This window comes from Euprymna scolopes, chromosome 41 (assembly GCF_053919585.1).
Source record: "Euprymna scolopes isolate OS-2025 chromosome 41, ASM5391958v1, whole genome shotgun sequence".
In the NCBI taxonomy this organism is placed as follows: domain Eukaryota; kingdom Metazoa; phylum Mollusca; class Cephalopoda; order Sepiida; family Sepiolidae; genus Euprymna; species Euprymna scolopes.
In genome coordinates this window covers 45,039,489-45,097,696 of record NC_136522.1, presented here as the reverse complement: position 1 = coordinate 45,097,696, position 58,208 = coordinate 45,039,489, and the positions used below count along the sequence as shown (strand labels likewise).

Genomic DNA, 58,208 nt, shown 5'->3' with positions numbered 1-58,208 from the left:
GACAGTTTTTAATGAGGTCAAATCGGTTTGTTTGTTTTTAAAAGCCCGCTCCCTCGTCTCGAAATGAAAGCTACCATCTGATTAATGAGGTCAATAAATCGGTTTGTTTGTTTTTAAAAACCCGCTCCCTCGTCTCGAAATGAAAGATACTGTCTGATATGACGAAGTCGACATTGACCAAACGTTACTTAGCTCTGTAGAGACCACTGGCTCTAGGCCTGTGATTAGAGTCGAGTTTCGCTTTTTGTTTATACCGAAAACCGAATGTAACGCGTGCCAATGCAGGAAATGTGGAATAATTAACGTTTGAAAGTCAATAAAATTAAATAGACAGGCGAGCTCCGTGGTTAACTGCGAGATAGAAAGAAGAAGCCTTTTGTGGACATCGAGGAAAAGCGTATATACATACATTTTCGCTTTTATATTTATAGTTTAGTTTGTTTTAAGTCAAAAGAATGACCATGCTACAATGAATAAGAGAATAATGTATTGAGGGAATTTTAAGTAGATTTTTGGCTGCAAGATTTTGTTACAATAACTTGCTGCAAACATAATGGTGTTTTTCTTAATAGCAAATGAAAATAAATATATACTAGCAAGCTGCCTGGCATTGCCTGGTCATAAAATACACTTATATATAATATTTTAATTCATGCAGATTTCATATTTATTATTATAGAGTGAATTCTCTATTGATTATTATATTGTACCCATTATATATAGAAATGATTTCAAAAGTTAAAAAGAATTACTTCAGTGCCATCAGCTGGAATCAAAGCCAAAACATTCAGCACTCCAGACTTCAGATTTGGTGTTTCAGTCTTCGTCATTATCGTCTGAGCGATCACCAGGTGGATAAAAATGGTTAAAAGATTAGGTGACTTCAAGATAAAAATGTCTAAGCATATTTAAAGATTAGTTGATTTACTCTTGCCAAGGTCAACTGTTTTTGTTTTGATTTTGACCTCTTAATATTTTTACAGGCTAAAAACAAAATCAAAAGTGTTCCTGAGGTCCTAATACCCTACATATCAAGTTTCAAGTCTGTACACCAAATATTCAGAGAGGAGTTTAGAAGAGATCTTTCACACACAGACAAGGCGACTTATGATATATATATATATATATGTGTGTGTGTGTGTCCATGTGCTAGAACGTCTTCATTTTAACTTCTACAGAATTATGCACAATGTAGAAATTATGCATAAAAAGAATTAAACGTAATAGTTAAATGAAACCAATCTAATAAAAAACCTTAATAAATGAATACTCGTTTTCCAAAAGAAAAATGCAAATTAGTTAATCCTCATGAAATCTCTTGCATGACTGGGTATATTAAGAATTCATTGTAATAATTTTTGGCACTTCTACATGACAGTAACATGAGGCGAATGTGTGTATTTTAGTTTCAAGAACGGCTGATGGAAGGCATGTGTCAGCCAAACAAGGGTCGATAACTCGTACCTTTCTTAAACTCTATCCCTTGTAACTGTGCAAATATACTATATTCTAAAAAGGTTTCAATGAAAATCACTCATTGAAAAAAAAAAACAAACAAAAAAACAATATTATTAAAAACTTTCTATAAATTTTTATAAATAAAAACTATATTAAAATTATATTTTGCTACATTAACAAACAAAAATTATATTTTCATGTTCATACAATCTTACTGTGAAAATAAAAAAAAATATCTTTGTACAAAAAAAAAAATATTCTTAAGCTTCTATAAATGTTTCATGTTTTTAAATTTTAAATATGCTTGTACAATCTTATTGTGAAAAAAAAAACAATTTTTCTGTAAAAAAGAATTATTCTTAACCCTATAAATGTTTTATGTTTTTAAAATTCTATTTTGCTACATCGACAAACTAAAATTATATTTTGATACATTAAATCACTCACTGAAAAGAAATTATATTAATACATTAAAATTATATTTTGATACATTTTTTATTCAATAAATGTTTCGATTTTCATATATTTTTGGGTTATTTCGTTATATATTTTTGTGTTATCGTAAACATTTGTTTATATTTGAGGTTCACATAATGGCTGCTAGATGTCATTTCTCTTTCAAAGAACAAGGGTCGATAACTCGTTTCTGTTGCTAATATGTCACTGTCATGCAGAAGTGCCTAATTTTTAAATAGAAAATGTAGGTTTTAATATGTACTCATCAGTAGAATATATTCAAGCTCAGAACTTGAAAAGTAATATGGTTAAGCTTAAACATGGAAAAGTAAAGGACTAGTTGTTAAAACTGGAAAAGAAAAGGACAAGATATTCAAGTAAAAAATATAAATTTATAACTTAAAATATTGCAGCATTAAAAATTGATTATATAATGTTAAATTGAATTTAAAAAAAAATTCTTAATGCTGCAATATTTTAAGTTATAAATTTATTATATTTTTTACTAGAATATCTTGTCCTTTTCCAGTTTTAACAACTAGTCCTTTACTTTTCCATGTTTAAGCTTAACTATATTACTTTTCATGCTCACATTTTTCTATTGTAATCCATGATTTTTCCAGGCTTCCAGTAAATTCACTTGTTCTTTTTTAATTTCAGTCTTATTTTTTTGCCCTCATAAACATAACATACACATATGTAATAACAATGTACGGCACTCATCTGCTTTCAATACCCCCCCCAAATTATCTCCCTTTAATTCTTTCATTCTGTTTCACTTGTTACTTCTCTTTTCACGAGAACAGTGAATTGATAGCAATACTAGTCGCTGAAGCGATGTAGTTGCTATGGAAACCAGTCATAAAAAAAGTGGCTCACCTCTTTACGTTTTTTTTTACGATTTTGAACACCAGTAAATTCATCATAACTTTTGTTTTAAAGAACGAAAATTAAAAAAAAATTTTTCACAATATAGTTGAGCAGGTGATCTATAAACTGTAATAATTGTTTGAAAGTTGGTTGAAAAATTAGTGAACGGTGAAGCTTTAAACAGTTCTAAATGACTAAAACTGCCACTTAACCATATATTCAAACATTATCGTGTTTGAATGATACAATATAAACATTTTCTGAAACAGCACTCCAACAACCACATGGCATCACTAATCCATTGTAACTTTACAACATTCCCTTCCGTACAAAAAAAAAAAAAAAATACCAGTTTAATGAAAATACTCATAAAAACAATGATAAACCAGAGAAATATGTGTTGAACTAAAAGTAAACAGCATTGATTTAAAAAAAATATTTCAGTGTAGACTTTAAAAGGATTTCATTTCAAATATCAGAAAAACTGTTTAGAGGAGGTGATTTCATGTAAGATGGAGGGTCAGAAAGCAAATCTTAGTGGTTGATCTGTTCAAAATTGTCTTCCTCGGAGGAAGAGCTGTCACCAAGATAATCATCATCATCATCTTGAGATGTCTGTGAGATGTAGGGCTCCAAAAATCTCTGGATTACATTGGCAATTGTGGAGTGGTGACTAGATGAATGAATAAACAAAACTCAAATTAAAAATGAAACGTTTATAACAGAAAGAAAATAACAAACGGGCAATATTTTTGATAAAATAGTTATTATCAAGGTAAGTCAAAGAAAATTTGCCACCTTAGCAGCCCCAGCTAGAGAAAATTTGTTGTTTTTCCAGCTAGAGCAAATTCATTGCCTTAGCAACCCCAGCTAAAGCAAAAATAAATTCATCTCATCAGTTCCAACTAGAGAAAATTTGTCGCCATAGCAATTCAAGTCAGAGAAAATTTGTGGCTTTAACAATTCCAGGCAGAGCAAATTTGTTGCTTTAGCAATCCCAGCAAAATCTAATGGAGAGTAGATAATACAGTGGATGTGTTATCGGCAGATCCAGTAACTCTCGCTTCTCCTATTTTGTCATTCAGTCCTCATTCAATGAGTGATTTTTCTGACAAAGGGTAAAGAAAAAACTGCTTAAAGGTCGGTAGTACTTGGTGACCAGTAGTCTTAGATGTCGGAAATTTTTCTGACTCTGTCTGTCCTTGTGGCCATGTCACTAGTAAGGGTGCTGGAGGTAAACGTTTTGTCTGGGCTGACGTTATCCGCCTGATAGTCAGGGACCCGAACCTTGGATTAACCACTAAGGAGGCTGTCCTATCAGCAGGCGCAAAGTACTGGGACTGCTGTATTGCCATTTGGTGAGTGGATCAGGACCATGCAGTAGTCTCTGGTGGGGCATCTCGATGCCATACTAGTGGGTAATTGTTACAGCTTTACCTTTTCGTGTGCTACAAAAAAAAAAAAAAATTTTCCTGTTTTTTTCTCTCTTACTTTCCCCCTCTGTACTGCTCTAACCAAGTATGCCGACCTATTCCACAAATCCCAAAACCTCAACATGAAATATCTCCAGAATAAAAACTCGATTAAACCTAGAACCCCATCTTCCAACGTAGACCCCTACTACCAGGTCTCCTTCTCCAACATCAGGGGTCTATGTTCCAACCTTCCAGAGGTTGAAACCCAATTACAGGAGACGAAACCGGACATATTATTTCTAAGTGAAACTGGAATAGGGCCGACCACTTCCCTAGATGAGTTCATAATTAACGGATACTCTAATTTAACAGCTAAATCTGACACCCAAGATCGCCATGGGCATGGAATATGTGCCTACATTAAGGATGGCTTCCCGTGTGGCAGAGATATCTCTAGAGAAGATCCTAATTTACCCTATATGTGCTTCAGGGTTGCACTTACTAACACCACTGCATTTATATTTGCCCTCTATAGGCCCAACAACAGCGGAGTTACTATCTTTAAGAGCATATCTGAGAAAATAGACCACATACTGTCTTCACATCCCTCGGCTAACATCCACATCTGTGGTGACTTCAACGTCCATAACGTGGAATGGCTGACCCATTCAAATAAGACAGATGATGAGGGGAGGTTTTGTCATGATTTTGCCATTGCTTATGACCTCACTCTGATTGTTCGCAAACCCACCCGTGTGCCCGATACACCCGGTCAATATGAAAGCCTCTTAGACCTTTTTCTCTCAACTTCCCCTGAGCTATGTTCATGTTCCGTTCATTCTCCTCTAGGATCCTCCGACCACTCCGTCGTATCAGTTAAGATAAAAATGAAATGTAAGAAGCCCTCAGACGTACCCCTCCACCGTACTGTATACCGATACTCTATGGCTGACTGGGATAGCTTCCGTATATTCATATCTGATTTACCTCTGCACTCCATGTTTAAAAAGGAATTGTCCTCTATAATATCAGATCTGACCGAATGGTTAATTGTAGGCATAGACCAATTCATACCATCTAAAAAATTCCAACAAAAGCCTAACAGCCAGCCATGGTTCTCCCCAGAAAGTGCTGCTCCTATCGCGCACAGAAATCACTTTTTCCATAGCTACCAACGTAATAGATGCACTGAGACTAAAGCTGCTTTCAGGACTGCCAGCAACCACTGTAAAAGAGTAATAAAAAATGCAAGAGAGCTATATGCCCAGTCTGTTAAATCCAAGGTAGCTGATCAGCGGCTTGGATCCCACCAGTTTCGGCAAATAACAAATAGGATCCTGAACAGAAGTGTGCGTTCTATCCCAACCATTATCAATGGACCAGAGGTCATCTCGTCAGCGTCAGACAAGGCCAAACTATTTGCAAAGAACTTTGCAGCTTATTCTACCCTACGCGATGAAGGCCATCAACTCCCCATATTTCCTCCTATAACACAGAACAAGCTAGGTGACATACAAATATCCGTGCAGGAGGTCGCCAAGCTAATCAAGAACCTAGATTCCAGTAAAGCAACTGGCCCTGATGGCATCCCAATTATAGTGTTAAAAAAGCTTCAACCAGAACTTGCTCCCATACTTACGAAACTATTTAAGCAGATGTGCTGACGGTTATATCCCACAGGATTAGTGAATCTCTTGACAAAGGCTTCCTCTCTTGGGCAATTGCGCTTGACATATTAAAGGCCTTCGATAAGGTATGGCATAAGAGCCTACTTCACAAGATTTCCAGCTACGGTATAACTGGAAATGTTTTCTCAATCATTAAATCATTTCTCTTCGATAGGCTCATAAGAGTAGTGGTAGATGGACAAAAATCGGAGGCCTGCAATATAAATGCTGGAGTCCCTCAAGAGTCAATCCTGGGTCCAACTCTCTTCCTGATCTACATCAATTGCCTCCCTAAACACATACTTAAATCATTCGTTGACATCTATGCTGATGACACGACCATCTACGGCAACACATCAAAGGCTGTAAATGACAAAGTTCTCTCTGATTCTCTCTCCTCTGATCTTGAGCTATATAGCTTGGGTTCAGTGGGGGAAGATGTGGCTGGTTACCTTTAATGCATCCAAAACCAAACTCCTATCCTTACATCATCAACGCTCTGATCCCCAGCTGGCATCAATTGTGATGGATGGCTCTCATCTGGGTGAGGCCCCGTGTTTTGACAAGCTTCTGGGTTTGACCTTTACTCCTGATCTGAAATGGAACACATACATCAAGTCTGTTGCCAAGGTCGCTGGAAAGATGGTGGGATCCTTCTACCGCTCCAGAAGATATCTCACTACTGATGCAATTCTCTATCTATATAAAAGCCAAGTACGTCCAAGGATGGAATACTGTTGCCATATCTGGGCAGGAGCTGCTAAAAACAGCCTATTCTGCCTTGACATAGTACAAAATAGACTTTGCGGCTTAGTGGGGGATGCCCTTTTCTCTACCCTGCAACCTCTCTCCCACAGAAGAGACGTTGCGAGCCTATCCTTGTTTTATCGTTATTTCCATGGCAGGTGCTCGTCTGAACTCCAATCTCTGGTCCACCCTTGCCATTCTTTCGCGAAAAACACCTGTCTAGCTGAATCCACTGTCAAAAGTTTCCCCCCACTCTTTATCTGTGCCTAAATCAAAACGAGGATTCCATGAACAAAGCTTCTTTCTTAGAACTGCACGCCTGTGGAACTGTTCCGTCTGCCTGCTTCCCACCGGACTACAACTTGGATGTGTTCAAGTCCAACGTTAACGTTCCTAATGAACCGCCACCTTAAGTAAACACTTCATCAAATCTCCACACTAACGTAATGTACTTGCAATAACCCTTATCCCTGAGTGGCTTCCGGGCCTTAATAAGTGGTGATCACTGTGTAAAAAAAAAAAAAGCAAAAAAAAAAGCAAATTCATATCCTTTGCAGTTCCAATCAGACTAAATTCATCGCTTCAACAATCCTGGCCAGAACAAATTTATTATAACAGTTCCAGCAAAAGCAAATTCATTCCTTTAGCCATTCCAGTCTGAGACATCGAAAAAGGAGTATTTTGTCACACAATAAAAACAAATTTGTTGTCTTAGCAGTCCCAGCCAGAGAAAATTTGTTCCCTTAGCAGTCACAGTAAAAGCAAATTCATTCTTTTGCAGTCCCAGCCAAAACAAATTCTTTGCCTTAGCAGTTTAATATTCAACACTGTTTGTATTCATCCATTCATCCCAAGCCAGCTTTTAGCTGTTAAATAATCACTCTCTGCATACAAGGTGAAATAATCAATCAAACAAAAAAATTAAAAAAATAAAAAAAATAACGATGTGACAAAGTCGAAGTTGAGGTCAAAGAATTTTTAGAACAGTTTAGAATGGTTGAGTGGCCAAGAAAAAAGAAAAGAAAGACAGATTTTGGGGAAAAATGCAATTTCAACTTTGTATGTGTCAGACCCCCCCCCCCCCCCTCAAAAAAAAAAATCACTGTGTTAGATTAAAAAAAATGCTATTTCAAACTTATGCATGTCAGACCAAAAAAATTATTATTTCAAAACAGTTCTGAAACTCTTGAATCAGTTTCAAATCAGATTTTGTTTAACTTGACACACAGGTTCTAAATGTGGTAACTGGAAGATATAGAAAACAGAAACCGTCATCAGTGAATGATGAAGGATTTGTTGAATGATAATTCAAAGAGACAAAGAATGAAGCCAAAGATACAAAAAATTGGAATGTAGAATAGTATAAGTAAAACGCTTTTGGGTGCTTGTTTACATTAGTGATCTTTTAAACCAACACATTTCAGGTGAAAACATTATTATGTACTTACATGTGCTGGCAAAATTAGTATAAATTCCAAAAATTATGAAAAATGCTCCAGTAGAAGATCTGTAACATATAGACAATCGGGACCCACACGTTGTATGCAGCGTACGTCGCAAGAAACATAGGACAAGTAATCAATTAACTCTTTGTAACCACAACGTTTATTTCCTCATTCTCCTGCCATGCGTGACTTCTCGTTATGACTGTGATGTCACCCACATCACAAACGTGCTCTCTCTCTCTCTCTTTTATAATCTTTTTCCTTACTGTGATGTCATTTCGCACACAATTCCGTATTTGCATATAACCGTCATAATTAGTGTTGGGACGATTCCTAAATTTTTTCCGATTCCGATTCCAGGAAAATGTTGGTTAATGATTCTGATACCAAATACGATTCCGATTCCCATGGAATTGTTGTTTTGAAATATACCATTATATAATCGAAAGTAGCAAAAAAATTTGGTGCAGCAAAAAAGTAGAAATACCACTAAGGAAATCTCAAAAACGATTTGATTTTTTTCATAAAATTTCTTTCATTGAAGATAAAAGTCTAAACAAATATTTTAACCATGAATGAAACATGCACCATGAAATTAATAACAATCAATTTCAGGAGTTATTTTATATATTAAAAAATATAAAGAAAAAGTAAAACGTTAACAAATTCCTAATGAACCGCCCCCTTAAGTAAACACTTCATCAAATCTCCACACTAACGCACTGTACTTGCAATAACCCTTATCCCTGAGTGGCTTCCGGGCCTTGATAAGTGGTGACCAACGTGTAAAAAAAAAAAGGAAAAAAAAAAGTCATGATTAATTCAACAAAAATACAATAACATCAAATTTCAAGTTTTTTTATCTTTTGATATTCATTTTTTTGTTTTATTTTCTCTTTATCTTCGATAACTCTTTAAAATTTAACATTTTTTTTTTGCAGCTTCAATCGTTAACTGATTTTTATTCCACTTTCTAGAATATTCTTATTTCTAAATGAAATTTAAAAATAACTAAATCTTTGATTAAATTTTTAGCCTTTTATATCCAATCGTCTGAAATTATTCCTATTTATTTATTTGACTTTTTAAACATATTTTTAACAATGATTTTAATTTTTAAATCGAAATAAATTGGTTTGGTAAATGTTACCTTACGCTACAACAGAACATTGATCTAATTTGTTTTTTTAAGGGTATTTGAGGTCGCTGACAACGAATCTAATAATCAAACCTGCCGCAAATTTACCGTTTGCATGGTATGAACCCCTAGACCTTGGGACTATTTTCTGCCATTTCACCGCCTTTGGTAACATGATACATTCCTGTGTGAATGGGCATAGTGAAGTGTCTTATCAGTAATATGGCGGCTGAAAAAGTTTTTCAACCCCAATAAAAACATTACAATACATTTATTCTAACTAGCCACTACTTGTGTTTAAAACTAAAAAAAAAATTAAAAAAAGTAAAAACACTAAAGCTTTTTTGTTTTGGAAGGGAGGTTTAAGGCGCCCCTATTATCCCAAAGAACCAGCTATGTAAACACTTTGCAATATTTTTCAATAATTATTCAAAAAAAAATTCTTTACAATCAATTTTTATTTTAAATTAAGAAATTATTTTCTAAAATATTTTGTTTATATATGTTTACATTTTGTCTTTAAGTAAAATTAAGAAATTGATTTGAAAAATATTGTTTATATCCATCTTTGTTCAAAAGGGTTACTTTTCGGTAGCTTCACCGGTTGTTAACCTAAATTTTCCGAATGTCAGAACGAGGCTCGTCAGCGGAACCTATGTTTCTCAGCTTCACTCTAATCATGGCCTCGAAGTTTTGAAACAGACAGACAGCACCTATGTATGTGACGGAAAAATCTCACTTCAAACAAACAGTTCAACTTAAAAATATAAGAGAATCGTAATGAAAGAATCGTAAATCTAAGTTATTTTTTTTAACGATGCAATTCCGATTCCCCTCAAAATACACGATTCTTACAATTAACGATTCTGAATCGGATTAATCATCTCATCACTAGTCATAACAAAAAAATAATCCCAATTATGTTTGGTTAAAAAAATGGCAGACTTTTGATTTAAAATCAATTTAAGTCAAGGGAGATAAGTCAGTTTGTCATATGAATTAGTTGCACAACTCTTCCACATTAAAACATACGATAAAACTCAATAAATTCTATTTTTACTTGTAATTATTTTTTTACTGGATATAATTTGTAATATTGGAAAATATACAAATTTTACCATGCCTTGTGAGTATATAATAATGTTTACACCTGAAATGTGCTGATTTAAATGATTGCCAAAGTAAACAAGCACCTGCTCATGTTCTCAATTCCTTTATCATAAGTGAATGTGAGTTCTGAAATGTTGAAATACTAAAACAATGGATTTTTGTTTTTTTACTCATGTTCACTCCAAAGAAGGCATATTACCACTTGGATGTAAGGGTTCATTATTTGGGACCATGTTTATTGGGGATGATGCAAAGAGAAGAACGAGATGTTGGTTTATATTATATTTAAACGTCTGCATGTCAGTACAGTCAAAGAAGCAGGAAACAGGGAGGAAATTCCAAAGTCTAGCAGTTCAAAAGAAGAATCTATTAGAGTAGAAGCCTTTCTGGCATCTAGAGACCTCTACACTGAAGGAATGAGTTTTGGTTGCTAAAAGGGTTTGTCGGGGGATATATACATCGAGGGGGTACAAGTGCGATGAGTTTATCAGAGCCCATTCTATTACAACACTTGTAAAACAGTCACAACGATGAAACACTGCAGTGATGAGACAGAAATTGAAGCTTAGTTGACAGTATGGGACCTATTAGATTGGAGACTCTTTTTTGGACTCTGCCCAAGAGGGATAGACTAGTGATAGATGAATTAGCACAGTTGTGGCAACAATACTCCATGCAGGGGTTAATTGTGATTTAGTAGAGATGCATCTGTGAGTAATTTTCTAGTACAGCAGAGGGAGCCCACCTTCTTTGTAGCAGCCTTTGCAATGTCCTCTATGTATTTGTTCCAGTTCATTGTTACCTGTGAATGTTAAACCAAAAAGCATTCTCAGATAGGGTGTTATGGTTAGCGGTGATTGAAAAGGTTTTCTTGTAATTGTTAAAGGAAAGAAGTTTAGTCTTAGTAGCAGTAAATGTTACTATCCATTTACAGCGCCATTCTACTATGGATTAGAAGTTGTTTTCTAAGGATTCTGCCATTGACTTTGATATATGTATACCCGTTTTTCCCTCTTGCCTATTATAGCCCATTGTATCATCAGCAAATATACCCATCTCAAACACAGTTTATCAGGGAGGTCGTTTATGAATATCAGGTATAATAATGGTCTAAAGATGTGTTGCGGTTTTAACCAAAAGAAATCGCTCATCAAAAAAGGATCCCCATCCAAAACGTAAAAACCACAGTCAACGGCCCTTTTGACAAGTACTTTGATATGAATAATTTTTCCGTGGAACTCTGAATAGCACGATTCCTGCTAGAATAATGCTCACAACTTTCCCAGCTTCAATTTGATATGACATACGAATATAAACCTTAAACAGATGACTCCCTACAGCACTTTAAAGAAACAAAAACAAACACAAATCAAGAACGAAAAACGATGATCAATGCTGCAAAATCATGATGTCTAACTCCGTCCGCTGGACGAGTATAAATACATCGAGTTATTCCAACCAGAGGCAGACCAGCCCGGCTCATCAGGCAACAAGGATCCCTCCGTCAGTGGCCCAACCCAATTCAGCAGCAGTCATGTCCATGCAGAACTGTTTTGACTACCTCCCCGACAATGGCCGAAGCAGCAGTGACCATTCACCGTCGACACATCTGATTCCCAGCAGTCCAGCTTCTCAAGACAGCACATGTTTCCTGTAGCCACTAGTGACGACCTCGCAGCCGTGCTCATTCCAACACCAGCTGGATTCCAATCCTCAGCCTGAGACCTCCTACCACCATTCGGTTTCTTTAACAAAAATAAACCTGAACGGATTTATATTCGTTCACGACGGTACCCGCTGCGTTTGTCATCCCTTCTTTGCCATTGTCGTTTTTTTCATCTTTTTCTTGCCTGTGTCATCTTTTAGTTGTAGAGTCGATTGTCGCCGACATTTAACCCCGCAATAGATAGGCCCCCTGAGGCACTTCAGAGAGAACAGAGGTCAGAGAGAAGGAGTACAACGATGAGAAGAAATCAATAAAAACCACAACCCATTGCAATGAAATGTGCACGCAATAAAAATCCTTGTTCAATTTTAATTAGAAAAGTAAGAATATACTTACAATATATTTTCCATTGTAAAAGATTCTGTGATCCCAAGGATGGCACCCGTATGGAGGTGTAGGACAACCTGCCGCCCTTTACCCAAATATTTCAACTCTTTTTCTTCCACTCTCACATCTATGATATTATCAAGATTTGCCACAACTAAAAAAGATGAAAGAAATGATTATATGCACATTTATTTTCGTTAGTTTTTATTCAACCTCTGACCTTCTTCGGGTGCATCTTTTGAAACTTAGAAAGCTTATGTTGAAATTGGACATCTATATGGAATTCTAAGTTTGACAAAGATTCTCAAGTTAAAAAAAACAAAAACCTGATTTAGATTTCTGACTATATTTGAACACTGGATTGGTTTTGTTTTTGTCAAATGTAATTACCAATAAAAATTAGTATTATTTGGAGTATTCAAACTACAACTATGGATTGAATGGATTTAAGACAACTTTAATTTATTATCATTATGAGACATTTTTTCTTTTTGCTTCTTTATTGATTTATGTTTTGTTTTTCCTTTGTTTTTTTTTTTAAAATTACCAGTTTTAGATGTTTTAATTTTGATCCATTATATATTTTTTCATCATCATTATCATCATCATCATCATTATAATTAGTAGTAGTAGTAGTAGTAGTAGTAAAGTATTATAAATGCATAGAGATATACAACATCAAATTTGAAAACATATAAATAAAAATAAATCACCTGTCACCGAAAATAGTAACCTAATTTTGAAGTACAGGGTGACCCCCCCCCCGAAAAAAAAACAGAAGGCATTCAATTGTTTTTCTGAGCATTTTACAATATATCAAGTTATTATTTATTAAAGAGGGAAGGGCGAAAATGTGGGTTAAAATTATGAAAAATGATTGTCGAAATAAGTAACATATCCAAGAATTATGAAAAATGATTAAATGTGATTTCATGCATTAGTGTGTTTGTAATAAAATAATAAGCCCAGACAATATTTCAAAGCTATTATTTTATTAAGAGGGGGCGATAATGTGGGTATAAATTATGAAAAATGATTGTCGAAATTAATAACATACCCAAGAATTATGAAAAATGATGAAATGGAGGTTAATTGATTAGTGTGTTTGTAATGAAATAATCAGCCCAGCAAATGTATCAAAGTTATTATTTTAGTAAGGTTGGGCGACAACGTTGGTTTAAATTATAAAAAAATATAGTCGAAATTAGTAACATATCCAAGAATTACAAAAAATGATGAAATGTGAGTTGATTGATGTGTGCTTTTGTAATGAAATAATCAGCCTAGGCAATATATCAAAGTTGTTATTTTAGTAAGGTGTCCGATATGGTGAGTTTAAATGATGAAAAATTATTTTCTAAATTAGTACCATATCCAAGAATTATTAAAAATGACGAAATGCGAGTTAATTGATAGTTGTTTTTTTTTTATAAAATAATCAGCCGATACAATATATCAAATTTAATATTTTAGTAAAGGGAGGGGCGATAATGTAGGTTGAAATTATGCAAAATTATTGTCGAACATAGTAACAATTTCAATAATTATGAAAAATGATAAAATGTGAGTTAATTGACCGGTGTATTTGTAATGAAATGATCAGCCCAGGAAATATATCAAAGTTATTATTTTAGTAACGGGACAGTACAGTTTTAATAAAAAAGTAGAATAATATGATTGTGCCTTCATTCATGCTGAACAGAACGCTCACAGCATGCCCAGCAACAATATATTACATAGGAAAAATGCTGCTGTGGAATTTCCACAGGTCCCGCTAGTTATCTATATATTAATTTGCTTGTACGTACGGTGTCACGTCATCATCATCGCAAACATTAATTAATGAAACGCGTCATCATCATCGCAAACATTAATTAATGTGAATTATCTCCCTTTATTGTTCACTCTTTATTAGTTAAAAAATAATTAAAGCCTTTTATTTTCCAAAACTTCCCGAACAACAACAACAACAACAACAACAACAACCACAACAAAAAAAACACACATATATATATATATATATATATGAACTGTCTATTTATGGTTCTGGATTATTCAAAAAAAAAAATGAACTCGTAACGTTAAATGTAAAAAATATATTTATTACTGAATAAAATAGAATACGGAACGCTTATTCTATTTTATTCAGTAATAAATATATTTTTTACATTTAACGTTACGAGTTCGTTTTTTTTTTTTTTTTTTTTTTACTGTGCCACTTTATCTTTTTTTTTAATTTACTTTTGAGTAAGCCTTACATAACAAAAAATATGTTTCGAAATAAATGTTACAAAAGTCAAGAATAACTTTATTAAATAAATCACCAAAGTCACCATTCGCAGTAACACAGAGTCAAAACATATTTTACGTCTTGTTCTGTTTTGCTTTTGTTTTACGGCATATCAATCTTTTTTCGTGTTATTTAATGCCGAATCGAGTAATTTTGTAACATTTATACAACTTCACGTTGATTACATAGTTATTATTTAGATTTTGTCTGTTTTATTTTGCTTCTTTTACAGGCATTCATCATCTTCTAATGCCTACCGACAGGGCATACATATTTAAATACTATAAAAAATGGACACAAACATTTTTTTTAATATGAAATAAAACACTTGGTTTCATTACTTACGATTTAATTTATTTAAAGAAATATTTATTTCCTATTTAAAGATTTTCAGTATATTTTATTTAACTGAAGAAATATTTATTGTTCATACATATATTTTTCCATTATTTTTATTACATTGTTAGGTAAAGTTTCAGAATAGTTAACCCCACTCCCCATATTAAGAATGGCTTTCGGCATGATTCTTACAATAGTGTTATCAAAGTTTATTGATTTTTCTTATTTAACAAAAATTATAAAAACGATACAAGAACATTTTAAACATTTTTTTCATTAAATGGTTATTTAGGTGAAGGTTTAGAATAGTGAAATCCTCTCCCCTTATTAAGAATGGCATTTTTATTATTTCAGCATGATGCTTACATTTTTCTTAATATACAAGAAAATGTTAAGCTTTTTTTTTTTTTTTACTTAAAATGTTAGATCAAAGTTCGGAATAACTTACTTTATAGCCAATTAGCCAGCTGTATTAAAATGTTTTAGCATTTAATACCTAATAAGGTTTTCGCTTCAATTGTCACAAGCAGACGATATCGATTCAAAGGAGGTAATTCGTCAACAATTGTTTTAGCCGAATTTTACGGTAAAGTGTAGTGGACTGGTGGATATATTATACATATCCCCCAGGTTGTATTTATTTGCTTCCCCACTGAGCAAATTAGGCACAAGGCCGTTTTTTAATGTGGAGAGAGAGGGAGGGGGGAGAGAAATGGGGACAAGCTCTCGATGGGTGGGAAATGGGAGTTTGATAGGAACTGTTGGTATGAAGGGTTGCCCCTACATTGACCAAGGTAGATATGTGGGGTTACCCCCACATATGGTCTTTGCTTGCAGTATCTGTCGGAACAGATGGTATTTATTTGCTCCCCCACCGAGCAAATTAGGCACAAGGCCGTTTTTTAATGTGAGGAGTGAAGGGAGGGGGAAGGGAAAAAGGGGACCAGCTCCCGATAGGTGGGAAATGGGAGCTGGTTAAAGGTCAGGCATGTGGGGTTGCCCCCACATCTGGTCTTTGCTTGCAGTATCTGCCGGAACAGATGGTATTTATTTGCTCCCCCACCGAGCAAATTAGGCACAAGGCCAATTTTTAATGTGAGGAGTGAAGGGAGGGGGAAGGGAAAAAGGGGACCAGCTCCCGAGAGGTGGGAAATGGGAGCTGGTTAAAGGTCAGGCATGTGGGGTTGCCCCCACATCTGGTCTTTGCTAGTCATAGCTTGCAGTATCTGTCGGAACAGATACTACACTTTGATCTTGTCGCCCGGGCCGCAAAGGGCGGAGGCCAGTGTATATACATATCCCCCAGTTATTCATTTGATAAAAGCAATATTTAATGAGCATGGTTCTTCTTGCCACGCAATGGGTTTGCCTGAACCAACAGGTGATCCTCCAATAGATAATATGACTCGAAATACAAACTGGCCTAATGTTGAATTGTTAAACAATGAACAATTAGAGGTCTTTAATACTATAATCAAGGCTGTCATGGCAACTGAAAAAGAAGCCCCACACAACAATTGCTTCTATTTAGATGCCCCAGCCGGATCAGGAAAAACCTTTTTATTCAACATGTTATATGATTACTTCACCTCCAGCAGTACTGTAACCGCCACTGCGGCATTGCTGCAATGCTACTAACTTCAGGGAAAACACTCCACAGTATATTCAAACTACCTTTACCTCTGACAGAAACCAGTGTCTGTAACGTTTCTCCTGTATCAGAGCATGCTTCTTTTTTGAGAAAGGTAAAGGTATTTATCATAGACGAAGCCTCTATGATACCTAATCATGCACTGCTTGCTATAGATAGATGTTTACAAGATATAATGGGTAATGATAAACTATTTGGTGGAAAATTTCTCATACTTGGAAGTGACTTTGGGCAAATTTTGCCAGTAATGCCACATGGATCACCTACATCTATTATAGATACCTGTCTTAAAAGATGCCCATTGTGGCATCATTTCAGTCAATTACAACTAACACAAAACGTCAGAACTAACATAAATGAACAGGAGTTTTCTAGATGGCTCCTTCATCTTGGTAATGGTACACTAACGAGCAGTCTTAATGACGTCCCTGTAAATGCCATAGATGTTCCTGATGATTCGGTATGTAATGGTTCTCTAATCTCAGAAATATTTGATTGCAGCCCTCAAGAAATGGAAAATAGAATCATCATGACTCCAAAAAATACAGAATGTTTAACAGTAAATGTAGAAATTCTAAATAATCTTCCCGAAGGCATAAATACATATTTAAGTACAGATTACATCTCCGATGATGATGCTGAACTTCAAAATTATCCTATCGAGTTCATAAATTCATTAACTCCATCTGGAATGTCACCTCACCGAATTAATGTGAAAATAGGGGCAATAGTAATGCTACTGCAAAATTTATCCATAAATCAAGGACTTTGTAATCGAACTAGGATGAAAATAAAAGAATGTCATCAAAACAGCATCATTGCTATTTTAATTAATGGATCTAATAGAGGTTCCACAGTTATCATTCCAAGAATTAAGTTAAAGCCAAGTGATACAAATGTTCCGTTTGCATTTCATCGGATACAGTTTGCAATACGATTAACATATTCACTGACCATCAATAAAGCACAAGGCCAAACTTTGAATAAGGTTGGTATATATCTTCAACAACCTGTATTTTCTCATGGTCAACTGCATGTGGCATGTTCAAGAGCTCGATCTAAGCACAGTGTGAAATTTAAGGTAATGCAACTGCATAGAAATGATAATCAGGGAAGAAAGCATGGTGTAACATATACTAAGAATATTGTTTACCGTGAAGTGTTATGAAAACAATCAGGAACAGCTATGGAATCTAAAAATTAACTTGGATGTAAATATGATTTTGGAAAAAATTTTTTTTTAAATTGCTTTCCTTATATTTAAAATTCATAATTTGATGAAAAAGTAGTGTACAGTTTGTTTAACTTTACTTAATTATATAACATTGACATAAATTTGATAGGTACAACCTACCTCACATCATTTTGATTATCGAAAAGTCAAAATTTAACTGTACTTCGTAAGATTTACAGAAACACTTTATTTTATATGCATGTAATACACTAGAATCTGAATATTATAACAGATTACAATGTTTTTATGGAAAAAACTTTTGTACAGAAAATTCAAAGTGTTCTATTTATATTATCAGGAAGTTGTGATGCATTAATTAAAATCTATATCAATAATTCGACTTAAAAAATATTTGTGAATTTCCAAATCTTCATTGAATAAAATTCAAAATAAATAGAAAAGTCTATTGCATATGTAAAAGTTGATGGTTGCTTATTTAACTTCATTAAAAGCTATCAAAGTCAACCAAGAGCTGCTCAATATTCTGGCTTAATGGATCATTTAGCAAGGAATGAAGATGGCGATTCTGGTGTACCAGTTATTCTACCATCTTCATTTACAGGAAGTCCTAGGAATCTTCAACAACTGTATCAAAATGCAATGGCAGTTTTCTGTAAATATGGAAAGCCAGACCTATTCCTTACCTATACATGTAATCCAAGATGTCCTGAAATATCAAACAACTTGGCGTCATCAGAACTTTCACAAAATCGATGTCAACAATGTCACACAGTTTTTTTAAATTCACAGTCTGACTCCCCAGAACCTGCTGACTGACCACTATTCTCACTCCAAGCAGCTGATCGACGTCCCTGTCACCGCCTCAATCATCACCAGCACTTCCTGACAATATCAACAGCATCAGTTACGATCGCATTGACCTTCAATAAAAGTTTAAACTAAAGTTCTTTGTTCTACTTGCTTCCATACGTTCATTTTTGTAATATAACAATAAGGAATTTCTTACTGATGTGTTTTAAAAGATTTTAACTACCGTGGAATTTCCACGGGTCCTGCTAGTTATTATTATTATTAGTAGTAGTAGTAGTAAAAGTATTATAAATGCATAGAGATATACAACATCAAATTTGAAAACATATAAATAAAAATAAATCACCTGTCACCGAAAATAGTAACCTAATTTTGAAGTACAGGGTGACCCCCCAAAAAAACAGAGGACATTCAATTGTTTTTCTGAGCATTTTACAATCAACGGAGAAAAAAATGCCAAAGACCCTAGTGTTTTGATGTGATAGGTGTGTCAGAAATTTCGTGAAAAATATTGAATAATTTCACCCCGTCTTTCCAAGCTTATAACTCCTCGAAAAATGTAATTCAGGCCCTAATTTTTTTTTCAATTAAAGGAGCAAGGACCAAGGTTTCCTTTTAAAAAACAAAAACAAAAGAAGAAACAAACAACGTGGTTTTTTTAAAAAAAGGTTTTAAACTTCGGACTTTACAGGTAAATTTCTAAAAAACACTACTTTCTTTTGTTTTAAATTTGAATATATTATTTCTTGATCTTTCATCTTCAATTTGTGATATATAACACTTTGGTGAGTAAATTAATTATTTACTTTTTAATAGACACCTGAAAATGTGTGTGTGTGGGGGGGGGGCGTGAATTAAAAAAAACGTTTGTCTAAAATATTATATTCGGTTTATTGGAAAGAGCATAAAATTTCACATTGACCCTGAAAATATCGTAAAAATTGAATCAATAGAAAAACTTTGATAGATTTTTAAAGTTTAAAAATTGAAAAATACTGAGCTTGTAAAATTCACTTAATTTTTTTTTTTTTAACAGTAGTTAAAAAAAAAAAAAAATTTCTATTACTTTTAAAACAACTTTAATAGTTTATTTTGGAAGTATAATCCATAAAGAAAATAAACTACTCACTTTTAAAAGAGAAATTACGAGTTTTTTTTTTATATTTTATTCGCAGTTTCGTGTTAGGACTCTCAAAAATTCCTACAAAAATTCTGATACACCTATTGATGCGATGTTTTGAATATAATAAACTAGTTATTACCAAAGTTTCATTTCATTCGGACAAAACACTAAGAAACGGGGCCTAATTAGAGTTGAGGCCCGTTTTTTTGGGGTGGGGGTCACCCTGTAGCAAGAAGAAAAATCTGTTAATGACACAAAGGAAACAATTTTTTTATGAAAAGAAAAAGAACTTACCCACAGATTGTTTCATCATTAGTGGCAGAAACTTTTGCAATAAACTTTTCTTTTGGATTGTGACTTGTCCTTTGACTTTGTCAAAAATACATTCCTGTCAACAAAAACAAAACAAAAAGAATTCAAAACAATACAAAACAAAATAAAACTTTTCCCATCAAGGGAGGTAATATATAAGTTACTTCCCTTTACAAACCAATTTTAATGGCTAACACTTAAGTACTATAAAAAAAACACAACAAAAATAATAATTTATTAATTGAAAGGAATAGAGCATAAAGAAAGTTGATAGCACCAATGATCGTGTGAGAACTAGGAGCAGGTCCAAAACACCTAGAAAAAGACTTTGAGAAATTGGAATCAAACTATACAACAGATGGCAATGATGAAAAGGAAAATCTTTGAATGCAGGAACCAATCCAGATAAACTATAAACACTAACAAGTCACATGTAAATTGCAACAAAAAAAAACATGAAGGAACACGATGTGAACCCGAAGGAACTGAAACTGAAAACAATTCTATAAACTGTCCCCTATTTCTCCATAAAAAAACAAAAACAAAGCAAAAACAGCATTAGCTTCGGCTGATACTACACAAAATAGTTGTGAAGGGATAAAGAGGATGAGAATGAACGTGGAGAAAGAGCACCAACCAGACCACCACTGGAATGTAACAGAGCGTGGGTGTGCATATGCAAATGCCGAGCTATATGTGAAAATAAAGACTATAAAAAGAGCGTGTGTGCAGACCGATAATCACGTTCAGGGTCTCCCCACCATCTTGTACTCATAAAACTGGCAAATGATGGCGATACATTTTCTAGGCCACCAATACTTTGCCATGATTCTCCAGAAGCCTTCTCTGCCTATATTGCCAAAGGCACTGGTCAGATCAACATAAGTGAAATAAAGAAAACAAACCTAATCAGATTTGAAACATCCCGTATGTCTGATAAAAAACACTTAATGCACACTCTGTAGCAACCACGAAAATGACAAGTTACTTTTAGTTTATTTACTAACTTATGATGCTTGATGGAATGAAAGTTCAACTTTGTTTTTTTTAAATGGTACTACCTGCTATTGCCATCTGACTCCATCATTTGATCTCCAGAATCTAAGGCATTTGCAATCAAATGCATCTGACTTCTCTGGACTGACTTAAAGATGTAAAATTTCATTTCTATATTTTGATTTTTAAAAACAAAATTTTAATAATTTATGCGTAAATATGATTTAATTTGAGAAGAGTTTTATACAAATATCTTGCAAATTTTATAAGCTTTTAAAGCCAACTTAAATTTCTACCTAAAAATATATAATGTATGTTATTATTTACCAATTCATTTGAAAGTATATTCATTTCTGAACAAAACGGTGATATTTTTAAGACTTAAAGTGGTTTGGTTTTTAAAATATGACTATTTTAGCAGAAACCCCTTGAAATCTGATTATCCAAAGCGTTTTAACGGCCATGTCTATTGCTACTTATTTCAATGCCCATGCCGATGCCCTCAAAAGTGTCTATTAGAACACGAGGCTGAACAGGATGGGAGCCAAAACCCTAACCCCTGTTTCACTCCATTTATGACTTTGAAAGGGTCTCCCCACCATCTTGTACTCATAAAACTGGCAAATGATGGCGATACATTTTCTAGGCCACCAATACTTTGCCATGATTCTCCAGAAGCCTTCTCTGCCTACATTGCCAAAGGCACTGGTCAGATCAACATAAGTGAAATAAAGATCCACGTTTTGTTCTTGGCACTTTTCTTGGAGCTGCCTGGCAGCAAACAATATATCAGTAGTATTGTAATCCTTGTGGAATCCACATAGGTTCTCTGGTAAGAGGTCTTTTTCAAGATAATCTATGAGCCTGTTTAGCAGTACTCTGACCAATATCTTGCCTGCAATGGATAACAGAGATATCGCCTGATGGTTATCGCAGGCCTGGCAGTTTCCTTTGCGTTTGTGTAGATGTATGATGGAGGCATCTGGAAAAGTCTTAGGGAAGTACCTCCACCTGTCAGATGAGGTGGAAAAGCGGGGATGCATCCACAATGCCCTTGTGTGGAAGGTGAAATATTTATTATCAGCAGGTAATGCTCAGAGCAGACTTGGAGGAGGAGTAGACCATTGTTATTGCATTTTCCAACACAATACTTTCCTATTACACTTTCCAAGGTGGCACTTTCACAGCTGCTCTTGCATTAAAATCACCAAAGATGAGGAGCTTATCTGAATTTAATGTTGCATCTATGCTGATGTTCAGGTCTTCAAATAACTTGTCTTTGACATGATCGAGGTTTGTTATTGTAGGGGTGTATGCGCTGACAAGAGTAGTAAACTTCTTCCCATTGGAGAGAGAGTGAGTCTCAGTGTCATTAGTTGACCATTCACTTCTACTGGAGATCCAGCCAGTTTGCTCACAAGCGCATTTTTTCACTGCAAAACCAACTCCCGACACACGCCTCTCCTAAGGACCTCTGCCACTCCAAAAGATGGTGTAGTCTTGACCTCTTTCACTAATTTCATCTTCACCTGCCAGTCTTGTTTCACTTAGAGCAACAATTTCAATATTGTATCAAGCAAATTTACTTGCAATGAGTGTAATATGTATGCGGTCTGGCAGAGTCATTTCTGTCCAAGAAAGTTTCATGTCACAATCTGAAGATATATTTTTTATGTTTTCCTCCCTTGAACGATTAACAGGAGTGGTCTCCCTTGAACCATCAAAGCTATTTATTCCCAAAGTAATTTTCATCTTTATCAATGTGAAATACTGTTATTTTTCTTTCTTTGTTTTCCTGTATGCCTCTGGTGTCTCTCGGCCGCCAGAGCACAAATACGGAAGGATGGGAAAATTTATAACACTGAAAACAAACGTGAGTCAAGTACAAAACTAAGACATACAAGGCCTTCACAGGAACATTGCATTTTGATGGCATGAACATTTGCAATTGCAATGAAATGCTGGAGAATGGAAATAATCAAAAGTCAGTTGAAAAGGAGAAATGAGGACGTGAGAAAAGTTGTTCAAAGACGATAATCAGATGGTGGAGTGCTTAATCATCATGGATCCAATAATTTTTCTAAAAGATTTATTTAGGACACGTTTAACAAATTTATAATTGTTAAATAAATTTTCACAATGTTCTTATATAGGAACATATAAAACACGAGAAACTTTTTAATTTTGATAAATTAATGATACAAATGATTTTTATTCTTCAGAATTTTTGAGATGAAGATAATTTGGACTACTATTCTCATTTTGGTTATTATTTTGATAATGTTTCGGTGGATGTAACTTCCAAACTTTTTCAAGTGCATATTTTTGAACATGATAATCTTTATTTCTGAATTTTTTAGATGAGGATTTATTGATATTATGTAGAATGTTCGCACTACTGTTCTCATCTTAGGCATTATTCTCACGTTTTAGCCGATGTAAGAATTATTGTAAAGATACACCTGAAGATCAGAGGTTAGATGATTCGGCCAGATGTTGTGAGAATGACATTGAAGATGAAAACAGTCAACCAAATCATCCAAATGATACATGGAAATATTCATTTAATGCAAAAATAGTTTTTCGTTTTGTGATAACTTACCTCCCAATCATCCATTGCTCTCACTCCCCAGAAAAGTGCAATAAGTAAACAGATTATTTCCCATAAGTTACCTGCAAAAGAGAAAGCTATTCTTAACAATGGCCGAATATTTCCTGAGATGACAAAGTTAATGTCCACATTTCATTTTTTAATATTTAATTTTTTTTTATTTACTAATGAACCCTAATGTATCAGGCCAAAAATCCACTCGAGCATAAGTATTACTGAGATGGATAAACTGAAAGTTGAATGATGATGAATACTACGAGAGGATTAAAGATCCCCAACTAAAACTCCGTCAACAGTAATTCTTTCTCATTTTTCAGAAACATCGCTCATGGAATGTGAGAACTACAGAATAAAATATTGAGAAGTGAGAATGACGCAGCTGTATTGGAAGTAAATGTATTGGAAGTAAGTCTGAGGTTCACTTTCAAAGAAGAAAATTATATTTGATAATTTTAAAAAAATTACTTATTGGAAAATATTGAAATAATTTTGATAATGCTAGCAAAATCTGTGAAATATAAAAAGGACAAAATGATGTGATGGCTGGTTACAACTTGCTTGGTTCATCGTTTCATCAAATTTACTAAAAGGCATGAAAGAAAAAATAAGTTACAGACGAATCCTAAAAAAAAAAAAAAAGAACCTATTTATCATGATCATCAAATTAGTATCCATTTTAACTGCTGCCATGTATTTGATGGCTTTTAGAAATTAACTTTAAAACTAACCTATCTCTGGCCAGGTCTTTATTTATTCCCCTTTCTATAAATCCATTCTCATTACTTCCTCCCATGTTTTCTTTGGCCCCTCCCTTGGGAACTGATCCAACTACTTAAACTGTTTTATCTTTACTAACCCAAGAACTCTCACCCATTCTTTCAACATGACCATACCAACAAAGTCTCCTGTTCTGCACACACCTAGTGATACTGTCCAAAATTAATTTTCCTAAGCCTCTCTTAAAGACTCACGTTAAATTTCAATGGTAGGTGTGTCCATGTTCTTTTTGAGATTCTCACAGATGGCTCTGCTCTTGAGAAATCAACTCTTGGTCTTCCTTTCTTATCAAATCTTTCTTAGAGCTCATACATTAGATCTATTGCTCTTGCTGCTTCTTATAACGTATGTTCTCTCTATTGCTCACACCTTAAACTATTCTCTATCTTTATAAATTTATTATCAGATCATGTATGGAATATTGTTTTCCTATTTGGGCTGGTGAATCTCTGTTTTATTTGAGGGTTCTTGATAATGTGCAGAAATCTATCTGTCATTTGATTGCTCCTTGAGCCTTTCTTCTTTTCTGTACCTTCTCTCTCACAGACGTGATGTTGCTAGCCACAGTCTTTTATACAGATACTACTATGACATGTGTTCTTCCGAATTATCAGAGTTATTTTCTGCTTCCTTTACTCGACTTGTTAGTCTAGTGGTCTCCATCAATTCATTTCGATACCTCATCATAATACAGCTTCCTATTCTAGTAGCTTCTTTCCAAAAACTGCAGGTTTGTGGAACTCTTTTCCTTCTGACTTAGCTTCTTATGTTAAGTGGCTTCATGTCTTGTTTGGAGCAATTTCTATAAAAACGAAATCATTTTGTTCTATACAACGCATATTCTCAACTCCCACTGACAAGGTTCCACTTTCAAGCATCCTCAACTGCATACACATGCCCAATAAACTATTTTTTTAGTCAACAATAGTAATGCTCTGCTGCTTAGTAATGATAGAATTTATTTTATCCACTCCAACCTCTTGCAATCACAATCACATCAGTTCTACCCTGTGCTCCAATGGTACCACCATGGCAACAAAACGTCTGAACAAATCTGAATAAAAAATACTATAGATTTATTCTAAACAATAAACCAATATGAATACAACAATCTATTTATAATTAATCTAATTGTGTAGTGTTTTTAATATTTGAAATTTTTCTTTTCAATAGATTACCAGTGTGTTCCATATTAAAAAAACATTATTTACTTTGAAAGATTATTAATACAAAGTTTTAATTAATTCAATTAAAAATTATAAAATAGTTTTCTTAAAATTTAATCACTGATGATAAGAATAAAAATTAAATTGTTTTTAAATTTTAATTTTCAATTTTAAAGTTCTTCAGTTGATAAAAATATCTTTATCTTATTATTTAATAATCGTTAATGTGACAAAGGTCTAAAATGCTAATTCATGAACGTACGCTTCATTAGACACACTTTAAAAATGTCCCTAGAATACCTTATTTTACATTTAATTTTTAGTTTGTCCAGTTTAATCTCAAAATGATTTATATTAGACATATTTTTAACATCATTAGTCAGTTTATTCTAAAAGTCTTATTGCTCTATTGGACTAAAAAATCTGTGTGATAAATTTAGATTTTCAAATCTTTTTGCCAATAAATAAATAGGAGAGATATAACAGAGAATGTATTCTAACTAGAAATCCAATTATTTTGAAAGTTTTTTACTATCAAATATTGTCAGATCACTCAACATTTTGTTGAATTACTTCTTTTGGCATTCTGCTTCTTGTGGATATGTTCATTTGACCTTGATGATAATAACTGTTACTGTCTTATTGTTACTTCTTGAAAATAAAAGAATGGGGACTTCTTAGTTGGAATAACTTATTAAAAAATACACAATCATTAATTTCCATTAACATTAATGATTCCAATGCTAATTTCTGATTCAACATTCAAAAAAGTTTCACCATGATGATTAATACAAGTTTAGTTTTAAAGATTTGATTCTCTCTCTTCCAACGTGAATAAAAAGTGACTGGCTAGTGGCTATATCGACAAGCAAACTTCTCTTCTTTCAACACTAATGCTCTAATTCTTACTTTGTCTCAACTGAAAAATAGTTTTCATCATCAGAAAGACTCCTGCTTTAATAAGATTCTGAGATTGACCTTTATTTCAGACCTGAAATGAAAGACTCTATTATCAAGGTGGTTGGAATAATAGTTTTAATGTTCCCAAAAATTCCTGATGCGATTGCCTACTTGAATAAATACATTATAAGATGGGGTACAGTTGCTATATCTGTGGAGGTGCTGCTCAGACATTTTCTTACATTGACAGCGTACAAAACTATAAAAAAATCTAGCGTGGGATATCATCTTCTCTTCCTTACAGAAGAGACGTTGTAAGTCTTTCTCTATTCTAATGTTATTTTTATGTTAGCATTTTGACTGAACGTCAATTTATGGTTCCCCCTCCCGTAAAACATTCACAACAAAACCCCATCTAGCTACAACCACTGTTAATAAATTACCTTTCTCATTCTGTGTAACTGTTGAACTAAGCAGAATTTCCAAGAGCCAAGGTTTCTTTCCTTCAACTGCCTGCTTGTGGAACACAGTACCATAGGGTCGCTTCCTGGCTGACTACAACATTACCATTTTCAAGTCCAATATAAACAAATTCTTGTTGAGCCATTTTCTCAAATAATCAACTTCTGACCTGTTACAGCCATTGTTACAAACTTTGTCAATGTTTCACCGTCTGCCATGTCACACTCAATAACACTTAACCTCGAGTGACCCTTGGGCCTTGATAAGCAGCAACTTGTTTGTACAAAAAAAAACACTATTTGAAAATTTAAAATCTAAGTTTGATTTTTATGAACACAAAAGATTAATGAGATTAGCTAATAATTCTAACTGCATATGTACAAGGAAAATTACTATAACAGGAATGTTATAACCAATGGCAAAAAAAAGTTGAAATTGAAATGAATTTCCCAACATTTGTATAAGAGGAGGATGTCAGAGTTTCTTGTGTCTAGAGGACATCTATTTACCGTTTTTAGCTTCATTTATAACCAAATCAATTATTTTCAGCATTTTTCTAAACAATCTAATCAGTTTCAATTATGAAAGTGAAAATTAAGAGAAAGTCATTGATATTCATATAAGGTAAGGAAGGAGACAGGAAGTCATTCTTTTTTGATAAAACGAACGTCATCAAATGCTCCAACCTCCTTCATGAGTTGTTTGAAGTCTTCGTTTTCATATGAAAATAAATATTTTCAGTTTTTAGAAAGAACTGTCTGAAAAGGGAAAAGGAAGACAAAATAAGACAAGATGGAAAGAGGAAGAAAAGCAGGAAAAGTTAATGCAAAAGAGAGAAAGAGAGATTAAAATATAGCCAAATAGTAATGAAACACTAAGGATATATAGCTCTAGTAATCTAAAAAAATGTGGGGTTATAGTCAGCTAACATACTTCCTAATTTCCAGCATAACGCTACCAGAAATGGTGACAAGACAAATCAGTTTCTTTGCTTTTTTCCTCACACACCTATATTTCCCCTGTGCATGTACTTTTTTTATTATGTTTTTCCGATCGTTCTTTTTTTATTTAATAATCATTGAAAAAATTTTTTCAGCCTTATTATTATAGAAATTTAAATAAAAATATTTTATTTTTAAAATTAGAAAAAAAAACTTTTACATTTATAATTTCATCAACATATATTTCATAAAATTTCAAATAAAATAAAACCTTATATTTTTTCATTTTGTTATTAAAAATACAAATAAAGACTAACTGTGTTATTTTTATCTGAATAATTTTATTCATTTTTAGTGCATACTTTTCAATAATGTCCTTTTCTTATATTTTATTTAAATAAATCGCTTCACAATACTGAAGAATGCTGAAAGTGAAAAAACTGATTTTCCTTGTCACCACTTCCGGTAGCACTATGTCGAAAATTAGGAAGTACATTAGCTGACTATAAGCAAACATGGATTTTGACCAAGAAGTGGAGATCTCCATGGGAAGCTCTCGCAATTTAAGTGGAAATCCACTTTATCTGAATTAAAAATAAACAGAATTCTGCTAAATACATTTCTACTACAAATTTAATTTTTTTCCATTCTAGATTAGTCAAGTACCTTCATAAAAATTATTTTTATCATTTAAACTTATTAAGTTTAATAACTTAAAAGTTGTTAGCAGATGGACAGATAATTTTCATCTTTATATATAGAGATGATATCATAATGTAAAGTGTGAAAATATCTCCAACGTATACTTAAACATTTTATCTGTCGTTATTAGTTGATAATTTAAAATTTTAATCACATGTCGTTATTAGTTGATGATTTAAAATTTTAATCACATGTCATTATTAGTTGATGATTTAAAATTTTAATCACATGTCATTATTAGTTGATAATTTAAAATTTTAATCATGTCATTATTAGTTGATAATTTAAAATTTTAATCACATGCCATTATTAGTTGATAATTTAAAATTTTAATCACGTCATTATTAGTTGATAATTTAAAATTTTAATCACGTCTTCTGATATTATACAAACTCACTCTCCATTTCTCATGGTTCAACTGTCTTGAAATTCCATTATCTGCAGATTTTTTATAATCATTTTAATCACGTGGGGGATTTAGTGTTCGAAAACTTTCTTCACTATTTCTCACAATTGTGAAAAGAATGTTTTTTATTTAGAAATTCTTTAATTTATTTTTAAAGACTTTTAATTGGAAACAGCATTTTGTTGTGTAGTTTCTTCTTTTAGTGTCCATCTCTGTGTGGGGTCATTCGTTTGGTGTTGATGACCATCTAGCGGCTACTTCTTGAAAATGATGACATATGAACTTCTTGATTGGACTGACTGGTGGTTGCAAGGTGAACCTTATGCAGTCATTAATTTCCTTTAATACTGACGATTCCACTGCCAACCCTTTGTTCATCATTCATCATTTCTGATTATTAGGATAAGTAAGAGAGAAAAAGAGAAAGAGAGAGAGAGATATATTGAGAGGAAGAGAGAGATATGTAAAAAGAAAAAAGAAGCAAGGTAGAGAGAAAGATATAGAGAGAAGGAAAAAAGATGAATAGAGAAGAAAGGAGAGAGAAGTAAGGAAAATTTATATATATATGAGAGAGAGAGAGAGAGAGATAGAGAAACATATAAAGAGAGATATATAGAGAGACAGAATTTTCCAGTTTCTTTTACTAAGGTTTTAAGATCACATTTTATTGAATTACATAGATTAATTTCTAATTTGTTTCTAACTCTAAAACCCTGACCTTTTGTCAAACGCATCACTAGATTCATGTATCCTTCTTTCATTTTCTTTGTTCACGCACAATTTATTGAACCTTTGACAACCAATTTTCTTTGGTTATGCACTTAAATGCACTCAATGCAACCCAACATAATCTGTGTAAGAAATTTAAAACTTAGATTTACTTCATGTCATATTAATACACACTACATACCTGCACTGTAATAAAACACACCGAGAGCACCAATAGTAATACCTAAAAAAAAAAAAAAAAATGAAAGATTAGAAATATAAAAACAACATAAAAATCGTATTATCAATATTTAGAACAGTTTGATAGTGTTAAGAACAATTATTAATATTTTGATCCTTAATCTGAGAAAGAGTGCGTAACAATTATAACAGCATGGATACAAGTTGAAGTTCTTTACAATTTTTGGTTTCCTTTGCGATTGAGATTATGTGTTGGTTTCTGGAAAATATTACACAATGAGCCATTAAGTAAGAGAGAAATGTCAGCCCTGTTTTGAAATAACAGGCTTGATAAATGAGAGTCAATACTGATGAGCTGTTGTACTTGACATGTTGAGAGCTTTCCCCAATAAGTAGATCTTTTTTTTTTTTTTTTTTTTTTTAACCACAGTGGTCACCACTTATCAAGGCCCGGAAGCCACTCAGGGATAAGGGTTATTGCAAGTACATTACGTTAGTGTGGAGATTTGATGAAGTGTTTACTTAAGGGGGCGGTTCATTAGGAATTTGGACTTGAAGACATCCAAGTTGTAGTCAGGTGGGAAGCAGGCAGACGGAACAGAGTTCCACAGGCATGCAGTTCTAAGAAAGAAGCTTTGTTTTTCATATACAGAACTTTGAAAGGTCAACACACATGGTGTATACACACTGCAGTGGGAATAGACAAGAATGAATGAAGTTTTTAAATGGCAACTGACTACAACAAACTGGGAGTTTTTAGCTGGTGCAGTTCTAGATAGTAGACTAATAAAATGAAATGTTAAAAATAAATTATGTTTTTTAAAAGACAAAAATGTCTTGTTCACTTCAAGTTTCAGTCATTCCTTTCAGCTAGCAGACTCATCTTTTTCTCCTGAGTAAGCACAGGTTTATCCATTCTTCTATTTATATGTCATTTTTCCCTTATTTAGGCAGCAGACGTCTTCTGATATTACATAAACTCACTCTCCATTCCTCATGGTTCAACTGTCTTGAAATTCCATTATCTGCAGATTTTTTATAATCATTTGCTTTCAAGTTTTCCTTGGCCGGCCAACCTTTTGCGATTTAAGACATCTATGCTTTTGCAATTCTTTATCCAGGAGAATAAACATTCTATATGAACACATCAGGAATTGAAATGTTTAAAAAAGTAAAATACAATAAATGTTCTAAACAAAAGATAACTTAATAAATCACACAACGGTTGTGATATTTTTCATCATGTGTTGCTTTTTAGTTGGACAGTTTTCACTGACTGATTCCTAAAATGATACATTTACTTCAACTTTGAGATTCTGACTTAGAAGCCCTGTAATAAACATAAATTTTAAGATTGGTAGTAGTCATTCAAGCCGCACCCATCACTAAACTCGTCAATGAATGTGTTGTAAAACTGAAGACTGCTAAACATGAATTGGTTCCATGCTTTTATTTGACTCTCATCTGATTCATCCAATATTTCTTGTTCTTATGGTTGCCCATTTTTTTCTTAGGACTGCACATGTGTATTGACCTGGAACAAGAGCTTAGAAAAAAAAACAACAACACCTTTTGCATGGTTCACAAGTTTATTTATATTTCTAGAACACAAAAATAGTGAACAGTCGTTGATTTAAGTATCGCAATTTTTTATAAATCGGGTTGGGAAAAGTGTGTGTATGTATGTGTGCAAGCCTTCTACATACCAAGACACAGGCCATAGAGGCATGTTCACCTAAAGCAAGATCCAGAGAGAGAGAGAGAGAGAGAGAGAGAGAGAGAGAGAGAGAGAGAGAGCAAAGAAATCTAATATATAAAATTAAGTCAGTTAGAATCTCAAATTCTGTTACCTTTCTTTAAACAACACCTAGTAATAGTAGAAGTTGGGTTGAACAGAATCTTCACAATTGGATGGGGGTTGATGAGAGGACTGACCAACCGACTCTACTATGCAACAAACAGTCCAAGTCTAGATTTTAAGAAATCTAGGTGAACAGAATATTGGTAGTCTATAGATGTTGCAAAAGTAAGCTCTCTTGCAATGTTCCTCCTCAAAGTAATTTTATGCCATTCTATTTAGTCATTGTGGTTTTGATTCCAGTCTCGAACATATAGCTTCATATGTCTTCAATAAGAGTCCAGACTTTTTTCATTTGGACATTTTTATTAATAGTGCACAAATGAAACTCTAGTCTCCTTCAAAATAATCTCCTCCGGCCGCAATGCACTCGTACCGTTACAACAACTTCTGGAAGGCCTCATGGAAATCCTCTTATGTGAGCATGTCAATGACTCTCACCACAGCCTCTTTCATCTCCTCAATGTCTCATAATGATAGCCTCTAAGGTTTTCCTTGAGCTTAGAGATTAACCAAAAGTCACAGGGAGCAATGTCTGGACTATAGGGAGGATGAGAAACTGTCTTGATGCCCATCTTGGTCAAATAGTCTGTAATAAGGATGGAGCATTCTTGAGACAAACTTCACGCAAATCTTCCACATCTTCAGTTCTTCGCAAATAATGTGTGTACAGTTCCCACACTGACATCAAACTGTGCACTTATTGTCTCTATAGACAAATGACGGTCCTTATCCATGAAATTCTTTATTTGGTTAATCAACTTTAGTGGTCTGACTTCCTCATCATCCTTTACAGGCTCCCTGCCTTCCTTGAATCTCTTATGTCACTCAAAAGCTGATGCTTGATTCATGCAAGATGGTCCAAAACCATACGTTTCTGTAGCATTTTTTCCAAGTTTAAAACAGAATTTTATTACATATCGTTCTTCTAAAGTGTTCTCATGTTCAGAATGCATTTTTGAAATTCAACAGCAATGACAATCAGGCTTTACTAGGCTGTATTCCAATTCCTGCTGTACTTGGTCACTTGAACCTGGAATCATAAAAATTGGTCAGTCATCTAATAAGATGTATAGCAATAATATACTGAATTTTCAAGAGTCTATGACAATTTTAAATGCCTGTAGAGAAAAAGTCTGGAAACTTATTTAAGGCACCTCGTAGGTAGATGGGTAATCTAGCTAATGACTGGAGAAATAAAATAAAATAAAAATTTAACAAAATACATCTTACCAATAAGTGTACACCATGACCAAATATTTGGCCTTCTGAATAAATGCAATCTATTATGGTTGTGTTCGATTACTTCCATATAAACCATTTTGGCATAAAATACTGGAATATGTCTTTGATTAACAGCCAGACAATCTGAAAATAAAATTAAAATTTCTTAAGTGTGTCCATTTTACAAGAATGAATAATCATGCCTTTGTTGGTGCAACATATTTAGGAGTCATTCCCATTGAAACATATTCAAGTTGTCTCCCCTGAATCATACTGGTCAACTGCAAACATACACCATACAGCATAGTGGGCTTAGAATGTGATTAGAAAAATATCTGACTTGAAGCTTGACCACTCAGAACTTGGAAAAGTCGTTGCCTCTTAAAAGCAAGCTTCCATGAGACACCCATTTATCAAGTTTTTTTTGTTTTTCCAATCTCTCTCAAGTGGTTGGAAATTGTTGCATACGTTACGTCTAATTCAGAAGCAAGTTCTTGAATAGTTGTGCATGGACTGGCTTCGATTAAGGCTCTTAATTGATTGCTGTCGATATCCGATGGCCAACCACTACGTTCATCATCTTTCTTACATTATGGACTAGCGGGGGGGGGGTCTATCGTCTACTGTTGATGAAATACGTCAATATGTATTATTCTTCGCACCAGCTGGTTTTGATAACAATCTTGGAAAATAAGAATTTGTTTTTCAATGGAACTTAGCAGATTTGTCATCTATTTGTTTTTTGAAATGTTGTTCCTCTTACGTTAGGTGGGACGTTTATTTGGCTGTGCTTTACGATGTAGATCCTAACATGGTACAGATTTGTCATCTGCCAGTTAGTGATATCGTCTTTGTCTGCAGCCGCCTCATCTCTCTGGCAATCTGTCAAGTCTCCTTGTGTACATAGTAGCACGTTCGATGGATTTGTTGATCCTTAGGCTGGGGATTTGACCAGTGGTCTGGTGTGGAAGTCAGTACTAGCTGGTGATAGACTGGTGAAGTTGTAGTACTTCTCATCTTTTGGTTTTAGTCGGGACCCGTGGCCAAACTGGCCAGGGTTAAAGTTGGTTGCTCTCCTTGGATTTGAAATTGGGTTCTCAACTGACAGAGATTCGTGTGGCGTGCACCAGGCTCTATCGAGTCAGTCTCCCTCGATCAGCTGGGCTCCTCTCTATTTAAATATAAACATAGCAGGTGCCCGGCTCCCACGGCAAGTTGTTTCTGATTGGTCAAAGTGTGATTTTGAAAGTCAATCAAATTGTTGGAAATCAACCAATCAGAATTGAGTATTTTGGTATTTTGTAAATATTGTTGTTTTTAGCTGCTGCTGCTATTATTTGTCATGGTTGGGGCTGGACCTTCTAATTCCTAATGTATTTTCTGCTCCTGCTAATTTGTTGTTTTCTTTGCAAGAAAGCTTCATAAATTGAAATGAGATCTCGCACAACTTTGTAACATCTTTAAGACTCTCATTGCCGCTACAAAATTTCTTAAACCACTATTGTGCTTTGTACTCATTACTGGTTCCTGGGCCAAACACTTCATCGATATCGCGAGCTGTTTCAGCAGCTTTTCAGCCTAACTTGAATTGAAATAAGAAAGTTGTACAAATTTACTTCTTTTCCATCAACATTCTGAAAAGAGCATATAATTGCTTTAAAACGATTCTAATTTAAACAGTTAGGTAGAGCGAAAAACGCTATTTAAAATGATATATAAAGTGAAGGTATTATAATGAAAATTTATTTGAAAATACATTGTTTGAAATCAAAATTAAAAATTCTGCAAGATGTTTTTCTCAACCTAATATATACATTATATATATATATATATATATATATATATATATATATATATATATATATATATATAGATGATGATGATGATAGACTCTTCCGTTGATTTCAACATATGAGTTTCCACCATAACACCTAAGTTGCTTGGAAATCCACACAGATGATTTGTTTATAGTGATGAAGGCTTTGTGTAGAACCAGCCACACTTTTTGAACCTTTGTCAGTGCAGATGACTGCCACAAGACAGAGTAGACCGCAAGTTTTTTCATCAGAGTAACCTTCACTTAAATGCATGTCTTAATGAAGGGTTGCATTTCTCCCAGTGAATTAATGCACCTCCAGATACCAACCTGGAAATTTCTACGATCCTGCATGGCACATACAGCCTTTCCAAATGGTCGCTCATCTGGTAGAGGCCAGGCTAAATGTTGCTTAACTTAAGTTAATATATATAGTATTTTAGGTTAGGATATAAACATTTCCATTTTCAGAGTTTCAAGCAATAATTTATAATTTAAAAAGAACAAACAAGGAGAAAAGAGAAAAACATATGAACCCAAGATTTATCAAGATTCCAAATAATCTTTTAATTATGAACATTTTCTTGAATTTGTTCTCAGTCATGCAATATTTCCTGATAAAGAATTAACTGTTTCATTGAATTTTTATCTTTAGCCATGCAAGATTTCCATAAAAATGAATGAATCGTTTCATTGAATTTGTGCAAGATTTCGGACAAAAAAGAATTCCTTTCAAAATGAATTATCATCTTCCAATAAGAATTTATTAACGAATTTTATAATAAAATTTTCTCTTCAAAAATTATTGTAAATTTTCGACTGTAAGTAGTTTTTTTTTTGTCAAATGATATATGGACAAATATGCATTTTCAATCCTTTTTTTCTCTTTATTTTCAATAAATTTCTCGTTTGATGTACAAGCTATTTTATCATTCATTTTGTATAAAAATTATCACAAAGAAAAGAACGTGCAGACGAACACGTCTAATTGTTGCGCATTTAATTTTTTTTTTGCACGTTATATAAAGCGAAATTGCTATACTCATTTCAAAATACTCCGGAAATCAATTTAATTGGAGATGGGATTCCATAAAATTGCCTGATACTTCTTGGTCATTGAGTTCCATGGCAGCCAGCATATTTAATAGCCGCTCCCCTATGAAGCCTAACACATGCGCAGATAACATTTTTAATTTATTTATTTACTTATGTTGGCTTACTAACTTTTTTTTAAAGAATATTAAAAAGAAAAGTAACTAAACCATTTATTTCTGTTGTATTAAATGCTAGCTTTAATTTTTTTTTTTTTTTTTTTTTTTTTTTTTTTTTTTTTCTCGTCCATAAATGTTTATCTACCAAGTTGATCTTAAATATTGTATAATCAATCCATTATATTATCATTTTCAGTCCCCCACCCCTAATTTCTGGCTCCCATCTTATCTCGCAATTACTTATAACGTCACCAACTAACCTTCGGAAGAACCCCCCCCCCCATCCGATTTTGTTTTATATCATAAGTTGCTTAAAACGTGATTAGTTAAAGTTCAGAATAAAATCACGCTTTCTCTTAACGGTTAATTTAAAAAAAAAAATCTTCTGAACGCTATTAAAAGTTAAATTCTTCACTAGTTTGGAGACGGAATGCGTTGTTGTGATAAGTGATTTTCTCTATTAATTCGCACTTTTTATTTTAAGATTCAAATATTAATAACTACATTTTATTTCAGTATTTAATTTATGTATTTCTGTTGTATTAAATGCTAGCTTTAATTTTTTTTTTTTTTTTTTTTTTCTCGTCCATAAATGTTTATCTACCAAGTTGATCTTAAATATTGTATAATCAATCCATTATATTATCATTTTCAGTCCCCCACCCCTAATTTCTGGCTCCCATCTTATCTCGCAATTACTTATAACGTCACCAACTAACCTTCGGAAGAAACCCCCCCCCCCATCCGATTTTGTTTTATATCATAAGTTGCTTAAAACGTGATTAGTTAAAGTTCAGAATAAAATCACGCTTTCTCTTAACGGTTAATTTAAAAAAAAAAATCTTCTGAACGCTATTAAAAGTTAAATTCTTCACTAGTTTGGAGACGGAATGCGTTGTTGTGATAAGTGATTTTCTCTATTAATTCGCACTTTTTATTTTAAGATTCAAATATTAATAACTACATTTTATTTCAGTATTTAATTTATGTATTTCTGTTGTATTAAATGCTAGCTTTAATTTTTTTTTTTTTTTTTTTTTTTTTCTCGTCCATAAATGTTTATCTACCAAGTTGATCTTAAATATTGTATAATCAATCCATTATATTATCATTTTCAGTCCCCCACCCCTAATTTCTGGCTCCCATCTTATCTCGCAATTACTTATAACGTCACCAACTAACCTTCGGAAGAAACCCCCCCCCCCCATCCGATTTTGTTTTATATCATAAGTTGCTTAAAACGTGATTAGTTAAAGTTCAGAATAAAATCACGCTTTCTCTTAACGGTTAATTTAAAAAAAAAAAATCTTCTGAACGCTATTAAAAGTTAAATTCTTCACTAGTTTGGAGACGGAATGCGTTGTTGTGATAAGTGATTTTCTCTATTAATTCGCACTTTTTATTTTAAGATTCAAATATTAATAACTACATTTTATTTCAGTATTTAATTTATGTATTTCTGTTGTATTAAATGCTAGCTTTAATTTTTTTTTTTTTTTTTTTTTTTTTTTTTTCTCGTCCATAAATGTTTATCTACCAAGTTGATCTTAAATATTGTATAATCAATCCATTATATTATCATTTTCAGTCCCCCACCCCTAATTTCTGGCTCCCATCTTATCTCGCAATTACTTATAACGTCACCAACTAACCTTCGGAAGAAACCCCCCCCCCCCATCCGATTTTGTTTTATATCATAAGTTGCTTAAAACGTGATTAGTTAAAGTTCAGAATAAAATCACGCTTTCTCTTAACGGTTAATTTAAAAAAAAAAATCTTCTGAACGCTATTAAAAGTTAAATTCTTCACTAGTTTGGAGACGGAATGCGTTGTTGTGATAAGTGATTTTCTCTATTAATTCGCACTTTTTATTTTAAGATTCAAATATTAATAACTACATTTTATTTCAGTATTTAATTTATGTATTTCTGTTGTATTAAATGCTAGCTTTAATTTTTTTTTTTTTTTTTTTTTTTTTTTTTTTTTCTCGTCCATAAATGTTTATCTACCAAGTTGATCTTAAATATTGTATAATCAATCCATTATATTATCATTTTCAGTCCCCCACCCCTAATTTCTGGCTCCCATCTTATCTCGCAATTACTTATAACGTCACCAACTAACCTTCGGAAGAAACCCCCCCCCCCATCCGATTTTGTTTTATATCATAAGTTGCTTAAAACGTGATTAGTTAAAGTTCAGAATAAAATCACGCTTTCTCTTAACGGTTAATTTAAAAAAAAAAAATCTTCTGAACGCTATTAAAAGTTAAATTCTTCACTAGTTTGGAGACGGAATGCGTTGTTGTGATAAGTGATTTTCTCTATTAATTCGCACTTTTTATTTTAAGATTCAAATATTAATAACTACATTTTATTTCAGTATTTAATTTATGTATTTCTGTTGTATTAAATGCTAGCTTTAATTTTTTTTTTTTTTTTTTTTTTTTTTTTTTCTCGTCCATAAATGTTTATCTACCAAGTTGATCTTAAATATTGTATAATCAATCCATTATATTATCATTTTCAGTCCCCCACCCCTAATTTCTGGCTCCCATCTTATCTCGCAATTACTTATAACGTCACCAACTAACCTTCGGAAGAAACCCCCCCCCCCATCCGATTTTGTTTTATATCATAAGTTGCTTAAAACGTGATTAGTTAAAGTTCAGAATAAAATCACGCTTTCTCTTAACGGTTAATTTAAAAAAAAAAATCTTCTGAACGCTATTAAAAGTTAAATTCTTCACTAGTTTGGAGACGGAATGCGTTGTTGTGATAAGTGATTTTCTCTATTAATTCGCACTTTTTATTTTAAGATTCAAATATTAATAACTACATTTTATTTCAGTATTTAATTTATGTATTTCTGTTGTATTAAATGCTAGCTTTAATTTTTTTTTTTTTTTTTTTTTTTTTTTTTTTTTCTCGTCCATAAATGTTTATCTACCAAGTTGATCTTAAATATTGTATAATCAATCCATTATATTATCATTTTCAGTCCCCCACCCCTAATTTCTGGCTCCCATCTTATCTCGCAATTACTTATAACGTCACCAACTAACCTTCGGAAGAACCCCCCCCCCCCCATCCGATTTTGTTTTATATCATAAGTTGCTTAAAACGTGATTAGTTAAAGTTCAGAATAAAATCACGCTTTCTCTTAACGGTTAATTTAAAAAAAAAAATCTTCTGAACGCTATTAAAAGTTAAATTCTTCACTAGTTTGGAGACGGAATGCGTTGTTGTGATAAGTGATTTTCTCTATTAATTCGCACTTTTTATTTTAAGATTCAAATATTAATAACTACATTTTATTTCAGTATTTAATTTATGTATTTCTGTTGTATTAAATGCTAGCTTTAATTTTTTTTTTTTTTTTTTTTTTCTCGTCCATAAATGTTTATCTACCAAGTTGATCTTAAATATTGTATAATCAATCCATTATATTATCATTTTCAGTCCCCCACCCCTAATTTCTGGCTCCCATCTTATCTCGCAATTACTTATAACGTCACCAACTAACCTTCGGAAGAAACCCCCCCCCCCATCCGATTTTGTTTTATATCATAAGTTGCTTAAAACGTGATTAGTTAAAGTTCAGAATAAAATCACGCTTTCTCTTAACGGTTAATTTAAAAAAAAAAATCTTCTGAACGCTATTAAAAGTTAAATTCTTCACTAGTTTGGAGACGGAATGCGTTGTTGTGATAAGTGATTTTCTCTATTAATTCGCACTTTTTATTTTAAGATTCAAATATTAATAACTACATTTTATTTCAGTATTTAATTTATGTATTTCTGTTGTATTAAATGCTAGCTTTAATTTTTTTTTTTTTTTTTTTTTTTTTTTTTTTTCCTCGTCCATAAATGTTTATTTATCTACCGAGTTGATTGCAAAAATAGATTACCTAATTGTACTCATTTTTAGTTCGTGGGAGGGGAATCTATCACCATACTTTCCCTTAAACAGGTCCGTTGGACTTTTATTAAGTACAATACTTAATAGTTATTTTTTTGTTTATTTATTTATTTATTTATTTATTTATTTTATTTTTTTTTTTTAATGGAGAGTAGAAAACGCATTGTGGATGCGTTATCGGCAGCTCCTGTTACTCTCGCTTCTTCTTATTTGTCCCTCAGTCCTCATTTTTAAATGAGTGATTTTTCTGACAAAGGGAGAAGAAAAAGCTGTTTTCTAGGTTGGCAGTATTTTTGCGCGAACAGTTGGCAGAGTTGGTGGAAATTTTCTGTTTCTATGTCTATCCTTGTAGCCATGTCACTAGTAAGGGTGCTGGAGGTAAACGTTTTGTCTGGGCTGACGTTATCCGCCTGATAGTCAGGGACCCGAACCTTGGATTAACCACTAAGGAGGCTGTCCTATCAGCAGGTGCAAAGTACTGGGGCTGCTGTATTGCCATTTGGTGAATGGAATCTGGACCATGCAGTAGCTTCTGGTGGGGCCTCTCGATGCCATACTAGTGGGTAATTGTTACGGCTTTACCTTATCATGTGGTACAAAAAAAAAAAAAATTCTTCGTTTCTTTTTCTCTCTTAGTTTCCCCTCTCTGTCCTGCTCTAAGTAAATCTGTCGACCTAGTCCACAAATTCCAAAATTTCATCATGACAAGTTTCAAGAAAAAATACACGATTAAACCCGGTTCTCCAACTTCCAACGTAGACCCCTACTACCATGTCTCCTTCTCCAACATCAGGGGTCTACGTTCTAACCTTCCAGAGGTTGAAACCCAATTACAGGAGACTAAACCAGACCTTTTATTTTTAAGTGAAACTGGCATTGGACAGGCTATTTCCCTTGATGAGTTTGCAATTACAGGATACTCTAACTTAACTTCTAAATCTGACCCCCAAGATCGCCATGGGCATGGAATATGTGCCTATATTAAAGATAGCTTTCCATGTGGGAGGGACATCTCCAGGGAAGATCCTAACTTACCTTATATGTGCTTCCGGGTTGCTTTAGCTCACACTACTGCATTTATATTTACTCTCTATCGCCCCCACAACAGCGGAGTTACTATCTTTCAAAGCATATCTGAGAAAATTGACCAAGTCCTTTCTACTTATCCTTCAGCTAACATTCACGTATGTGGAGACTTCAATGTTCACAACGTCGAATGGTTGACCCACTCAAACAAGACCGATGATGAGGGGAGGTTCTGTCATGATTTCTCCATTGCCTATGACCTCACTCAGATTGTTCAGGAACCTACCCGTGTGCCCGATAATGACGGCCAGTATGCGAGCCTACTAGACCTTTTTCTCACAACTTGCCCTGAACTATGTTCAGTTTCTGTTCTGTCGCCTCTTGGATCTTCCGACCACTCTGTTGTATCAATTAAGATAAAAATGAAATGTAATAAGTCCCCAGACGTACCTCTTCATCGTACAGTATATCGATACACTAAGGCTGACTGGGATAGCTTCCGTACATTTATATCTGATCTACCTCTGCATTCCATGTTTAAAAAGGATGTGTCCTCTATAGTATTAGACCTAACTGAATGGTTAATTGTAGGTATTGACCATTTCATACCCTCTAAAAAATTTCAGCAAAAACCTAACAGCCAGCCATGGTTCTCTCCAGAATGTGCTGCTGCCATTGCGCACAGAAATCACTTTTTCCACTGCTTCAAACGTAATAGATGTATGGAAACTAAAGCCGTTTTCAGGACTGCCAGCAACCATTGTAAGAAAGTAATAAGGAACGCAAGAGAGTTGTATGCTCAATCTGTTAAGTCCAAAGTAGCTGAGCAGCGGCTTGGTTCCCACCAGTTTTGGCAAATAGCAAACAGAATCCTGAACAGAAGCGTGTGCTCCATCCCAACTATTATCAATGGATCTGAGGTAATCTCGTCAGCATCAGACAAAGCCAAACTCTTTGTCAAGAACTTTGCAGCTAATTCTACCCTTTGCGACCAAGACCGCCAACCCCCAATATTTCCTCTTGTATCAGAAAACACGCTATGTGATATACGTATATCTGTACGTGATGTTGCCAAGCTAATCAAAAACCTTGATTCCAGTAAAGCAACTGGCCCTGATGGTATTCCAATTATAGTACTCAAAAAACTTCAACCTGAACTAGCGCCCATACTTACAAAACTGTTTAAACGTTGTCTTAAGGAGAATAGTTTCCCATCTCCCTGGAAAATCTCATCAGTATGCCCTGTATTTAAGAATTCAGGTGATCGCTCATCCCCCTCTCAGTACAGGCCAATAAGTCTCCTGTGCGTCATGAGTAAGTTGCTAGAATCTGTATTAAATACAGAAGTAATCAAACATCTCAACAAAAATAACCTTCTTAGTGACACTCAATATGGTTTCCGTTCTGCTAGATCTACAGCAGATGTCCTTACAGTTATATCGCATAGGATTAGCAAATCTCTCGACGGTGGCAATCTTTCTAGGGCAATTGCTCTTGACATATCTAAAGCCTTTGATAGGGTATGGCATAAAGGTTTACTTCATAAGATCGCTAGCTATGGTATAGCTGGAAAAGTCTTCTCAATTATTAAATCATTTCTTTCTGATAGATTCATAAGAGTAGTAGTTGAGGGGCAAAAATCAGAAGCTCACAATATTAATGCCGGTGTCCCTCAGGGATCCATCCTGGGCCCAACTCTTTTCCTGATCTACATTAATGATCTTCCAAATCATATCCTTACATCATTTGTAGACATTTATGCTGACGACACTACCATTTATGGTACCACATCTAAGACAGTAAACGAGCAAGTTCTCTCCAATTCTCTCTCCTCTGATCTTGAGCACGTAGTACAATGGGGAAAGGAGTGGCTGGTTACTTTTAATGCATCTAAAACCAAGCTTCTCTCTTTACATCATCAACATTCTAATCCACATTTGTCATCAATTGAAATGAATGGCTCTCGTCTTCAGGAGGCCTCAAGTTTTGACAAGCTTCTGGGCTTGACCATTACTCCTGATCTTAAATGGAACACGTATATCAAATCTGTTGCCAAGGCCGCTGGAAAAATGGTGGGATCTTTCTATCGATCCAGTAGATATCTCACTGCTGATGCTATTCTCTATCTATATAAGAGCCAGGTACGTCCAAGGATGGAATACTGTTGCCACATCTGGGCAGGAGCTGCTAGAAAGAACTTGTCCTGCCTTGATAGAGTTCAAAATAGACTTCGTAGCCTCGTAGGAGATGTCCTTTTCTCCTCCTTGCAACCTCTATCTCACAGAAGAGATGTTGCGAGTTTGTCTCTGATGTATCGTTATTTTCATGGAAAGTGTTCAACTGAGCTTCAATCTATGGTCCCCCCTCGCCAAACTTTCACAAGAAACACTCGTCTAGCTGTAAACACTATCAATAATTTCCCCCACTCTTTATCTGTGCCTAAACCTAAACGTAGATTCCATGAACAAAGCTTCTTTCTTAGAACTGCACGCCTGTGGAATTGTCTTCCGTTTTCCTGCTTTCCGGCTGACTACAATATGGTTTTGTTCAAGTCTAAAGTAAATAAGTTCTTGATGAGCCGTTCCATATAAGTTATTAAATTTACCAAATTTTCATTACTAATGATTACTATATTGACCAACTTCTACTATACACTCTTTAACCCTTATCCTTGAGTGGCCTCTGGGCCTTGATAATGTGGTGATGCCTTTGTAAAAAAAAAAAAAAAAAAAAAAAAAAAACCATTTATTGATAATTTTTAATTTACAAACATTTTTAATTTATATTCGTGGGTAACTTTTTGGTAAATTTTTACATTAGGTCCACCTTAACGATTTTTATAGGTTTTCGACTATGCTGAATAAGAAAATCTCATTTAAATTTTGCAGAGACAAGTAGTTTTCGAAATCAAAAGACCTGTGTTATGCACTGTAATTCATGTTTGTACACGTTTGCGACAAATCGATTTCTCTGTGACTGCCACTGCCACCCCCTCAATTTTTTTTATAGTATTTGCAGGTGGATATGCTGACAACGAATATCAGTTAAATTTGGGACAAATATTTTTTCACCCCCTGCCCCCAAAAATAGGGTGTTTATTCAGAAAGCCATTCTTAATATGAGAAGGCTAAAGGTGTCTATTTCGAAAGCTTTTCTTAATTTGGGGGGTTAGTTAGGGATGTCTATTCCGAAAGCCGTTCTTAACATGAAAATTACTCAAGGAAGTGAAAAAGTCATAATTGTTTTGTTTTACACGCATGCACATGACTAATTTACCGGTTATGGGAAAAAAAAAGTGGAATTATTCCCGCTGGGTGGCAGTGTCGGTCGCACAGAAGTAGATTTGTTTATCGCATGAGCGTACAAACATGACAGCCAATGAATAATACAGGTTTTTATATCTCGGAAACTACTTGTCTCTGCAAAATTAAATAAGGGTGTTAATGCAGAGAGTGATCCGTGCTATTTTTTAAATCGTATTTCCACGTTTAATTAAAGTTTTATGATATGCTTTTATTTTTTTTATTCACTTGTAAGGTTAAAGTACAGAATAGGTACAACAAAACACCCTCCCCATGTTAAGAATGGCTTTTTAAATAATAACGTTATTATTTCAGTACGAATCACTCTCTGCATGAGTAAAAAAATAAGATTTTCTTAGGCAAGACTGGAATTTAGGTGGAAAAATAATCTCGAACCCTTTATTGCACAAAAGGAGCGAAATTAACTGCAGTCACCGTTGAAAACAATGTAAACAATTTTTTAACAATTTTAAAGAATGAATACCTTTTTTATAATGATAAAAAATACTAATAGAAATAGAAACTTTTTAGAATTGTAAGCAATGTGAAATTTTTTAATTCAAAATTGAATCATGTGATTATTTAATAATTATTAAATCACATGAGTAGTTTAAACACACGTATTCTATTGCAATTTATTAATTTTCACGTGTATTCTATTTTAATTATTTTCAATTTTTTTGGGAATATTTGAAATTTATTACTTTTTCCTTGTTTCAAAATTAAAATGTAAAAAGGTTTATATTGTTTGTTAAAAATTAAAATGTAAAAACGTTTGTGAACAATATTTCTTTAAGAATTTAAAAAAAAAAGTGTAAAATTAAAAGTTAAAAACTATGGCCACCATTTTTAACAAATAAATAAAAAATTATATTGCTGAATATTCATAAAACTACGTATTTGCGGAAAATTTAAATGCAATATTCGTTTTCAGCATATCCGAAAACCTATGAAAGTTGTAATTTTAAAGCAAAATGTTAAGATGGAAACCAAGTAAAAATTTACCATGTAAAATTATAAAAAGTTCGGTACTTATGGTACCATGGTCCATGCGTCAAAAAAAGTTGTTTAAAATAAATAAAAAGTGTTTATTCTCTTAAAATAGTTGAAAATTTTAAAAAGTTCTGTATTGTAAAAAAAAAAAAGTGTTTATTCTTAAAAAAAAAAAAAAAAAAGGTTGTTTTCAGAATTTTTTTTTTTCTTTTTAAATGAAGTTCAGCTTATTTAAAACAGATAACTTATGAAATACCGATATCATTGTTTTTATATTGTTGGCATAGTAACTTAACGGTGATTAGGGAGTTTTGTTCCTTTTATGTAAAGAGATTATTTTTCCAACTAAACTTGCCTTTTCTTATTCAGCATAGTAAACCGTCATTTAAATAAAAAAATTGTGGCGGTGGACCTAACGTAAAAACTTACCTCTATTTTTAATATTCTTAAAAATAAAAGTTAGTAAGCCAATAAATTAAAAATGTTATATGCGCATGCGCTCGGTTTGTAGGGGAGCGGCTATTAAATAAATATGCTGGCTGACATGGTCCTCAACGCCCAAGGAGTACCTCATGCGAGTTACTGATTTCACAGTCGGTTTGGCGACGCTAAAATAAACTTTTACGTCGTACTTTTAGCACTAATGCAGTTTAACATCCACAAGCAAATTGTTTTCATTTTAGGAAAGTTTCGCGTGCGCAAACGACAACAAAACTCTTTCCCTACCCATGTTAAGAATAGTTTTCTAAATTTGTTTGAATGTTAAACTGCAGCAATACCCTATTATTATCTTTTAAAATTGTTATAATTAATAATTATATCAGCACTAATTATTATAATTATTAATTCTAATAACAACAATAACAATCATATTGACAACAATGATGTTTACCGTATTCGTGGGAAATTCAAACGTGATTTTCAAGCACCAATATTCGAAATGGCTTAAATCAAAGTCGAGTAGACAGCATTTTTCGGAGGAGCCACTGATCTACAAAAGAACCATATTTATGAATAAAAATATAATTAATTAAAAAAGAAGAAAAAAAGCATTTAATAAAAAAAATTTGAATATTAAAAAATAATACACAATAAAATTCGAAACGAATCAGTGTAAATAACATGATAATTATTTACAACATACGTGCTTTTTTTTTTCCTATCGTGATTAATGTGTTAAGATTATCAGAATTAAAGATCCGTTTTGCCAAATATTTGAGAAAATGTCATCAAACAAAAACAACAGTTGTTATTGTATTGTATTGTAGTTTTATGGACGGCGCCATGTTGAAACACAGTAAACAACATTCATGCAGGGTTACAAGACAAAAAATAAATGTTTGAAGCCAAATTTTTCAAGAAAAAAGGCCAAAAAAAGGCCAAATCGGAAACTGAAGCCAAACTTTTAGAAAAAAAAGGCCAAATGGTAAATTTTCTGTATTAATTAATTAATGCTATAATAAACGTCCCCCACTATATTGAAGATGTTAGCTCCAAAATATTTGCATCTTTCTTTCTTTTTTTTTTTTTTTTTTTTTTTTTTTTTTAAATAATTTCGAATTGTTTCCTCAACAATGAAGTAAAGGCGTTCCCTGTGAAATTGAAATCATGGTCTTTTTGAGAGAAATTATTTTTTTCTTTTAAATAAAAACACATTAACATAAACAGTTAATACTACATTCTACAGTTTACATATTTTTAAAGAGAATCAGATGGACTTTACAAAATCGTTGAAAATGTTCTATTTAAATTAATTGTTGATAAATTTGTAGAGGAGTACCCTCAGTTAGATCCAACTTCCCCCACAATGAGATTGTTCTATTTTTTTCGGTGATTACCTGCCGGAAAACAAAACAATTATTCCAGAATTTAGATAGGGTGATTAGTTTTGTATATAAATTTAACATAAATTTACCATACATTTCTGGTCGAAAGTCTGTCTGAAAAGCCTTTTAAGAATATATAACCGTTTTTTTTTTTTTTTTTTTTTTTTTTAGCTAATTGTGTCTGATAAAAAAAGACAACCACAAACCCCAAGTCCAGGTGACAACAGCCCCTTCTCTAATCCTTCCCTTAATCCTATCATTAACCTTAAGTTCAGGTGCATCAACTTTACTTTTCAAATTTAATTAGAATGATTAGATGTCATTAAAACGCTATATAGCCAGAAAGTGAGTAATCATTTTCCATTAAACTTATATGTGAAACTGATCCCTTAATCTAAATTCTAAAATACTTGTCGTATTTTACTTAAGTTTTTCTGAGTTTTCATACATAATGGCCTCAAAACGTATAATCTAATTTTTTTTGAAGTTGTGCATGTGATCTAGTTGAGTATCTTCAACAAAAATACCAAAAGTTAATCTTGAATTTTGCGCTCATATGACATTTTATACTTTATTTTATGTAAATTTGATTTCTGTGAAAATGTTTACAAATTTCTAAAAATTAAAATGTAGAATGTTTTTATTTTCATATAATGTTTTTATTATATTTAAAAAGCAAATTGTCCAAATAATAAATTTTTTTATAAGTTTCAAATTTTGGTATTTGAAAAACCTCACCGTTCTGAATTTTGTGATTTATTCTTTAGATTCTTTGGACTATTGTCTGTCAAACTCAGAAATCTTCATATCAAACCCAGTCATGGCTGACAAAACCATAATTAACCATGCTCTAGTCCGGCACCTTACAGATGCTAAACTTCTGACTGACAAACAATATGGATTTAGACAAGCCCGTTCCACAGCTGACATCCTCACTGTAATCTCTGAACGTATATACCATTCACTGGACAAAGCGGGGGAGGGCAGAGCGGTAGCTCTAGATATATCTAAGGCTTTTGACAGGGTATGGCACAAGGGCCTCCTCAGGAAAATTAAATCATACGGTATCACTGGTAGAATACTTAGCATAATTGAATCCTTCTTAGATAAGAGAAAAATCCAGGTTGTCCTCGACGGTCTAACATCTAAACAGTGTGATAAAAATGCGGGAGTAACTCAGGGGTCTATTCTTGGACCTCTATTGTTCCTGATATTTATTAATGACCTCCCCGACAAAACTGCCTCTGAGATGGGTATATATGCTGATGACACTACACTCTATAACAGGCATGACAGGAAAACAAATGAACACATATCTAAAGAAATGACAAAAACACTAGAGGATGACCTCCAATCTGTAGTGGAATGGGGACAAAATGGATGGTCACATTCAATGCTGTCAAGACTAAACTGGTTTCCTTCAATAATTACAAGAAACCTTCTCTGCCACCAATAGCAATGGCCAGTGACTCCCTGTCTGAGAGTACATCTTTCAAACTACTTGGCCTAACGTTCACAGGAAACATGAGCTGGAACAATTATATTGAAAACATTGCCAGGGCTGTTGCGAAAAAGGTAGGCTCTCTCTACCGTGCTAGAAAACTACTGACACCTGAAAGTATCCTGTACCTCTATAAGGCCACCATTCGCCCATGTATGGAGTATTGTTGTCACATTTGGGCTGGTGCATCTGCAACTAGTCTCTCGCTCCTAGACAAGGTTAAAAAAAGAGTCGCCAATCTGATAGGCCCTGAACTGGTATCTAAGCTTCAGCCTCTGCCCCATCGACGAAACGTTGCATCCTTCTGCTTGTTCTACAAGTATTTTAATAGTGAATGCTCTGACGAACTGCAGACACGTGCCCCCACGACGTAGACATCCTCGACAAACCCGACAGGCAGCTAAATCCCACCCCCACACAGTAGAGATCCCTAGATATAAAAGATCTTTCTACTCCAGTAGTTTCTTCCCCAGAACCGCTAGACTCTGGAATTCCATTCCAGGTTCCTGCTTCCCTAACTGTACTGACATGCAGAAGTTCAAGTGCAACATGAACCGACATCTTGCTGCCCAAATCCCTACATAGTGCCCCAGTAGTTGCTGTCCCTGATAGTAGCCCCTACACCAAAGTGGCAATGTTCCTTGTTTGGGGTGAAAATGTAATAAAAAAAATAAATAAAATAAATAAAAACGAGAGCATGCTATCTTTGTGGATTAAATAAAGGGTTCCATTTGAAATTCTATATAGATTCCCTTGTTTGACAGAAAGATTTCCGTGTTCGACAAGATACACCCGAAGAAGAGATTACATTGATAAAAACTTTGTGCAAATACTCAAGGTAAAAATAGTATTTTTATTATTGGAATCCTTTGAGATGAGTAATTTGTATACTTATTTATTTATTTATTTGTTTATTTCTTTCTTTCTTTATTTATTTGTTTATTTATTTATTTGTTTATTTCTTTCTTTATTTGTTTATTTCTTTCTTTCTTTCTTTATTTGTTTGTTTGTTTGTTTCTTTATTTATTCGTTTATTTCTTCATTTCTTTTTTTCTTTATTTATTTGGGGACTGTTATCCTCATCTTCATAGTTGTTCTTTTACGACGTTTGGCCAGTTATTCCTCTGTCCTTTGTCAGGTGGCTAACATCCACGAGATAGGAATGCTGAGTCTCTTAACTGTATCCTCAGCAATTACTGCCTTCTATAGCTGTTGTCATCTCACCACGTTTTGGCCAACTAATCCTCGGCCAGCTTTGAGTAGGATTGAAACCGCTATCATCAGACAAGTCTCACCTGGAACTGTAAAGATTCAACGCTTCTATTCACTATGCCATGGGCCCTGAAGGAGGATTAGTTGGTCAAAACGTGATGAGATGACGACAACTATTGATGAGAATAGTAGTCCAAAGAATTCAAATAATACGGATTGAAAAAATTTTCACAGAAATTGAATGAATAGAAATTTTGTCAAATGCATCAAAAAGCATTGAAATATGTCTCACCTTTACGAGTTATGTTGCTTGAAGTAGCAACAGCAATGAATGTTGTTTTAGGTGCCGATTCTTGATTGTTCAAAAGTTCAACAGAACAGTTTAATTGACACATTGCTCAATAAATCCCAATTTTAGGCAAAATTTGATTTTATATATCAACTAGTGTTGGGACAATTAATCGGAATCAAGAATAAAAAAAAATCATAACTTTCTTGGGTATCGGAATCGGTATCAGAATCTGAAAAATTTGTGCCTATTTTCCAATGCCAAAATGATTCCTTTAATTATTTTTTCTAATTTGATTTTGGTTTAAGAAAAATATTAATTGCTGGTAGCAATTATAAAATAATAAATGATATTGATTTTAAACTTCCAGTAAAACTAAAGCCTATAGATCTCCCCCCCCCCTCACACGTGTATCTTTACGTTTGAGAAAATATATACACATGTAACGTGTTTTTACAGCAATCAGGACAAAATACCAATTTTATAGTTAAAATATTTAGAGAAGAATCGAAAGCGGTAATTGTATCGGAATCGGGAAGAATAATGGAATCGTCCCATCACTAATATCAACTTGGTCTCCTTCGAGAGTTATACACGGATTCCAATGTTTCTCTAACAGTTTGATGCTTTTTTGTAGAAAAATTTATCTTTAAACTCAAAATATACCTCAGTTTTTAATATAACTTCTTCATTGGAGCCAAGTCTTTTTCCTTGGAGCATTCTTTTGAGGTCTGCAAACATCCAATATTCACTGAGAAGGGGGGGGGAGGTCTAGAAAATAGGGTGAGTGTGGAAATAATTCAATGTACACTCATTTACATTGTTGTGATCAAATTGTAACACGATGTATTGGTTTAATAAAAGAACACTTTTATTCATTTATGACAATATTTTCTTTTTTTTTTTTACATAGGCATCACCACTTATCAAGAAGGTTTAAAGACTGTACAGTAGAAATTGGACAATATAGTAACCGTTAGTAATGGAAATTCGGTAAATTTGTTAACTTATATGAAACGGCTCATCAAAAAATTGTTTACGTTAGACTTGAAGACAACCATATTGTAGTCAGCTGGAAAGCAGGAAAACGGAAGACAATTCCATAGGCATGCAGTTCTAAGAAAGAAGCTTTGCTCATGGAATCTACGTTTAGGTTTAGGCACAAATAAAGAGTGGGGGAAATTATTGATAGTGTTTTCTGCTAGACGGATATTTCTTGTGAAAGTTTGGTGAGGGAGGGACCATAGATTGAAGCTCAGCCGAGCACTTGCCATGAAAATAACAATAAAGCAGAGACAAACTTGCAACATCTCTTCTGTGAGAAAGAGGTTGCAGGGAAGAGAAAAGGACATCTCCTATGAGGCTACGAAGTATATTTTGAACTCTATTAAGGCAGGATAAGTCCTTTCTAGCAGCTCCTGCCCAAATGTGGCAACAGTACTCCATCCTTGGATGTACCTGGCTTTTATATAGATAGAGAATTGCATCAGCAGTGAGATATCTACTGGATCGATAGAAGGATCCCACAATTTTTCTAGTGGCCTTGGCAACAGACTTGATGTACGTGTTCCATTTAAGATCAGGAGTAAAGGTGAAGCCCAGAAGCTTGTCAAAACATGAGGCCTCCCCAAGACGAGAGTCATTCATTTCAATTGATGCCAGATGGGAATCAGAGCGTTGATAATGTAAAGATAAAAGCTTGGTTTTAGATGCATTAAAAGTAACCAGCCACCTCTTTCCCGATTGTACCACATGCTCAAGATCTGAGGAGAAAGAATCAAAGAGAACTTGGTCGTTTACGGTCTTAGATGTGCTACCATAGATAGTAATGTCATCAGCATAAATGGTTTCTTCCATCAAACATGTCAATAATTATTTAGTATTCGTTATTGATGATTCATCTTTTTAAGCTAATCGACAAACAAAATATCTTGCACATCCTCAAATATAGAGGCCAAAACCTTGCCTGCTGATATTTGTGTCTTTGGTCAGCTTTCACTTGCTAACTAGTACATCCATGTTTCATCCTCATCATATTACTGATGCAAACAACCTCTTTTTGTTGCACTGAAACAGTTGTAAAGAACACTTTAAATCATCAACATGTTTTTATCGACTGCAAAAACGGAACCAAATTTGAATACAGTTTTCTTATTTGACAAATGTGTATGAAAAATGGCAGTATACTCAACTATGCTATTTCATGGAACTTCAATTTATAATTGACCAAAACGAGTTTGTGAACTTATTTCTAATGTTTTTGAGAATGTAGACAATCTTAGCATGCAGCATCATTTGTATCCGTATATTATAACTTTTGTTTCTAACAGAGCAAAGTCAAAATAATACTTATCAAGCCATCGCTCTCTTTGAATAGTAATTTTTCTATCAGAAAATTAGGTTGGGTAGGTTAGTTTGGAAGTCGATTTCTAAAAGCTGTCAAATGCATGCCTGTGTGTAAAATGGTGGTTAAACTGATGATGATGATGATGATGATGATGAAAAAACAAGCACACAAATTCATTTTTTTTTAAAATCCTTTTAAAACTTGCATAAATAACGGTAATTGTAAAATAATAACTCGAATGGGCTTACATTTGGACATGTAGCAAAAAACAGATTTTTTTTTAGTGGTAGCTCCATTTATATGTCAAGTCTGGAACTTATTGCGTAACATGTTACAGCTTAAGAAATACTCAATCTCCAATTGGTGTGCATTCTATTAAAACCAGAACAGCCTTTTTAAACAACATGCCGTCAAAACAAATATGAATACTTAATTTCTCCTTACGGAGGAAATCAGTGTTGCCAACTGAGATTTTCAAAACCTACTAGATGAGGGGGAAAAAATCTCCAGAAAATCGCTAAATTTTGAACTTTTCGTATGAAATTTTGAACTTTTCGTATGAAATTTTCAAAAACTGCTAATTTGAAAAAAAAAAAAAAAAAAAAAAAAAAAACTCCAAAAAAGAAAAACCCTATATTTTAATTTCCTATCCCACATAAAAATATTATGAATATACAAAATACTCCAGGTGTTCTCACTATATATTTTTGGGATTATATTGAAGCGGTTGGCTTCCTAGAAGGTTGCCAAATTTGGTGCTTGTTAAGAAAGAGTTGGCAATCAATTTTTTAAATAAGTGGTTTTAAGCAAAAACAGCAGTACTTACTTGTCATGTCCAAAATAATTAATCACATAGAAAATTATTTATAGTTAAAAGTAAGTTTTACAGAAAATGGGGGAAAATGGCATTTCCCTAGACCTAAACACTTTGAAGATTGCGAATGCAGGGGGTATACTTATCTCCTCTTTTCGCCAGTTGAATGGCGGACGTTTTGTTTTAGCCGATAGCGATAGACTTTTTTTGTTTTTTTTTTCTAAAAACACAATAGCAGTTGTTCTATTCAATGAATTTTCGGAATTGTTGGATATATAGTATCAGATCTGACCGAATGGTTAATTGTAGGAATAGACCAATTCATACCATCTAAAAAATTCCAACAAAAACCTAACAGCCAGCCATGGTTCTCCCCAGAATGTGCTGCTGCTATCGCGCACAGAAATCACTTTTTCCATAGCTACCAACGTAATAGATGCACTGAGACTAAAGCTGCTTTCAGGACTGCCAGCAACCACTGTAAAAGAGTAATAAAAAATGCAAGAGAGCTATATGCCCAGTCTGTTAAATCCAAGGTAGCTGATCAGCGGCTTGGTTCCCACCAGTTTTGGCAAATAACAAATAGGATCCTGAACAGAAGTGTGTGTTCTATCCCAACCATTATCAATGGACCAGAGATCATCTCATCAGCGTCAGACAAGGCCAAACTATTTGCAAAGAATTTTGCAGCTAATTCTACCCTATACGACGAAGGCCATCAACTCCCCATATTTCCTCCTATAACACAGAACAAGCTAGGTAACATACAAATATCCGTGCATGAGGTCGCCAAGCTAATCAAGAACCTAGATTCCAGTAAAGCAACTGGCCCTGATGGCATCCCAATTATAGTGTTAAAAAAGCTTCAACAAGAACTTGCTCCCATACTTACGAAACTATTTAAGCGCTGCCTTAAGGAGAAGTGCTTTCCGACTCCCTGGAAGACCTCATCAGTTTGCCCTGTATTTAAGAATTCAGGTGATAAGTCATCTCCCTCTCAGTACAGACCAATAAGTCTCCTGTGTGTTATGAGTAAGTTGCTGGAATCCATATTAAATAGAGAAATAGTCAACCACCTCAGCAGGAATAACCTTCTTAGTGACACACAATATGGTTTCCGCTCTGCAAGATCTACCGCAGATGTGCTGACGGTTATATCCCACAGGATTAGTGAATCTCTTGATAAAGGCTTCCTTTCTAGCGCAATTGCTCTTGACATATCAAAGGCCTTCGACAAGATATGGCATAAGGGTCTACTTCACAAGATTTCCAGCTACGGTATAACTGGAAATGTTTTCTCAATCATTAAATCATTTCTCTCCGATAGGCTCATAAGAGTAGTGGTAGATGGACAAAAATCGGAGGACTGCAATATAAATGCTGAAGTCCCTCAGGAGTCAATCCTGGACCCAACTCTCTTCCTGATCTACATCAATGACCATCTATGCTGATGACACGACCATCTACGGTAACAAATCAAAGGCTGTAAATGACAAAGCTTTCTTTGATTCTCTGATCTTGAGCGCGTGGTTCAGTGAGGGAAGATGTGGCTGGTTACCTTTAATGCATCCAAAACCAAACTCCTATCCTTACATCATCAATGCTCTGATCCCCATCTGGCATCAATTGTGATGGATGGCTCTCGTCTGGGTGAGGCCCCGTGTTTTGACAAGCTTCTGGGTTTGACCTTTACTCCTGATTTGAAATGGAACACGTACATCAAGTCTGTTGCCAAGGTCGCTGGAAAGATGGTGGGATCCTTCTACCGCTCCAGAAGATATCTCACTACTGATGCAATTCTTTATCTATATAAAAGCCAAGTACATCCAAGGATGGAATACTGTTGCTATATCTGGGCAGGAGCTGCTAAAAACAGCCTATCCTGCCTTGACAGAGTACAAAATAGACTTCGTGGCTTAGTGGGGGATGCCCTTTTCTCTACCCTGCAACCTCTCTCCCACAGAAGAGATATTGCGAGGCTATCCTTGTTTTATCGTTATTTTCATGGCAGGTGCTTGTCTGAACTCCAATCTCTGGTTCCCCCTCGCCAATCTTTCACGAAAAACACCTGTCTAGCTGAATCCACTGTGAAAAATTTTCCCCACTCTATATCTGTGCCTAAATCAAAACGAGGATTCCATGAACAAAGCTTCTTTCTTAGAACTGCACGCCTGTGGAACTTTGTTCCGTCTGCTTGCTTCCCATCGGACTACAACTTGGATGTCTTTAAGTCTAATGTTAACAAATTCCTAATGAACCGCCCCCTTAAGTAAACACTTCATCAAATTTCCACACTGACGTAATGTACTTGCAATAACCCTTATCCCTGAGTGGCTTCCGGGCCTTGATAAGTGGTGATCATTGTGTAAAAAAAAAAAAAAAAAAAAAAATATATTACTATTTTCTACATGACCAGTAAGTACTGTTATTTTTGTTTAAAATCTCATATTAAAAAAAATCGATCTGTTGACTCTATTTTAACAAGCAACCCAAATTTTATCAGCTAGACATCTGTTTCTCGTAGAAGTGTATATTTTATCAGAATTTTATGTCCAGGCAGTGAAATCAGCATTCAAGAAAGCTGCCTCAAGTGATCATGACTTGAACATGATATTGTTATGCCTGCAGACGATTCCTTAAAATCATATGATTCCATCACCATGTGAACTTCTATACTAAATGGAAGTTAGCTGAGAACATTCCGATCAAATGAACCAATCAAAACCAACAAGCAGAAAATAATGACAGAAATAAGCAAATGAAAAGATGTGCAATGATCGACATGCAGAAGATCTACCCAAACTGCACACAAGACAACTTGTGCATGTTTTGAATAAAGAAGCAGGTGAATGGTTTCCTGCACTTGTCACACAATTGAACGGAGAACCAAGGTTGTATATAGTGCAGACTCCTTCCAGAAAAAAACTCTCCATTGGAATCAACAGACCACAGTGAGTTCTCAAGTACAGCTAACTGAAATTCCTCAGAAACTGTCCACCTATTGTAAAGATAAACAACACACAAAAGCAACACCTTTTAAACAATTGCCCGTCAGAGTAGCAGACACAGATACCTACAATAACCATACAACAGATCAAACAACCAGATCTAGACATATCATCAGACTACCCAAAAGGTTTAGAGATGGAACAATTACAAATTGACTTTTTGCTTCATTTTGTTGTTTTCTAAAATTCTTTTTCTTCTATTTTCATTTGAAAGAAGGCAGATTTGATTCCATGTCAGCATTATCTCCCCTTAAATGCTTTCTAAAAAAAGGGAGTTCCAAAAATAACCTCTGGTTTGGGGCGTTCAAGATTAAAAAGAATAATAAAAAAGAGAGGTTGCCATTATGACCACTTTCACTATATTATGCGTTCTATGTTCTTCCTTCCTAAAAAACAAAATAATATTTCAGCTGCCTGGAACTCCTTGATGAGGGAATGCCGACTCTGTTGCTCAGAAAATTTTTAAGAGACTAGAGTGTTCAATTCTTGAATGATAGCTTTTTCTCTCCATCTTCTGGCCTTATGTCACATCTTGCTGCAATAGAAACGTTGTAAATACTCATTCTTTCTGTAACGCAAGCGATTTGCTGACTGACATATACTAACTCAGTGGCTTTTATCTCTTGGACTGAGGTATTAGTTTTGGGTGATCTAGGAGGGCCACTCTTCCATGCCTTACCTCCCCTCTTTGGAGAGGAGATATTCTGTTGCCAACTGCCCGAGAAGCACTACTTTTTGGCCTTGTGCCATATTTTCCTGCAGTACGAAAAACATAAATATCCAGATACTCAGTCTTTCTGTAACATTGTCAAAGAAAGACTTCAGACTCGTACATAATAATCAAGGATCCGTCCTCGACAGGCAGGCAGAGACTAGGCCAACTCAGTGGTCGTTTATCTATTGCACTGAGATATTTATCCTGTCCCAAAATGCATTATTTTTTATTCGGTACCATTCAAAATCCTTATTTAGATACAAATATGACTTTTTGGAGAAAAATAAAAATGAGCCCCAAAAGGGCTGTTTTTTACCCCTAAAACATCCAGGGGCTCAAGCCCCACAATTTTCGTAGGGTAAAATATTGTTTCCAGGTGTATATTCATATGGTTTTGCTTTTGGGTAATTTCCAGCAAAATTTGAGGGTTGGAAAAGATTTTATTGTGAGAACAACTACGAATATTAATACCAATCTTCATCTGAAAAAAAAAAAAAAAATTAAAAACAATTTATCTAACCAGAATGCATTAAATTTATAGAAATTTTATTCAAAGGCAAAAGAAATAAATTTGAAAACTTTAGGAAACCGAGTAATGCTAATAATCTTTTTATGAAAATGAATAATTTGCCAGATTGCCAGGTTAATTCCTATTTCAGTCACATAAATACTTTAGAGTGTAATGATGTTGGCATTCCTTAAAAAAAATTATCTCTACTTAAACCATGTTTGTAATAATAATAAAAATTATAACTTAAAAAAAGAGTAAGTTATAGCGGGGTTGGCACTTATGTCTGACACGAGCCGAGATACACAGTTGCCAGACTATGATTATTTTTCAAGGCCAAATGTTTAAGAAAAAAGGACAAATTCAAAATAGAAGCCACACTTTTTGCGGTAAACAGGCAATTGGTGTTTCTATATTATTTGAGTGAATGAAATATTCAATTTCACATAAAACAAATCGTATCTACGTAATTGTCATGGCGAAAATACTAACATATCCAAAAATTATGAAAAACAAGGAGATAATAAATTAATTATTAATAAAAAAGAGATTTATGAATTATGAGTGAAATGTGACAAAAATAACATGTACTTTGGCATTTAATGACCTGCGCTGAAATAATAACGTTAATATTTAGAAACCTATTATTTAAAATGCGGAGGGGAGGGTGTTTTGCAACTATTCTGTA

The 58,208-nt window shown here is 33.9% G+C and overlaps 1 protein-coding gene across 4 annotated transcripts; it reads right to left on the bottom strand.

The window, feature by feature from the left end:
* Positions 1–3,230: 3,230 nt before the first annotated feature.
* Positions 3,231–47,122, bottom strand: LOC145266492 (cytochrome b-245 chaperone 1-like). 4 transcript variants are annotated; one of them, XM_080122218.1, is made up of 8 exons: positions 47,081–47,122; positions 46,193–46,291; positions 33,041–33,175; positions 29,951–29,992; positions 23,678–23,748; positions 20,062–20,155; positions 12,369–12,513; positions 3,231–3,457 (listed from the first exon to the last, which is right to left on the bottom strand). In XM_080122218.1, exons 3-8 carry the CDS (start codon positions 33,126–33,128, stop codon positions 3,319–3,321), a joined length of 579 nt encoding a protein of 192 aa, XP_079978344.1. In that variant the 5' UTR covers positions 33,129–33,175; positions 46,193–46,291; positions 47,081–47,122; the 3' UTR covers positions 3,231–3,318. The 4 variants fall into 4 exon arrangements, with proteins under 4 accessions (XP_079978344.1, XP_079978342.1, XP_079978343.1 ...); XM_080122216.1 differs by lacking the exon at positions 47,081–47,122 and adding an exon at positions 46,445–46,642; XM_080122217.1 differs by lacking the exon at positions 47,081–47,122 and adding an exon at positions 46,445–46,627 and having other exon boundaries at positions 46,193–46,286.
* Positions 47,123–58,208: the final 11,086 nt, after the last annotated feature.

What these genes read in the sequence shown, in the direction of transcription:
- LOC145266492 (XM_080122218.1), bottom strand. Translation starts at nt 33,128, where the DNA reads ATGGTTTATATGGAAGTAATCGAACACAACCATAATAGATTGCATTTA. An exon ending in TGTGTTTTATTACAGTGCAG is followed by an intron (nt 23,749 to 29,950) that starts GTATGTAGTGTG and finishes TCTCTTTTGCAG; the next exon opens with GTAACTTATGGGAAATAATC. An exon ending in AATGATGAAACAATCTGTGG is followed by an intron (nt 12,514 to 20,061) that starts GTAAGTTCTTTT and finishes CATCTTTTTTAG; the next exon opens with TTGTGGCAAATCTTGATAAT.